We start from the raw sequence: 72,089 nt of genomic DNA, 5'->3' as shown, positions 1-72,089 counted from the left end.
ATCTCCAGAGGCCCATTTGTACCTCTAATGTCTGGTACAACCCTGGGCAGGATGCAAAGTGGCTGATTAATGACAGTCAGTGGCATAAAGGAAAATGTATCCTCACTGGTTTGGCGATTAGCACACCTGAGTAGATATCTTGTCTTAGCTACCAGATTAGCCCTTGGATCCTGCTTCCCTCGGATGTGGCTTTAAAAAAAAGCATATTAGAGCAACTGAAATCAGACTAAGGGAAGAGAAGCTTCCCTTCCAGAACCTGGATGCACCAAGAGGGATTATTAGTCCCTATGCAGTGGAACAGCCCTGAAGCTGGGAGGTGTCCTGACCCCAAACTGGAGGTAAGTTGTGTCTCCGAGCCTCAGGTTCCTCATCCATGAACTGAGGAGTAATATGCATACCTGCCACCTCCCAGGGCATGAGGAAGCCAGCAAGAGAGCATGAATGTCAGGCCTTGTCAGTTCTAACAGGCACCATCCATAACACCCGTCCCACGACTTCACCATTAGGCCCGGGAGCTACACCTCCAAAACACTCACTAGGTGGAGATTTTGTTCTTTACTCTTTTGATTCATAGACCACCTGAATTAGGGCACCTGGAATATCTCCAAAAAAGGCTCCTGCAGACTACACTGAGGGGAGAAAGGGCATCTGGGATCCCTTGGGAAAGTCATGGAATCCCCTGGCCTTAAGGCAAAGTACAGTCCTGGGACCGGCAGCACCTGCATCCTCTGAGAATTTGCTAGAAATCTAAATTCTCAGTCCCTCAAGACCTACTGAGTCATTGGGTAATTCAGGGCCTAGCAATCCATGTTTTAATAAGCCCTTCAGGGTGCCAATGTTCATTCACTTATTAGAGCCACTGCCTTAGGGAAATCAAGCCATGCACAGGTAAGTAGGATAGGCTTCCTTTAAGAAGTATAAAGCCCAGAATGTAGCCAGAGATATCTATACTCAAAAGCTGACCTAAATAACACCCCTCCCCAAAGCAGCACAGTAGAGAACCTGACAAGCTTTGCTCCTGGCAGTGTGGGCCTAGCTCCAATGTCAGGGGCTCATACCCCACAGCTTGACCTTGATCAAGAGCTAACGCTGGGGAGTGCCTGCGGCTCAGTGAGTAGGGCGCCAGCCCCATATACCAAGGGTAGTGGGTTCAAACCCAGCCCCGGCCAAACTGCAACAAAAAAAATAGCCAGGCGTTGTGGCGAGAGCCTGTAGTCCCAGCTACTTGGGAGGCTGAGGAAAGAGAATTACCTAAGCCCAAGAGCTGGAGGTTGCTGTGAGCTGTGACACCACCACACTCTACCAAGGGTGACAAAGTAAGACTGTCTCTAAAAATAAAATACAATAAAAAAAGATTTGCAAATGGCAAGAAGCCTGGGGTCCTGGGCAGGATAGCCACGATATGTGACAGCCCTGTCCCTCCAGCATTTGCATTAACCACCTCACGTATTTATGTTCTTTCTGTTGCCCTAGAATAAGGCTGGGAGGATTCTGTTCAATGGCCACACACCTTGTTCCCTGAGCAAAGGATTGAGATGATCTTGGAGTTGCTGTCCTGTACTGGGAAGCTGTGTACAGCTGCAATGTGATGGAGATTATAGTGGGCCTGAATTCACCCACATTCCTCCATCATCTGCTGCATAGAGGATGATATGAGGGCAGAAATGATACCACTTTGCACTTTTTTCTCTTTCCAGGATCAGCATAATACAGAACAGATTCTGGTGGGGGTCATAGCACTGTACAAGACCACCACATTATGTTAGTCTCCAGTGAAATCTCACCTGGTCATCTCAACTTTTCCTCAGTGTCATCGCTGCTTCCTCCCACTGTCCCTTTTGGAACTGAAGGTCCCTATTCCTCAACCAGAGTTTCAATTCCTGTGTTCTCCTCAAGCACAAATCCCCTGCCCTCAGGCTGCTTGAGCTAGTAAGATGGAACAGAACCAAGAAAGAGGTAACTACCATCCAGTAGCTTGAATGCCAGAGGTGTGGACTAGGGGTAGGGCTGAGGAAGACTGCACTCTTAAAGGCAGGGAGGCATCCTTCCCAAAGGGTCATGGATTCCATGGAGGAGGGGGTGGCATCAGCTGGGTGTCTACCAAGCAGATATTAGCCTCTGGTTGTTTACTTGTGACTTCCATGGGTAGGGTCTGTGATGTCTGTCAGTGGGCCTGCAGCCTCACTCCCAGCACAGCAGTGTTTATTGATATGGATGTATTGGATTACTGTGGTTTAGAACACTGGCCCTTAAGTTAGCACCACCTCCAAACTTACCAGGTTCCCTTGGTTCTTTTCTAGTAGCTTTGAATACCTGCTTTATGTAGACCTTGGTGACACAGTAGAGCTGGAAGAAAAATGATACATATGCTCTTTGGCTCATCCTCAAATAGGGGTGACAGGAACTTAAAAACTAACAGTATGCTGCTTTAAAAGCTAGAAGGGGTGCCACAGAGGGACTGGCCAGCCAGACAGCTTCTCACAGTGGAGATTAGTCCCCCTCAATGGCCCATGGCTCAAGAAACACAAGGCTTTCAGTCCATACAGAGTTCATCTTGCTCACGGAGCTAATATATTCTAAACAGAATCAGACACCCATCTCTAAACAACCAGAAGGCCAAGTTACCAATTTACCTTTCCAGCATCTCTTCACATCTGCCATCCAGGGCAAGCGCTAAAGTGCATGACTCATGCACTCATTCAACAAGGATTTCATAAGCACTGAGTGTCCATTATTTAATGAACTGTGAACACCTGACTGGGGGAACTCACACAGCCAAATGAGACAGACTCAGAAAGGGGAGGTGGAATTGTGCAATGAGCGTGGCATCAAACAAGCTGGAGTTCAAATGCATCTCTTTCCTGACCTATAAAATGGGCATACCACCACCCTCCCTCATGATTACTAAAGAATTAAATGGGATTACACATGTAACCTATTTTGTTTTGTTTATGTTTATATTTATCTAGACGTGCTATGGCACATAAGAGTTAAGGGAACAGGCTTTGGGATCAGACAGATCTAGGCCGCTTATTAGGTGTATGATCTTGGCAAGTTGCCTACTTTTTTCCACCAGGCCTCAGTTTGCTTAGTAAAATGGAAATAGAAAAAACACAAAAATACAGAGTAATGGGAACTCTTATACATTGGTGGAAATGTAAATTACTACAGCCATTATAGAAAACAGTATGGAAGTTTCTCAAAAAAGACAGAATGTAGGATTACCTTATGATCCAGCAATCCCACTGGCCATTTGTCCAAAAAAAAGAATCAGTGCACTGAAGAGATGCCTGTTCATAATAGCACTGATTTGGAGTCAACCTAAATACCATCAACAAATGTACAGATAAACAAAAGGTGGTATATGTAAATAATGGAATATTATTCAGCCATAAAAAGGAAAGAAAGCTTATCATTTGAGGCAATATGGACAAAGTTGGGGGACATTATATTAAGTGAAATGGCAGGCTCAGAAAGATAAATACCATATTCTCACACACACAAAAAAAAAATTGAGCTCGTGGAAGTAGAGAATTGTGGGTGCTATAGGCTGGGAAGGGTAGGAGGGAGAAATTGGTTAATGGATTTAATATTATAACTAGATGAGAAGAATAAATTCTAGTGCTCTATAGTTGACTGGTACTGGTCCATGGCCTGTTAGGAATGGGGCTACATAGTAAGAGCAAGCCAAGAAAGCTTCTTGAAGCTTCATTGGTATTTATAGCCACTAACCATCACTACCATCTTCTGCCTGAGTTTACCTCCTGTCAGATCAGACAGCCTAAGATTCTCATAGGAGTGTGATTCCCCTACTGTAAACTGCTCATAAGAAGGATCTAGATTGCATGCTCCTTAAGAGAATTTAATGCTTGACCTTCCCCCACCAAACACCTGGTACATGGAAATTGTCTTCCATGAAATGGGTCCTTGGTAACAAAAAGATTGGAAAACTGCCTCTCTATAAGCCCTCTAGGGTGAATATGGTGAAGAATACTTTATAGCATATGTTCAGAGAGCTAGAAGTGAGGATTTTGAATGTTCACAACAAAAACGATAAATGTCTGGCAACGCCTGTGGCTCAAAGGAGTAGGGTGCTGGCCCCATATGCCACAGGTGGCGGGTTCAAACCCAGCCCTGGCCATGAACTGCAAAAAAAAGATACATGTCTGAAATGACAGATATGCTAATCACCTTGCTTTGATCATCCTCCATTGTATACATGTACAGAAGTATCACCGTACCCCATAAATATATACATTACGTATAACTAAAAGGGAAACAGAGAAACGAGTAATTTTTATAAGTTGTCCATATATATAAATGAGTGGCAACACATACTAAAAATTAAAATTAGTGTAATGAAAAATTGGGTCAAACATACTACATTCATTAACTCTGTATTTAGTTACCAAAAAACTTTATTGAGGAGGCAATCCTCCAGCCTTAGACTAGTTTCATGCCCCTATTTTCCAACAGAATTTCTATAAGAATGTCATTTGTGTGCAGCCAAGGAAAAACTCAAATCTATTAAAATACGGTCACTCCACGGAAGCAAACAGTTCACTTGCTGACTACCCTTGGCCTGATATAAATCCACAGCAGCTGACGTGGCAGTTGTTTTTTTCTCCACAGTGAAATAGAAGTAGTGTTCTCTGGAATCTACCCTTATAATTCTGAAAGGAACCCTGGTACTCACAAAACACTATGCACTTGCTTTAACAACTACTTATACACCATTGTAAATACACTGCATGATTATAACAAGAGCTCCTGCAGTAAAGGACACAAATTACTTCTCAATTCTGGACTGTACTTTTGATTTATCCTCTCCATCAACACTGTTAATTTTTAAAATGGTTAGTAAAACTTACAGTTTAGGATTTTGATATAAATCAATATAGCTTTTGATTCTAACTCTGCAAATTTCACTATTGTAAAACATACTGCAGCTCCTCACCACTGCCTGTTGTCCTCGAAAACATTACTATTGGGCAATCCACAGTCACTCAGGACTTTGCCACGACTGCTCTTTAAGAGACCCTAGAGAGCAGGTTTGAACTGAGGGGCTCTTGCTCCATCACAGCCAAGTATTCTTTCAAATTGTAGGGTGAACTGTGGGCTTTTAAGTCACAACTGAAACTTTTACACAAAATCTAAGTTTCACAAAGAATGAGCTTTCAACACAACTAAAATACGAGAGGCTTTCTAAACGGTATCATTTTCAAGTGACTACCTTGGACTCTCATTATTAACACCTGCTCTGTGCTACGGTTTGCCTTTCAAAGAACACAATCAATAAACTGGAAAGGTGGATTCGAGGAGGGGGAATCCAAAGCGATGCCTACTCTGAGCAAAGTTGATAGTGGAGCACTAACGAGAAGGGTCCTTCTCAAGCCCAGGAGAGAAGCCGGAGACCCAACCAAGAAGAGCTTTCAAGGAGGCCCTGGAGTTACACACTAATTTGGTGCTTCCTTTTTCTCAGAAACCCAGCGGGCAGCGACCTTCGAGCTAAGCGTGCAGGCCAGGGCAGGCTGGTGGGCGACGGCGCCTCGTGACAGCTCGAAACGGTGACTTGACTAGAATCACAGGCTCGCTGTCGGTAGGCACCCGGAATATCGGAGACAGCACTTGGGATAAAAACCCCCACCTAGGAAGTGGGAAGAAAAACTCATTCCTAGAGACCCAATGACGGGCGTTACCGGGGAATAGAAAGGGCAGACACCTCCCCTCGAACTAGGGTGCGCACCCGCCGCGGGGACAACTCAGTGGATGCTTTCTCCCCGGGAACGCGGTCTCCGAAGCGGCAGCAAGCAACCGCCTCCGCGCGACCAGGAGTCACCGCGAGGCCGAAGCCAGGCCCAGGCCAGGAGGGGGAGGGGACCAACTGCTATCTCCTCCGAACGCCCAAACCGACAAAACACAGCCCGGACCTGCGCCACTGCCGCTCTCGCGAGACCCGAAGGCAGGTCGCAAAGGCCTCTGGGAAACGCGAAGAGGTGCTGGGAGGAGAAGGAAACCGGGACCTGGGGCGGGAGGAAGGCGGAGGCCGCGAGTGGAGCCTCAGGAAGCAGAAAGGGCGGGGAAAAGCGCGATTGACACATGACTTGGACCAATGAAAAGCGGGATCGGGCGGGCCTCCGGCCAATGGGCAGTACAGCCTCGTACGGGGGGCGGGCGCTCAGGCCGAGGGTAGCTTGAGCGCGGCGGCGGCGTTGTTCAGTCAGAGCGAGAACATTCCAGAGGTGAGTCCGGTGGAGGGGCGCTGGCCCCGCGCCCCCCTGCCCAGTGCTCCCCGCCCCCTCGACCCCCGCGGGCCGCTGGCTGGCGGGGAAGTCGCCTCCCCCGACCTGCCCGCGGCTCACGGCGCCGTCTCTCCGCGCCCAGGTCGCCAGGCTCCGGCGCTGACGGGTGTGGACCCCGGACGTCGCTGGGACAGCCCCTCCCCGCTGCTCGGCGGCGGCACCTGGCCCGGCCGCTCCTCCGCTGCGCTCCGCCTCCGCCGACTCGGACTCGGGTTTATAACGCGCCTCACTTCATCCCAGTCCCGGGCGAGCAGCGTTGGGTTTATGTCTTTATTTGACGAAAACGGTGAGTCGCGGGCGCGGCGCGGGCCGGGGAGATGGCGGCCGCACAAGATGGCGGCGGCCGCCGCGTGACCCCGCCGCGGCGTGTGGCGCAGTTTGGGGGGGCAGGGGGCGGGCCCGGGCCCCGGCCCCGGCAGCGCCCCCGCCCCGGCGCGGCCTCGCCCCTTTTCCTGCCCGGCGGGAGCGCGCGCCGAGTCAGGCCTTAATTGCTGCATTTGTGAGTCATCGCGCGCTCTGGGGGCGGGGGCGGCCCGAGCCCCGGCGCCCCCGGCGGGGTTTCGCTTCCTCCGCCCTGCCGGGGCCGCCGACGCTGGGGCGACGTGCCGGGAATGTGCCCCCCGCGTCCCGGCCGCTCGCAGGGCCGCCGCGACGGCCCTTCCTAGGCGTACCCGGACGCCCGGGAGCCGTGGTAGCCATGGGAACGAGGGCGAAGGTTAACTGTTGTTTGAACAGCGAAGAAAAGGGAGAATAGGTCGAGGTTGGGTCTCGGAGTTCTCTTGTGCTCACTTAACGTACGTTCCAACAAGGCATTCGTTCCGTCTTACGGAAGTGCTGGTTTGAAGTAAGCCGTGGTTGCTGAAGCAACAATTTGTTAGAGCAGTCCCCTAGTTTCCCGTTTTAAAAAATGATGGCTAATGAGGAAGGGAGGTGTGTTTGACAATTTTTAGTTAACGCAGGCTTGGCTTGGGGGAGGAAAGGGCTTTTATCAACTTTCTACCCGTTAAAATACGGTCGCTCCACGGAAGCAGTTGACGTACTGATCACCTTTGGCCTGATATAAATCCACAGCATCTGAGGCGACACAGTTGTATTTTACTTAGGCATTTACCAGAGTCACAGATGAATCAAAATGAAGGGCTTTTATGTACAGGTGTGTCCTGGTAAGTGAGAATGTTAGCTGGTTTACATGTGAACTCCGATGTTTTTAACGTAGGATTAATTAGCGTAACTTACTGGGATGCTGAGCATTGTGTTTCCACTCAGGAATGTTAAACCTGGGGGGATTTTTGAATGTTTTTCCAATTTCTCTTTCAGAGCTGTTGCGCAGCCATTGGTACCTGTATTGGGGAAACATAGCATACAAGCAAGAAGCTTACAGCCTCAGTGGCGAAAATTTTTTCATGTCAGAGACCGAGAACTCTTGCAGTCGTTTATGTCATCCCTTCTTCTCCAGACAGAAGATACCAAAAAGTTGCAATCAAAGATCTCTTCATCTTATCGATAAAGCCAGTAATAAGCCAAAATGTCTGTCAACGTCAACCGCAGCGTGTCAGACCAGTTCTATCGCTACAAGATGCCCCGTCTGATTGCCAAGGTAATGCTGCTCCTCATTTTTGTAGGAAATTGGTAGCTCTCAGATTTTTTTTTTAAAGGTTGCATGTTTTACAGAAGACTACTAAGTTAAAATTCTCATTTCCTGTAGGTTGAGGGCAAAGGAAATGGAATCAAGACAGTTATAGTCAACATGGTTGACGTTGCAAAGGCGCTTAATCGGCCTCCAACGTGTAAGTAAAGCTTGGAGAAATCTGAAAGGACCTATGGTGGATGTAGTTCTCTTGGTCTTTGAGCTGCAAAACTGGGCTTAATTATATTCTGATCAGCTTAAGGTTTGAGTGTGGAACTTTCCACTTAAAACTAAAATAATTTTCCAACTAAAACCTAAAATGCATGGATTGCCTTAAGTTTATGAGACTACCAGGGTAAGACATTTGTTTAATCTGACAATTAAAATACAGGGATGCTTGTATAAATGGATGGATAACCAATGAGTAGTTAACTGTAAAGATGCAGATTTTTCTTTTATTCAAATAGATCCCACCAAATATTTTGGTTGTGAGCTGGGAGCACAGACCCAGTTTGATGTAAAGAATGACCGTTACATTGTCAATGGATCTCATGAGGCGAATAAGCTGCAAGACATGTTGGATGGATTCATTAAAAAATTTGTTCTCTGTCCCGAGTGTGAGAATCCTGAAACAGATCTGGTGAGTGCCTTTGAGGTTTTTGGAAAAGAAAAATCCATACATTTGTTATCAGTTCTGTGATACCACTAAATTATGTTCTTGAGAAGTCAGAACGGAATTATAAATAAGATGTAAAATCTCAAGTTCTGGAGATACTGTCATTTTTCTCTGCTTTTTTTTTTTTTTTAGAAACAAGGTACTGTATGAAAAAATATTTCTTTGTAAAGCTGGCATTTTAGATGACTTGTGAAGATTATGTTTTCACAGAATTGTCATCTTATGAATGATAACACTTGTTTTTACCTTTTTTGGCAGCATGTCAATCCAAAGAAGCAAACAATAGGCAATTCTTGTAAAGCCTGTGGCTATCGAGGCATGCTTGACACACATCATAAACTCTGCACATTCATTCTCAAAAACCCACCTGGTAAGTCTTCACAATGAACTTCAAGGTCTTAACATAAAACTAGTGGGAAACAAAAATGAAAGGTTTTATAAAACCAGAATATAAGGGCCTTTTAATCTTTGTGCCATATTTTATCAAATTGAGGCTTCTTTGAAAAATGTACCATTTTATTTACTATTAAAGGTAAAAAAGAGGCTGCCTACCATATCATGCTATCAATTTTAAGTCCGGTCGTTCTAGAATGGATGAAATTACTATATAAAATGGGTTGTGATGGGAAACCGGCAAAAATGTAGTACTCTTGTGAATGGGGCTTGCCTCATTAAATTCATGTGACCTTAGAGCCTTGCAAGCAACACTCTGTGGCAGATGGTCAAAAGTGTCTGACACAATTTGAGCTTGCTATAGCAAGAAAGTCTAACCTATTCCAGTGTTCTCTCTTTGTGGGATAAGCCGTTATATAGACTTTAACAGTGGTCCACCCATTGACTTAAGCTGGGTTGAAATGTGGTCTTATTTAAGTTCTTGAAGGATGGTGAAGGCCTCATGAGGGCTACCTTTTTTTTGTCACTCCATTCTTAGCCTGAGTGTACCTGTGAAGTATGATGGATGAGTTTGATCCATGTTTTCTGAGGGAATTGATAGCAAAAGGCAGAATTTTAAAGGTGCACGATGATTCGAAAAAAGTGCATGATGGGCATTGATGTAATGAAAGGTAAAGAACTAATATTTCCCTTTTGTTCCTTTATAGAGAATAGTGACAGTAATACAGGAAAGAAAGAAAAGGAAAAGAAAAATAGAAAGGGTAAAGACAAGGAAAATGGCTCTGTATCCAGCAGTGAGACACCACCACCACCAACACCAAATGAAATTAGTCCTCCTCCACATGCTGTGGTGAGTGTGGGGTTGATGGCCTAGTAGGCACTAAAATTATGTAAAATACATGGAATTTGGTTGAAGTGGACAGTGATATTACAGCAGTATTTTGAATTACATTGAACTCTTATATATTTTGGTGGGAAGTGAAGTTGGTAACTATTAACTTAAGAAAACCTTTACTATTTTTTCTGTTAAGGTCTTTGGTCAAGCATTTTGTTTTTGTAAATAGGAAGAAGAGGAGGATGATGATTGGGGGGAGGATACAACCGAGGAAGCTCAAAGGCGCAGAATGGATGAAATCAGTGACCATGCAAAAGTTCTGACACTCAGTGATGATTTGGAAAGAACCATTGAAGAGCGTGTTAATATCCTGTTTGATTTTGTCAAGGTAAAACATTTGCTTGATTTATAAATTAGCTTCAGCTTAATCTTGGGCTTTTTATGGTTTTCAGGTGGGTAAGTTTTAGGTAACTTTAATGGTATCATTTGAATAATGCAAGGCTTATTATCTTTTCTGTTCATTAAATATTCTTTGAGAGTGGTTCCAGATACTATGTTTAGCAATTGTGTATTGTTTAGAAATGAAATTGAAAGGCGTAGTGCAGTTGCTCACACCTATAGTCTGAGCAAAATAGGAGGCTAAGGCAGGAAGATTGAACCCCAGAAGTCAGAGTAAAACTATCATGAAGACATTTTAAAATATGAGAAACAGGTTCTTGGCGAGCAGGGAATAACTCGCATCTCAAGCCGAGCAAAGTGTGCTTCCATTTCACTGGATTCTTGCCCTTTACAGAAAAAGAAAGAAGAGGGTATTATTGACTCATCTGACAAAGAAATTGTTGCTGAAGCAGAAAGACTAGATGTAAAAGCCATGGGCCCTCTTGTTCTGACTGAAGTTCTTTTTAATGAGAAGATAAGAGAACAAATAAAGAAATACAGGCGCCATTTCCTACGAGTAAGCAAATTGTTTTATATTCATAAGAGATTACAGCTGTGTGACCATTGTTTTAACCACTTTCTTTCATTTTTTTATTGTCCCGAAGTGGAGATAATTGACCCACCTTTTACAAGCCTCTGAGCATCTGAAAATGCTGTACATGGGCCCTCATATAGTTAAATATATGGACTTTATGCATTGATATTTTTGAGTTTCCGGTTTTACTGGAACAATTACTTGAATACTAGAATTGTCACCTTAGAACACCTAAAAAAGCCTGTTAATGCCAAGATGTCTATTTACAGTTTTGTCACAACAACAAAAAAGCTCAACGGTACCTTCTTCATGGTTTGGAGTGTGTGGTAGCAATGCATCAAGCTCAGCTTATCTCCAAGATTCCTCATATCTTGAAGGAGATGTATGATGCAGACCTTTTAGAAGAGGAGGTCATCATCAGCTGGTCAGAAAAGGTGGGGAATACATAGTGGGCTCTTGAAGTTCAAAAATATTAGATGAGCTTTTGATATTTTGCAGGAAGAAGAGATTTCGAATACATGTTCTCATTGCTGTATTAAAATGTAGTCCCTGTGTTTGACTGATGTAACTTGCAGGTGATTCCCACTGTGTCAACTTCGTAGTCATAACAACAGGAACGGCTTTTGAATCTTGATTTTTGATCCGTTATTTGCTGAATATTTCTATTCTGTTAGGATTCCAGATTTAAGATAAGACCTAGTCCCCTCATTTCAAAAGGGGGAATTGTATAAATCCAAAGTAAAGTCCTCAGACTAATAAAATTGTACTGAACATTTTTTAAGGCCTCCAAGAAGTATGTCTCAAAAGAACTTGCCAAAGAGATTCGTGTCAAAGCAGAACCATTTATAAAGTGGTTGAAGGAGGCAGAAGAAGAATCTTCTGGTGGTGAAGAAGAAGATGAAGATGAGAACATTGAGGTAAACACTGGGGAAAGAGTTGGCAATGGGTATTTGAGATTATAAAAGGTTTGTGAGCAGTAATGCAAAATGGCAATTTTAGGTTATTTCAGATATAAGTTGCAATAAAATTCAGCTTCTCAGTAATTTGAGAAGTTGTAATAGGGTGATGGAATTGCTCCTACCCCTGACATAATGGTCTATAAAAACTGACAAGATAATGTTGGACTTGTCAGATTTATAAGTTTTTGAACTAACAATTTTGTAAAGAATGATAGCTGCATCTGGGCAGTTTTCTATTTCTGACCACAACTTATATTGATTTGTTTTATAAGCAGATTTATTGGAACAAAAGTTTATAATCAATAAAATCATTTTTTGTCAGGTGGTGTATTCGAAGACTGCCAGTGTACCGAAAGTTGAAACTGTGAAGTCTGATAACAAGGATGATGACATTGATATTGATGCCATTTAAAGGGATGGATGCAACCTAGCTTAACAGTGTAATGCTCTAACTTTTTCTCATTTATCAGCCAGAAGTGCAACATGTATGTGCAAAAAGCTAAAATGGCTTAACATCATGCTACACTTTGTACTAAAAATCTGTTACTGTGAGTGGTCTGTAATTAAGCCCAATGAGACATCTAGGGAGTCCATACACACATCAGTGAGCAGATGTAGTTTGCTTATTTATAGCATGTTTCTTTTTGAAAAACTAGTGGTGGACACATTTGGATCACATTTATGCAGTTATAAAAATATTTGAGTTTGGTCATTCCTTGGATATTGGCTCTGAATGACATAAGCTGAAGCAGTAGGCTTCTTTTTAAAATGTTGCACCATCATTTAACTGATAGTATTCTTGGAGTGTGTTAGATATTGTTAGGTGCTGAGACTGTAAGGAGGTCTTCAGCAGAATGTAAAACATAAGCTTATTTGTAATTATCTTATTCAGCCATTAAGAAATATAGTACTTAAGTTTCCTCTAGTCCCTTAAATTGACATCTGGTAATGTACATTCTGAGGTAGTCTGATCAAATGACAGTGCAACATCTTACTGAGAAGTAAAAGTTCTGAGCGTCCTATAAATAATTCTAAGAGTAGGACTTGAAACTTGGAATTGTGTTTTTTTCAATTTGTGTACACTTGCCCCAAATTGTTGTCTTTGAAGTCATTGTGCATTGCACGTTGGATGAGCCAGGGAAACTATTACATTAACAAATAAGCAGTTTATGTGTATAGTGGTTGCTTTGTACTGAGATGAAAACTCATTTTGGGGGTGTGATTAAATATTAAACTATGATTTTACTTGGGGGAAACAGGAAAAGGTGCACTTAATCTCTAGGAAAAACTAAGCATAATTTTTCAGCTTTTACCCTTATGGTTTAAATTATAATTTCAAGATGTTTAGACTTTATCTTTTGTTCAGTGTGTATTTCTTTTCCCTTATGGTTTATTCTTTAATGCCTTTTATACTTGGACATGTAGCTTATGTTTTTTAGATTCTGGTTGCTGTCTTGCCAAAATAAGTGTTAACTGTTTTAAATTTGCTTCTTTTTTTTTTTTTTTTTTTTTTGCCCCCAGATGTCATATTTAAAAAGAACGCTAAAAGCATATTTCTAAGTCAGAGCCTCTGTTCTGTTGTAAGACTTGGGATAATTTTTACTTCATATTGAATTCAGCCAGGCTCTCAAAGAAGTCTGAAGATGGCCACTGAGTGCAGGTGATTGGCCTGACCCAGCCCATCTAGGGCTTTACAATTGTGCTCAAAAGAGTTGATGATAACTTGTGAAACAGGCTAATTTAAACTCAGTAGGGGTTCTGACTAAATTTCAATAAACACCTTCACAGTAAAAACTTCATTTTAATTCCTTTCCACAATAAGTGCACAGTGGAAATTGAGAGTGCATATGGTTTTGTTGGGAGCACTGGCTTATTCACATATTGTTTCTTTGTAACCCCAACTCACAGATTGAGACTTTAATATTAAACAAATATATGTAAAATTTTTTTGCATTGAAATTATATAAACATTGGATATAATCTTGTTAGCTTGGTATTTTAAGGAATTGAAACCTAGCAATCTTATTGGAGAGGTAAGAATTGATCTCCAGCTGCTTTCTGATTCTGATGAGAGTGGAATAGGAACCACATTACCTGGAGGGGGGATGTGCTTTGACACACCAAAGAGAAGACATTTTTGCAAACTCACATGTTGCCTAGGTTTCAAATTTTTGCTGCAAGGCCGATTTACTTTCATTAACTGAAATTCTGGTGATCTAAGCTAAGTTGCATTCAGCATAGTCAGTGTCAAGCTAATGAGGTTTTATTGCAAAGCTTTTATTTTTAATCTGAAGGAAAACACGTTTAGGGCTTCTAAACACTAAAGAGAAAATTTTGGCTTTAGACCAGTGTTCATTCTGGTGCCAAACTTCCAATGAAGTTCAAATTCATACAACCTGAACTTTATTCACAGGTTATCCTAATAGAGTAATTCTTAACTTTGCTCTATTGAACTGTCTTAAAATTTCCTGTTTCAAACAGCTAAGTTACTTGATTAAAACAATGTTTAAAATTATATTTTGTCTCTGCTTTAATTTTAAATTAACCTTAAGTTCTCATTTTATAATGATCAGAGCTTTGAAATTTGCCCTATTTTGTAGCTGCTGCTTTGAATTCATGCTGGACTTTTCCTTCTGTACTTGCCAGCCCTACTCAAACAGCCTGCGGCTTATTTCATTAGGTCACTGGCTTTCTTTACATCCTGTGCTTATTCTGTGAACTGTAAATCTGCCTCAGTTATATAGTTCCTGCTTGACTAGTGCCTAATAGGGAATTCAGACTTCAAATGTTACATAGCTAAGTAACTGAATATAATATCTCTAGTGAAGACTGAGGGAATGGGAAAGATAGCTTTCTCTAAGCAAGTCCATTCTGAAGTTGACAAACTTATTAAGGTACTAGGTTGGGTCCTAAAGTTTGGGGGAGGGGCAGAAGGTATTTTCTGTAATCAGTTGCTTCCTGTCTAGGGAAGAGGCAGATTGGGATTGAGCCGTAGCTGTTAATTCCGATGTACCATGCACTGATTCCAAGCATTTGACTTGGAGATAAATGAAAGCTGGCTCTCACCAAAGAGCAGATTACTGGATTGAACCTTTTCCATTTTTTCTTACCTCAGTCCTCAGACCGGTCACGTGTATGTAGGTTCTGTTGTACCAGGGTTACTTATCTAGTCTGACTCCTATACCTAGCCACTTAAAACATCCCTCTTGTACTGATGAGATGCATCTAAAGCTGAAAAGTTCTGTTCATTTAGAACTTACTTTTAGTAACAAAATCATCAAACCATAATTTAAGGTATTTGAAATTTAGCAGGTCTGCAAACTGTGCTTACAAGTCAACTTTTTGTAACTGCCATAGCTCTGTCTACTAGTATCCCAGAGTAACTGGGAAGTTGCCTCTGTTCCTGTGTTGTCTTGGGGATTTCAGTTTTTTTGTTTTTGTTTTTTTTTTTCCTGAGGCAGTTTTAGTATGTCGCCCTCGGTAGAGTGCTGTGGTGTCACAACAACCTCAAAACTCTTGGGCTTAAGCGATTCTCTTGCTTCAGGTGCCCACCACAACACCCGGCTGTATTTTTGTTGCTTAGCTGGCCCGGGCTGGGTTCAAACCCGTCACCCTTGATGCATGTGGCTGGCACTATAACCACTGTGCTACGGGTACTGAGCCTACGTTTCAGTTTTCTGACCACTCCAGAGTTTCACAGCAATCTTAGTACCAGGAACAAACTGCACTAATGCAGTGCTTATGTGATTCCTCCTTCCTGAGGGGTCTGGGAGTCATTCTTTCATCTCTGTCTCTGGTACACTATATGGAGCTTGGCTCATAATGATGCTTCATAGGAAGAGTGACAGGCATATGACTTGCCAAAGACCGCCTTGCAGGTTTATTTATTGGTGTGACCTGAGAGCCTTTATCAGGTCAGGACAGGATTATGTGTGTTACCCACACCCTGGGGTCTCATTTTGGCCCAGAAAATGTCCTTTTTAGGAATTAAATCTCACGTCTTTTTATGGCCTTGACTAACTAGTGTGGGTGGGGATGTGGGAATTAGAGCCACAGGGTTCTTGAACCAGGAAGTGGAGTATTCTGTTCTCAACAAGGTGAGTGGGGTCTGTGTTGGCCCTGCTAATTGATTCAGTGATTTCTTAGGGGAGTGGTAGTCTCTTGGGCTTTGGGATCAAACCTGGGCTCTGGCCTCAGCCTCCCTGTGAAACAAGGTGAGTGTGTTTCTGTATCTAGTAGTGATGGTATCCTCTGTGTACAACATTCAGAATCCTGTTGGGAGCCTAATGCTCTGGACAGAAGTAATCCCTGGCTAGGGTATTTGGGGAAAAGTATGTCTAGATAGAGGATAGGAGGGTATTACATGTGTTGGGACCTCCAGACATTTGGAGCAAAGTCACTGGAATAGGAGCAGTGGGCAGCTGAAAGGGAAGAGCTGCTTGTGACTGAAGTAGTTTGAGGGTAGAGTTTTTGACTCAGGTAGCCCCCTTTTGTCCTATAGGTGGTTGTCACCAATATTCATTGTGTCCCAGCCAACCCAGGTTAGTGGATACATACTGGCCACACCCTTCTAGGATCCCATAACTTGAAAATAGCACCTTGGACCATTAGGCAGCACAGCCAGGGCAGCCAGGAGCTCGTGGTAGAGATGTTCCATCTGCAGAGGGTATGAAGTGGCCCATGTGGGGAAAACAGGCCCCAGAGCCCATTATGATATTGTGGTTCCAGGGACTGTGAGAGGAAGGACTTCCAGGAAGGTAACCTGTAGCCTAGCTAAGTGAAGAGGGAAGGGCAGAGTGTAAAAGAGGTAGGCGAAGACTGATGTGAGATGAGTGGGTGAGTTTGACCAGGCTGATGTGCTTCCAGCATTTCTAGTACTCTGCTGTAAAGTTGACCTTTCCAAAGTACATGGCACAGGGATTGGGTTACGCATGCACTTAAGGAAGAAACAAGACCAGAGTAGATGGCTGGCCCAAGATAACAGCAAACCCACATGGGGACTGGACACGATGGGTTTTACCACGCCAGCCAGTATTCTGGCCCTTGGTCCTCAGGTTCCTGTTACTTCCACAGAAGACTTAGGGAAGGGTAAGCAACTGGCAGAAGACTGGAGCCATCTGAAGGGACCATCTCCAAACTGGAAAAGTGAGTCCCAGGGAGGAGCAAGGTGCCATCTGCTTGTTCACAGCACTGGAACCTTGAGCTCCTGCTCCCTGCCAGGCCTTGGGATTCCAGGTTTGTTTCCTTGGGGATCCCAGGCCAAGGCAGGTAAATGACAGCAGTGAAACTTTACAGGGAGGAACTTTGAAGGACAGCACAGAAGAGGCAATGTTTGTACTGGCTTTCCTGGGTGGGCAATAGTTCGTGATAGGAACAGAATTGGGAAGGGAAAGCTGCTCTAGTGGCTACCTTGTGGGTGATGGGGAGGTAGCAACAGGTCCTCAAGGACAAACATCTGTATCTGTGCCAGGGAGGTTAAGAAGCTGTGGGAATTGAGAGAGGAGAGGCAGGTGTGTGGCTGATAAAGCTAGCAGCAGCCATGGGAGGTGGACTGGTCAGATGAGAAGCTGCAACTTCAGCCTGAGAAGGTCAAATCCCCCAGCAGCCTTGGCTATCTCAAGGGCACAGTGTCCTAGGTGGGAGATGAACAGGTCCAGGTCCCTGTCCACAGGCAGCAGAATCTCTGAGCCTTCAGGAACTATGGAACTGTCCCTGTTGAGCCCAGTATCTCCCATAAGGGATCTGTTTAAAGGCTAGCGCTTGGGAAGGGGTCCCCAGAGGTTCAGCGTCTGAATGACCACAGGGTTTTCTGTTCCGGCCTCCAGATTAGGTGTGGACCCTCTATAGTTAAAGATTGAGGGCCTCAGGTCTGACCACAGTCTTTTGTCAGTCTAGTTCTTTTGATGACAAAATACAAAGTATCCCTAGTCACAGAGCCAGTTGGGAGAAGGGGGCAGTTTTTCCAAAGATTGGCAGGGTAATGGAAACACTGTGAACCTCAGTGCACAAGCCTGGCCTGGTGAGGACCCTGAGCACCACCAGCTCGGTGGACATGCTGTACCCACCCATATCCTATGATTTCAAATATATGACATTCTGGGAAAGGCAAAACTGGAAAGTAAAAGTGGTAGACAGGGTTAGGACTAGGGAGGAAAAGAGAAGCATAACATGGAGGATTTTCAGGGCAGTGAAACTGTTCTGTATGATGCTGTGATGATAGATAATACACATCATACATTTGTACACCTATAAGATGTACCACACCAAGATGAACCCTAATGTAGCTATGGAAGGTGACTGATGATGTGTTAATGTTAGCTTATCAATTGTAACAAATGTACCACTCTGGTGGGGGATGTTCATGGTGGGGCCTAGGGAGTATTTGGGAACTCACCTTCCACTTAATTTTGTTGTGAACCTAAAATTTTTTTTTAAAAAACAAAAGAAAAAAATCAAGTGTTTTTTCTTTTTAAAAGAATAGTAGAAAACCCAAACATTTAAAAAGCAGGAAAACTTGGAAGAGTGAGGTACAGTAACAAGTTCAAATAGATTTAAAAGTCCAAATGAAACTAAATGAAATTGGTTGGGCACAGTGGCTCATGTCTGTAATCTTGGCACTTTGGGAGGCCCAAGCAGGAGCATTACTTGAGACCAGCCTGAGGAAGAACAACAACATGCCTCTACCAAAAATAGAAAAAATTAGCCGGACTTGGTAGGATGTGCCTTTAGTCCTACCCTGTTTCCCCGAAAATAAGACAGTGTCTTATATTAATTTTTGCTCACAAAGATGCACTAGGTCTTATTTTCAGGGGCTGTCTTATTTTTCCATGAAAAAGAATACGGTACACATTTATTGTTAAATGAAAATAAAGGAAATTTATTACCTGTATACGGTAATATAAAGTTGTCAACACCAGACAAACTGAATCCTACCTTCAGTCATCATGAGGGCGGCCGCTAGCATCAGGCAGTGTCACCAGAAACAGACCAGCACTCACCACCTTCGCCGCATCCCGACCACTCTGATCCTCCTGTTCTTGTACACGCATCTGTGAAAGTCTCCTCTCTCCAGCCCATGCTCACCGCTCACTCGGACCTCCGCTCCGCCTCCACACAGTGACGTCAGGACTCCGCCTAACGTCACTGGTGGCTAGATGGCCCTAGCATCCAGTTTACAGTAAATTAATTTTCATTCCGAGACAGAGCCTGGGGGGGCCTTATTTTCGGGGGGATGCCTTATATTTCACCCAGAAGGAAACCTGTAAGTAGGTCTTATTTTCAGAGGATGTTTTATTTTTGGGGAAACACGGTAGTTACTTGGGAGGCTGAGGCAAGAGGATTGCTTAAGCACTGGGAGTCTGAGATGGGAGTGAGCTGTGACACCACTGCACACACTAGCCTAAGTGATGGAATGAGACCCTGTCTCAAAAAAGAAATTTTTAAAAGTAAAGGGAATAAACCTATTAGGTAAAATACAAAATGTAAGTTTGGGTTTAGTCTAGCAATATATACTATCACAAGAACATGGCTGAACTATAATGACAAAACTGAAAAGATGAATAAAAACCAATGTGCTCAATTCTAATATGAAGGCAGTAGATGAGCTAATACAAGGGGTGGGGTAGGGGAATGAGGGATGGAGGAGAGGAGGGGAAGAGAGGGGAGTGGGAGGGTCATGATGTATGGCACACCTCTTGGGGGTGGGATATAATTGTAAAAGGGACTCTAACAAATGCAATCAGTATAACCTAATTCTTTGTACCCTCAATGAATCTCAAAAGTATTTTTTAGGGAGGGGTGGGGAAAGGAAGAGCAGAGAGAGGGAAGGTGGGAAGGGGGTGGGGCCTCGGTGTGTGCCACACCTTTTGGGGGCAAGATGATTGTAAGAGGGACTTTACCTAACAAATGCAATCAGTGTAACCTGGTTTCTTGTACCCTCAATGAATCCCCAACAATAAAAAAAAAAAAAATTTTTAAAGATGAATAAAAAGGTAAAACTATCCAAAATTACAGCTCTTTGAATCTGAGGCAAAATTTTAATGAAATGTGAAAGTTGTCAGCATTAAAAGGGAATCATTTGTGTTAACCAAAACAACACCTTGATAAATAGAATAGGGTAGGGAGAGGCTTCAAAGGAAGGTTCTCATGCTTGTATGCCCAATAACAAAATGATCACAAAAGATGGCAAAATCCACAACCTAGCAACAAAGGTCATCAAAACGGTCTACAAAAAAATACTTCTGTGAAGACATTTGCCTAGCAACTTCCTGTCCAACTTGGACTGGCATAACCTTTGTTATGCTTTGTGGCCAGGGATAATTATCTTAAAACAATACATAATCCTTGTTTCACCTTCAAAATCCTTTGTCTCCCTTTACCTCCCTAAATCTCACAGAGTTATGGTGCATGTATTCCCATTGCAATGCCCTATTTCCAAATAAATACCTCTTTCCTTTAGAGACCCTCTCTTACTTAGGTTGACATAAAATGGGGTCAGAAACAAGACCTTAAAGAAAGATAATGATTGTAAAAAGATTGGTGATTCTTGGAACCAGCATGTAGTACTCATTTGATGTCGGCTTTCATGGCTCACATTTTCTTCCCTGTTGAGTCTTCTCCCTCTTTCAGGTAGGGATTTTTTGGTAACTTTCAAGATCCAGTTTGCTCATAAGGCCATCTTAATAAAAGACCTTATGTCTACCTGGAATGATGAAAGACTTTGTCTTTTCTGGCAAGTTCCTTCTGGCATAAAGATAGATATCTCTCTGGGTTGAGTACTCTGGTTTCTACAGAATTTATGTTCTTTCTGTGAGGCATGTCATTTATGGTGAAATCACTATTGGTCTGTGCACATAATTTAATATTTTTGATCTGTGTGTCTGGGTTAAACATTTTGTGAATGCTTCTGTTTTGGTTTGACTTTTGTTTCAAAAATTTTTCCAAGAGCAAAATTCTAAATGGTAGTACAAGATGGCTAATTAAAAACCAGTAGGGTTCATGCTTCAGCAGCACATCTACTAAGATGAAGAAGATTATCATGAAAAAAAAATACAAATATATATACACACACACACACACACGAAGGCCAGGCATGGTAGCTCACACCTCTCAGCACTTTGGGAACCTGAGGCAAGAACAATGCTTGAGATTGTTCAAGACCAGCCTGGGCAATATGAGACCCCAAGACTCCCATCTCTACAAAAATAGAAAAATTACTCTGTTGTGGTGGTATACATCTATAGGCCCAGCTACTCGGAAGGCTGAAGGAGGAGGATCACTATGATTTCAAACTGCATGGCAGCCTGGACAGCAGAAGAGACCCTGACCCTGTCTCTTAAAAAAAAAAGAAAAGAAAAGAGGAAAAGGAGGAACAGGAGAAAGGAAAATAAGAGCTAATAAATTCTTATGGCATGTCAACCAAGAAAAAATAGTCTTAAAAAAGTTGCATAACCAACAATCTAGAGATCTTTTAGAAATGTAAATTTAGGTTTTTTAAAACAATTGAAAGATTAATAGTCTAAAAGGAAATAAGATAAATGTTTATAAAGGTTAGGCTCTCAGATCAAACAGTCTAAAACTTGAGCTCAGAGCAGTAATACAAGGTATCACTGGCATAAAAATTTTACTTTGCGAAATGGACCAAAAGGAAAAGGCAAAAAACCAAAGCAAAACAAAACAAAAATAAAAAAACCTGTTAATGTTTCCCCATCTGGAATATTCAATATACCGGACCAATGAAGGATAGATTTGTTACGAGTTCAAGGCTACTTAGAGATTTTGTCTTTCTTATACATTTAACTAAATTTTAAATGTATAAACTAAAATTTAAACATTGAAAATTTAACCATAAACTTATTTGAACTTGGGAAAAGGATAAAGAAGGTTGTTTCTTGACAAAGCAAATGGCTATGGAAATTGTTTTTTTTTTTTTTTTTTGTAGAGACAGAGTTTCACTTTATTGCCCTCGGTAGAGTGCCGTGGCCTCACACAGCTCACAGCAACCTCCAACTCCTGGGCTTAGGCGATTCTCCTGCCTCAGCCTCCCGAGCAGCTGGGACTACAGGCGCCCACCACAACGCCCGGCTATTTTTTTGTTGCAGTTCGGCCAGGGCTGGGTTTGAACCCGCCACCCTTGGTATATGGGGCCGGCGCCCTGCTCACTGAACCACAGGGGCCGCCCTATGGAAATTGTTTTACCCAAAACTTTGGTCTACAGCTTTTATTAAATTGCCTTTTAGAGCAAATAAAGTTTGGCAAATAAATAGTCATGTGACCAAGCTCCCAATTTGGTCAGAAATGTAATTTGATCCAGCTGTCTTGTATAAATCAGTGAGCTTTTATTACTATCCCATGACTAAAATTCTAAAATGAAAGCTATTTTTTTTTTGTGGGTGTATATGTGTTTGGACATATGTGCATGTGTTATGTTACATCTACATGGTAAAATCTAGTGTAGTCAACTAGAAATCATTTAAATTCTATTCAGATTGGCTCATAAAAATATATAGTAAGTAACTCAAATACCTTTTAGTTCATATAACTTAAGTAAATCTCTAATAAATAAGCTCTTTTAAAATTATTGCTAAAATAAAAACATAAATGCCTTTAAAATTATCACCATATTGGGCGGCGCCTGTGGCTCAGTGAGTAGAGCGCCGGCCCCATATACAGAGGGTGGTGAGTTCAAACCTGGCCCAGGCCAAACTGCAACAAAAAACAGCCGGGCATGTGGTGGGTGCCTGTAGTCCCAGGTATTCGGGAGGCTGAGGCAAGAGAATTGCCTAAGCCCAGGAGCTGGAGGTTGCTGTGAGCTGTGATACCACAGCACTCTACTGAGGGTGACAGAGTGAGATTCTGTCTCTAAAAAAAAAAAAAATATATATATATATATATATATATCAGCATATGTTTTTGCCTGGGTTCACTGGCCAGGCATTTTTTTTTTTTTTTTTTACTTTTTCCTTGTTAAACTATCTGTTACTTATTAAAATTTTTGCAAAGGTATAACTCCTAACAGAACAACGCTGGCTCAGCACTTTGAGATGATGGCAAAAGACTATGGAACAGACAAAATTGAACTTACTAATGGACTTACTAACTCTAGTTAGATTTAGCTTCAAGAGCCACTCCTTTCATACCTCTCTTGTATATGGCTAAAAGGGTCTTGACACTGATTCCTAGTTGTCAATCATTCCCCTCAATGTGGGACATAATCAGGATCCAGGGCAGGTCTACCTTGGCATCAAGGGACAATCAAAACATAACTACAGGTTGATTAATCAGTGATGCTTTCAGAGAAAGATCTTGATCAAAAGGGAGAAATGGGAAAGTTGTCAGAATCAAAGTGGAGGAACCTATGTTAAAATAAAACAAGCTCTGACAGAGCCAGAGAAGGCTGTGAGGAGAATGTTCTCATGCTACCACATCTGACTGCAAACTATCACAAAAGACTGCAAACCCACAATCTAGTCACTGAAGCCTTATACACAAGAAAATGAGGACATCTGCCCAGCAACTACCTGTCCCAACCTTGTAATAGTATCACCCTTATTATTGATCTTGGTAGCCAGGGATAATTATCTTAAAACAATCATGTAATCCTCCTCATTTTCCTTTAAAAACCTTTGTCTCCTTTTACCACCCTGAATGTTCACATAATTTACTATGGCATGCATAGTCCCATGGCAATGCCTTATTCCTGAATAAATATCTTTTGCTTTTAGAGAGCCTCTCTTTGTTATTTAGGTAGACAGAAGAAAAGAAATCGTTAGGAATAAAGAGGATCGGTACAAGGTAATGAAAGATTAAATATATCAGGAATAACAGTTCTATCACTGAATGTGCCTGATGAAATACAAAGTATATAAAACAGAAGTTAATGGAGGAGCCATAGTAAAATACCACTACGCACAAGCAGAACAGCTGAAATTAAAAACCAGACAACACCAGATCAGGTGAGCAAGGGGGGCGACTAGAACTCTTAAATACTAGTGATAGGAGTGTAATATGGTTCAAGCACTTTCAGAAAAGTTCTAACAGTTTCTTATAAAAACCGAACCAATACTTTTTCATTCCTTGAGAATTCCACACTTAAGGGAAGTGAAAGCAAATGCCCTTTGACTTGTGTGAGAATGGTCATCACAGCTTTTTTTTTTTTTTGTAATAACCCCAAACTATAAACATCCCAAGGACTCATTAACAAGAGAATGGATAAACGAACTGTACCATATTTTTAAAATGGAATACTAACAATAAAAAGGAATGAACTCCTAATGCACACAACAAAATTTAAGACTCAAAAATGTACTAAATGGCAGAAGCCTTATAAAAAAGAATACTTATGATTCCATTCATATGTGGGTCATTATGAAAGTTTGACATACACAAAAATCAAGAAATGTAAAATCTGCATGGACAGAAATAAATGAAGCCCTCCCAGCAACACCAATAAACTGAGCAAGTTGAAACTTGCACAGGTGAATCAGAAAGGATGCTGTCAGGCCGGGTGGGGTGGCTCACACCTGTAATCCCAGTCGCCCCCTGTGCTCACCTGATCTGATGTTGTCCGGTTTTTAATTTCAGCTGTTCTGCTTGTGTGTAGTGGTATTTTACTCTGGCTCCTCCATTAACTTTTGCTGGGAGGCCAAGATGGCAGATTGTTTGAGCTCAGGAGTTCTTGAGACTAGCCTGAGCAAGAGTGAGACCCTGTCTCTACTTAAAATAGAAAAATTAGTCTGGCGTTTTGGCAGGTGCCTGTAGTCCCAGCTACTCAGGAAGCTGAGGCATGAGGATTGCTTGAACCCAAGGGTTTGAGGTTGCTGTGAACTATGAAGACATCATAGCACTCAAAGACAAGGCGACAGAGTGAGACTCTGTCTCAAACAAACAAACAAGGTTGCTGTCAACCGTGTTTCTTGGAAATGAAATAATGGACCATGACACAGGCAGTCTCAAAACTTTCATAGTGACCTGCATATAAAGTTCTAAAACAGGCTACATTGTCAGGCGTGGTGACTCATGCCTGTAATCCTAGCACTCTGAGAGGCCAAGGCAGGTGGATTGCTTGAGCTCAGGAGTTCAAGACCAGCCTGAGCAAGAGCAAGACCCTGTTACTACTAAAAAAAAAAAAGAAAAGAAAAAAGAAAAACTAGTTGGGCATTGTGGCAGGTGCCTGTAGTCCCAGCTACTGGGGACTGATAAAATACAAAGTATTTCTCTTTCCTCAGAAAGAGAATTGCTTGAGTCAAAGAGTTTGAGGTTGCTGTGAGCTATCATGCCACTGGCACTCAACCCCAGGGTGACCGAGTGAGACTCTGCCTCAAAATAAATAAATAAATAATAAAATAGGCTGCATTACTCTGTGGCTAAAACAAACAAACAATCAAGGCGGTGATTGTTTCTGTGGATGGGATGGAGTGAGGATTGTTGGGTAAAGGCATAGGGAAACTTTCTGTGGCAACAGCAATGTTTCATAACTTATAAGAAAATTTGGTTACATATTGTATACATTTGGCAAAAATGTGTTCTTTTTATTACATGTGAACTTTGTTTTTGAAAAATCATAAATTTGAACTCTAGGTAATGATATGCTTATTAAAGTGTTTAGGAATAAAGCATGTTAATTTCTGCAACTATCTTTGAAATGCACCAAAAAATATGGATTGAGCCGGGTTCTGTGGCTCAGGCCTGTAATCCTGCGCTTGGGAGGCTGAGGTGGGTAGATAGCCTGAGCTCACAGGTTCGAGGCCAGTCTGAGCCAGAGTGAGACCCTGTCTCTGAAAAAAAGTAGCTGGGCATTGTGACAGGCACCTGTAGTCCCAGCTGCTTGGGAGGCTGAGGCAAGAGAATAGCTTGAAGCCCAAGAGTTTGAGATTGCTGTGAGCTATGACGCCATAGCATTCTATGGAGGGCAACAAAGTGAGACTCTGTCTCCAAAAAAAAAAAAAAAGTATTGATAGATGGATAGAGGGAGGGACAGATGGATATATGATAAAGCAAATGTGGCACAATGTTAATTATAGAATCTAGAGTGGCTTATGGGTGTTCACTTTGTAATTCAACAGTTTTGTGTGTTTGAAATTTCTCATGATATAACACTGGGGAAAATAATAGGACAGAGAGAAATCAGCATACCCACCTTTATAATGGGTAATCTCAGCCCACCTCCTTCAGTTGTTGCAACAAGCATCTTACCTTCAAGAGACAAGAGTTAAACTGTTAACTTATCTCTGAACAGTGAGAAAATTCAAATGTCTTCAGTTGTGCTGGGGTGGGGTGGGGGAGATAGTGCCAGGGAGACCATCTTTCAGGAATGAAGAGGAAATAAGGCATTTTCATACCAGGGATGGCTAAGAGCATCTCCTCAGCAGACCTGCATCAAAGGACATTCTAAAGGGTATGCTTCATGCAAAAGGAATGGATCCCAAGTGAAAGGGCTGAGATGCAAGGAGGAATAAGAGCTAAGAAGATGATAAATATGCGGGTAAACCTAAATGAATGACAGTTACAATAATGCTTCATGGACGTTGCAGGTCGAGTTCCTCAGTAAGCAGACTCTGAGACACAGATTTGCATTCAATACATTTCTGGGGGAGCAATCCTGGGATCCATGCCTGTGGTGAAGAGGGGGCAGTGGCTGGGCAGAAAGAGAGGTTGAGCTGAGATGCTCTACCTAGGATGGTTGGATGTCACAGCCGAGGCCTCAGCCAACCCCACAGGGAGCTCTGGAGCGGAACTGACCCTTCGGAGTATGCCACATTTAGGCAAGGGTGCTGGGATTTTATACCACGCATTGGATATGGGTTTCCCTTGGAAAGGGATGCGACCTTGGACGCTGGGGGCTGTCTTCATCTGAGAGAGATTCCTGGAGAGTGACTGAGCTGAACCACCAGGCAGAATACTCCAGGCTGAGGGAAGTGTAATAGCTTTATCATGGGTGGCGTGGGCGGTCTGGGGTGGGGAGATCTGGGTGCCACATCTCATCATGCATTATGTAGAATTGATAAAGGACATCAAAGACAAAAACCAGGCAGGCAATAATAACATGCCACAACAACAAGGAGACAAATACTCCAATTTAAAAATGGGCAAAGGACGTCAGTAGACATTTCTCCAAGAAGATAAACAAATGGCCAATGGGCACATGAAAACAGGCTCACCATCATTAGTCATTAGAGAACTGCAAATCAAAAATACAATAAAGTATCATTTCACATTCAGTAAGATAGAGGTTTTTTTGAAAGAAACTGAACATATTGGCAAAGATGTGGAGAAATTGGAACCTTCATACACTGCTTCATGGAAGCAGTAAATATGCCTGTTCATGTATCATCTACCTCCATGTCTAGAAATAGTAAGTATTTTTTGAATGAGGTAGTGAAAAACAAATACTTGTATATACATTTTTCCCTTCCTCTTGAAGGCCTGAATATGGATATGAGATTTTATATTTCCTTTTGTCCTTAGAAGTGTAATATTCACTCCACTGATGTTTTCCCAGAGTCTGCCTTGTTACTCCTCTCCACGAGCACCAAGGTTCTCATCCTTCTTTCATAGATGAAAAGCCTCCCTTTGAGTGCCTTCAGGAACTGACAGGTCCTGGACTCAAAGCCCTGGTGCTCTGGGTGTGGCTACACAAAGAATGAACAGAACCTCAGGCTCTAGGTTATGGATTCCCTTTGCCTTGTAGCTACCACCCTATGTGCCCTGCTAAGCCTGAACCTTCTCTTACATGTGGTTCTTGTGGAACCGGCTGTGGTCTCAGAGATTAAGCAATTTACCAAGAGCAGCCAGCCAATGAGAGGGAGCTGGGAGTTGAAGCCGTGTCTCCTAGCTCCAGCCGTGTCTCCTAGCTCCTGTGTACTGTGCCTTGTACTCTGCTACTGCCCCTCTAGTCAGCCCTCACGAGGGCTGCCTGGGGTTGTTAAGAAGCCTTCAGCTGCAAGAAACAGAAAAGGGACAGGTGGCTTTGTCAACAAGTAGCCCAGAGGCAAGGGCTTCCAGGACAGGTGTCCGCATCAGCTCAGGGTGAACAATGGAGCTATAGGAGCATCTCCCTTCCTTCCTTCCCTCCTGGGTGGCTACTTCAGATCTAGCCACACATGTCTCCTCACACAGTGTGTCCAGAGGCAGAAAAGAGCAGTTTCTCTTCGTACACCTGTCTGTCTTTAGCAGTATGCATTTTGATTTATGACAGTCCACTTGAAATTAATACTTTGCTGCTTCCCAAAACTCAAGCATCATGCAACCATTAAACTACCTCCAGCCCTTCGTGCTATGCTGTTTTTGTTTTTTTTTTTTTTGAGACAGAGTCTCACTGTGTTGCCCAGCTCACAGTAACCTCAAACTCTTGGGCTCAAGCGATTCTCCTGCCACAGCCTCCCAAGTAGCTGGGACTATAGGTGCCCACCACAATGCCTGGCTATTTTTTTGTTGCAGTTGTTTAACTGGCCCGGGCCAGGTTTGAACCTGCCACCCTCTGTATATGTGGCTGGCGCCGTAACCACTGTGCTATGGGCACCACGCCTGTGCTATGTTTTTTAATGTATTTTACTTGTTTTTTGGGGTGGTGGTGGTGGTGTTTCGTTTCTTTGAGACGGGGTCTTGCTCTTTGTCACTGGGTAGAGTACAGTAGCATCATCATTGCACTCACTGCAATATCAAACTCCATTTCAAGTGATCCTTCTTCCTCAGCCACCCAAAGTTCTGGGATTACAGGCATGAGCCACCATGCCTATCCATAGATCTTCTAAAATAGATAAATCATGTTTATCTATTTTACTTTCATACATGTTGTAAATCCCAAGCAACAGATTTAGTATTATTGTAGTTACTTCAAAAAATCAATATTTATTTCTATTTTTCCCTATATTTAGCCTTTCTGGGGCTCTTTATTCCTTCATGTAGTACGATACTTCCATTTGGGATAATTTCTGTGTAGTTTCGAGAACTTCTTAAGTACTTTTCACAGTGCATGTCTGCTGTTGATAAATGTTTCCCTTTTGAAGAAAAAAATCTAAAATCATGTTTATTGTATGTTTATTTTTCATTTATATCTGATGGATGACCTTCTGATATTAGGGTTCTTTTTTGTTCTTCTAGCAGTCACACTATCTGGTTCTCATGAACCTCTCTGCAGTCTCAGAGAGATTAAGTGACCACATTAAAGATGTTAATTCCATTGTCCTCTAACTTCCATAGTTTTAATTAAAGTCAAGAGGCTTGCAACCATTTTACTTCTCTGAAAATAACATTCTTTTTATCTCTGGCTGTAGAACTTTTTTTTTTCTTTGTCTAGGACTTTCAGCAAGTCGTTTACAATTGCCTATATGTGGCTTGGTATTTGTTCTTCTCAATTATTGTCTTTGGGGTTCACAGAGCTCACAGCTCTGAGAGTTGCTGTCTTTAATCAGACTTGAAAATTCTCAGTCATTGTTGCTTTAAGGGTTGCTCTGTCCCTTTCTCTTTTCCTCACTGTGAGGGTGGCAGGTGCACTGTTAGCATTTGTCTTTTTGCTCAGTTTGGATTCTCTCTACTCTTTTTCTCTGTGTTTCAGGTTAGATCTTAGACTGAACTGTCTTTGAGATCACTGATCCTGCCATCTCTTGTTTCTGGACTGCGCTCAAATGCATCCAATGAGTTCTTTCCAGATATTTTATACTGGAGTTCTAGAATGGTCTTTTATAGACTTAGTCTATTGAAATATTTTCCTCTTGTCATCCATCTTGTCTACTCTTCCTCTATTTTGCTTATTCTTTTTTACATAAATTAATTCATTATTGGAGGCTAGTGATATTTGGAAAGGTGGCGCTTATACCAGTCTTTAGTTCCTTCAGTTGTCTGATGGTGGATTTTCCTATTTGGAGGATGTGGTGTTGGTGGTGGCAGGAACCACAGTGTTAGGTTCCCGTAGCTTCTCTTTTCGTCTTGGTTTTGGCCACGGAAGGAGCAAGTATACTTGGTGTGCTGGCTGATTTCAATTTTCTTCACCATTTTCTTGAGGGAGGCACCCATAGTGGTTCCTGTATTTGTCGATGATTCCATTTTTCTTGGTGCATTTAGCCATGGCACTACTAGCTAGGTCCAAGCCCAGGGCTATTTTGTTTAATATACAGATACTCCTTGACTTATAATGAAGTTATAGCCCAGTAAACCCATTGTTAAGTTGAAAATATCATATAAATGTAATTTCAATTTATGATAATTTTGATTTATAATGGGTTTATCCAGGTTCCATTGCATGTTGCTTGGAGTGTGTATTGCTTTCACACAATTGTAAAGTTGAAAAATTATAAGTTAAACAGTTGTAAGTCGAAACCATCTTTTAAGTTACAGTTATTTTAAAGTTCTTATCTATTAATTCCAATATCTTCTAGACCTTCTCTGAATCTGCTTCTATTGGTTGTTTTATCACTAGATTATTATTCACCTTTTTCTGTTTTTTATATGTTTGTCATATCCCCCTGTTTTTCCTTTTCCTCTGCTCTCACCACAACAATCATCAACATAGAAAAAGACTTCTGTGGCCAATTGTTGGGGAATGTTTAAAATGAGCATTCAGTTTTGTAGCAGACACCAACTAGGTGTCCTCCAAACCAATTCTGACACTGTCTACCTATCACTGATTTAGTTCCCAAACTGCACCCTCCCCTTAAGGCAACAGTTGAAAGTCTGAGGCTTCCCTTCTCTCCACATCCATGCCAACATCTATAGTTTTGGGATTTTGTAATGTGGGCTAATTTGACTGGAGTTAAATATCTCAAAGTGGTTTTGATTTGCATTTCTCTGATGATAAGAATGATGAGCATTCTTTTCATATGTTTGTAGGCCATGAGCCTATCTTCATCAGAAAAGTTTCTGTTCAAGTCTCTTGCCCACATAGAAATAGGGTTATTCGTTCTTTCCTTATTGATTAGTTTGAGTTCTCTGTGGATTCTAGTTATCAGACCTTTGTCAAAAGCATAACCTACAAAAATCTTCTCCCATTCTGAAGGTTGTCTGTTCGCTTTACTTACTGTGCTCTTGGCTGTGCAAAAGCTTTTTAGTTTGAACAGATCCCAGTAATGTATTTTTGATGTTGCTTCAATTGCCTGGGGGGTCCTCCTCATAAAATATTCTCCCAGTCCAATTTCTTCGAGTGTTTTCCCTGCACTCTCTTCTAGTATTTTTATACTTTCATGTCTTAAGTTTAAATCTTTTATCCAGTGAGAATCAATTTTATTAATGGTGAAAGGTGAGGGTCCAGTTTCAGTCTTCTACAGGTCTCCAGCCAGTTCACCCCGCACCATTTGTTACATAGGGAGTCTTTCCCCCACTGAATATTTTTGATAGGCTTGTTGAAGATCAAATGATGGTAAGTAACTGGGTTCATCTCTTGGTGGTTCTCTATTCTGTTCCATAAATCTACCACTCTGTTTTTGTACCAGTGCCATGCCATTTTGATCACTATAGATTTATAGTATAGCCTGAAGTCTGGTAACGTGATACCTCCTGATTTGTTCTTATTTCTGAGTAACGTATTTGCTATTCAAGGTTTTTTCTGATTCCATATTTTAAAAAGTACTATTTTTTAAAGCTCTTTAAAGTATGACAATGATGCTTTAATAGGGATTGCATTAAATCTGTAGATTGCTTTGAGTAGTATGGACATTTTAACAATGTTGATTCTTCCCAGCCATCAGCATGGTATGCTTTTCCATTTGTTAACATCTTCAGCTATTTCTTTTCTCAGAGTTTCATAGTTCTCTTTATAGAGATCTTTCACATCCTTTGTTAGGTAAATTCCCAGATATTTCATCTTCTTTGGCACTATCGTAAAAGGAATAGAGTCCTTGATTGTTTTTTGAGCTTGACTATTGTTGGCGTATACAAAAGCTACTGACTTGTAAGTATTGATTTTGTATCCTGAGATGCTGCTGTATTCCTTGATCACTTCTAAGAGTTTTGAAGTTGAGTCCCTGGGATTTTCCAGGTATAGGATCATATCATCAGTGAAGAGTGAGAGTTGATCTCTTTTGACCCTATTTGGATACCCTTGATCACCTTCTCTTGCCTGTTTGCAATGGCTAGGACTTCCATTACTATGTTGAATAGCAGTGGAGACAGTGGGCATCCTTGCCTTGTTCCTGATCTGAGTGAAAATGTTTTCAATTTTATACCATTCAATATGACATTGGCTGTGAGTTTGCTGAAGATGGCCTCTATCAGTTTAAGAAATGTCCCTTCTATACCTATTTTCTTAAGTGTTCTGATCACGAAAGGATGCTGGATATTATCAAATGCTTTTTCTGTGTCAATTGAGAGAATCATATGGTCTTTTTTTATTTTATTGATGTGAAGTATTATATTTATAGATTTGAACCAACCCTGTAACCCTGGAGTAAAACTAATGTGATCATGGTGTATAATTTTCTTGATGTGTTGTTGAATTTTGTTTGCTAAGATCTTATTGAATATTTTTGCATGTATATTCATTAATGATATTGGTTTATAGTTTTCTTTCTTTGTTGGATCCTTTCTTGGTTTGGGTATCAGGGTGATATTTGTTTCATAGAATGTGTTGGGAAGTATTCCTTTTTTTCCTATGCTTTCAAAAACGTTGTGTAATATAGGTACTAGTTCCTCTTGAAAGGTTTGATAGAATTTGGATGTGAAGCCATCTGGTCCCAGATTTTTCTTTTTGGGGAGATTTCGTATTGTTGATGCTATTTCAGTGATTGATAGAGGTCTATTCAAGATTTCTAATTCTTTCTGGTTGAGTCCAGGAAGGTGACGTGTTTCCAGGTATTAGTCCATTTCCTTCAGATTTTCATATTTCTGGGAATAGAGATTTTTGTAGTAATCACTGAGGATTTGTTGAATTTCTAAAGTGTCTGTTGTTATTTCTCCTTTATCATTTCTGATAGATGATATTAGAGATTTTACTTTTCTATTTCTGGTTAGGTTGGCCAAAGGTTGATTAATTTTGTTAATCTTTTCAAAAAACCAACTTTTTGTTTCATTGATCTTCTGAATGATTCTTTTGTTTTTACTTTCATTTAATTCTGCCCTAATTTTGGTTATTTCTTTTTCTTCTGCTGGGTTTGGGGTTGGAATAGTCTTCCTTTTCTACTTACTGGAGATGATCCATTAAGTTATTGGCTTCCTCTGTTTCTGTTTTCTTAATGAAGGCTTCCAATGCTATAAATTTCCCTCTTAAGACTGCCTTTTCAGTATCCCACAGGTTTTGATAATTTGTGTCTTCATTATCATTTTGTTCCAAAAATTTGGTGATTTCCTTATTAATTTCGTCTTTGACACAGCTATCATTGAGCCTAAGATTATTTAGTTTCCTTGACTTTGTTTGAGTATGAGGATACCTGTTACTGCTGAGTTCGACTTTTATTCCATGGTGGTCTGGGAAGATACAAGGAATAATAATTCTATGCTTTTAAATTTGCTGAGGTTAGACTTGCGTCCTAGGATATGATCTATTTTGGAGGATGACCCATGGGCTGATGAGAAGAATTTATATTCATTTTTATTAGGGTGAAATGTTCTGTAGAGGTCTGTGAAGTCCATTTGTTCTAGGGTCAAACACTACTAATATTTCTTTGTTTAGTTTCTTCTTGGAGGATCTATCCAAAACTGTCAAAGGGGTGTTAAAATCTCCAACTATTATAGTACAGGAAAATATCAAGTTGTTCATATCCATTAGGGTCTGCTTTATGAATTGAGGAGCATTCTGGTTGGGTGCATAAATGTTAATTATTGAAATCTCTTCATGTTGGGTGTTTCCCTTGACAAATATTTAGTGACTTCTCTTATCTTTGTTGGTTTAGAGCCAATTGTATCTGCTACTAAAATTGCAACCCCTGCTTTTTTTCTGGTTTCCATTTGCTTGTATTATACAACTCCATTGCTTCACCCTAAGTCTATTTTTATCCTTTAAGGTAAGGTGAGATTCTTGTATACAGCAGATATTCGGCCTGAGTTTATGTATCCAATCAGTCAGCCTGTGCCTCCTTCTTTTTATTTTTATTTTCTCTATACATACACATGCAGTCATTCTGATACTTCTCCCTTTGTAGGTGATGCTTTTCTTATGTCTGGCTGCTTGCAGAATTTTCTCCTTTGTCTTAACTTTGGCAAAGTTAATCAAAATTTGTCTCAGAGATGCTTTATTTGGATTGAGTCTTGCTGGGGTTCTGAAACTGTCTGCTATCTTGAAGTTCTGTATCTCTTGCAATGCTTGGGAAATTCTCCTCCAAAATCTCTTGGAGTAGAGCATCTGTACCTTTAGGGCCATCCTCTTCTCATTCAGGAATTCTTATAAGATGAATGTTTGATCTTTTGTAGTGATCCCACAACTCTCTCAGGGAATGATCAGTTTTTGCTCTCCATTTGTCTGCCTCTTTGAGTGTTTGGGAAACGTTCAAAAGCTTTGTCTTCAGTTTCAGAGATCCTTTCTTCTGTCTGGTCAACTCTATTACTGAGGGATTCTACTGAATTTTGGAGTTCCTCAACTAACTTTTTTGTTTCCTTGAGCTCTGCTATCCCTTTTCTCATTATGTCCATATCTTTGTTGACTTGGGCTTTGAATTCATTAATTTATTGAGACAACTTTAGAACTACTCTTTGGAATTCAATTTCTATCTTTTCTTCCATTCTATTTATCTTATTTGCAATTCGTATTCTGAATTCAACTTCTGACATTACTGCCATTTGTCTATGCATGGCATCTTCAGTTGTATCTCCTTTGTCATTTCTTGGTGGGGGAGGGGGAGTTGATCTACTGTGGTTATTCATGTTGCCAGAGTTCTTCTGTTGGGTCTGCACCATGTTTATTTTCCACCATTTGGTTATTAGAACTGGTAGGGTGAGATTGAATTGGGGTTCCTGGGTAGTAGAGATAGCCCCTTACCAAAGTGCTAGGCTTTGTAATTGTGGCTTTTCTCCTACAACCTTACAAAGGCCCGTTTCAGAGTTTTGGCCAGAGACTCTGAGGACCTACTTGGTGAGATAGCACATGCTAGTTCTGTTTTGATATCAGCCAACCTCTATTCTATCCTAAGAAGCCACAGTATTAGATTTAAATCTCTACTGTGAAGAGATACAAACAGCTGTGGTACCCAACCCCCATCCTTCAGTTCTTTTCCACTACATAACTTTGAAGGTCAACCTCAGAATGTCCCCAAGTGGACAGCCCCAGACACAGGTTCCAATAAATTGTCTCAGGCAGTACAAACCCTGCTCAACAGAGAGGGGTTCAAGGGTCTCCAACAGCACAGTTGGAGCCAGGGATCCACACTCCCACTGCCAGACTGTTGTCTGCTTCTCTGCTCACAGGCCCAGTTGGAGCCAGGGGCCATGCCCCTGCCCACCAGTCTCAGTCCACACCCAGCTAGCCTCTGCTTGCCAGACCAGTTGGAGTCAGGGGACCAGGCCCCACCTGCCAGTCTCACTCTACTGCCTGGTAAGCCTCTGTTCATAGGCTTTGTTAGAGTCAGGGCATCGCACCCTGCCTATAGGTCTCAGTCCTCATCTGGTAAGCCTCTGCTCACCAGCCCCTCTGGAGACAGGGGACCAAGCCCTAGCCCTCCTTGAAGGTTCTGTTGGAATCAGGGGACCACACCCTTGCTCTCAGGTCTCAGTCCACACCTAGCAAGTGTCTGCTCACAGGCCCAGCAGGGCTGGAGAGCAGCCCTGTCTGCTGAATTCAGTCCACATGGGGCAACCACTCTTGTGCTGTGGGTGCCATCAGAGCCAGAGGTTCTGCACCCTGTCTCACCTGACACAGCCCAAACTGAGGGTCGACACCACCACTGGCCAGGAATAGTCATAACCAGGGGACTGCTCCTCCTCCCACTGAGTGTCCCTTTATTCCCACACTCTCTTTCTTCCCTGTTAGTCAAAGATTCCATCAAGATGGTTGGTGGTCCACACTATGCACAGATTTTCAGTACAAGATGAAACACTCTGTGCTTTGCAGGGGGCAGAACTTCAGACCGCCATGCGAGGGGGAAGGGTGGACTGGGAGTTTGGACTTGTGGGGGAAAATATGTGTTCAATTTTATGCCTGGTGGTGCCAAGTCTATGTTCATAAATGAGACTTCCCTGGAGAAAGAGACCTGGAGCTTAGCAGCTCTTTCCAGCGAGGTAAAGTGAGAGGTCTTTTGTTCCCTGCTCATTTGCAGATAGCCTGCAGCAGGCCTCCTGCTTGGGGGAGGGGTCTCCCATTCTCTAGTTGATAGGGTTTGTACCTATAATTTGTTTTCTTGAATGCTCTATCTTGGAGTTACAGCTTACCCAACTTCTTGGCTCAGGTCCCCCACCTTTGGCTTCATAGAGTACAATTCTATCCAGTTTTTCTTCCTCTGCTCAGGAGCTTCTAAGGGTTGCTACCAGTCAGCCATCTTCCCAGAATCAGTTACATATTTCTTAATGTTTGTCATGTTTTTTCAGTTTCATCTGCAATACTAAAAGCTCTCTGAGAACAGGAATATGTTGTTCACTAATGCTATTCCTAATATCTAGTACATGATGGTCATTTATTATATAGGAGACCAATAAATATTGGTTGAATTGCTGAGTGATTAAGGGAGACAAATGGGTAAAGCATTTAGAAGGGTGCCTGACACATAGTAAGTAATAGGTAAATGTTTGTCACCATCAATATTAATGATGTATTTATGGTCTTCTGATTGATCATTTCTATCCCCATGACCTCAGCCTCTCCCATTTGTAATTCATTTCAGTGAGATTGGCTTCTTTCTCCTTTTTAAAAAGTTTAGCTTACTTTCTTTTTTTTTTGCAATTTTTGGCTGGGGCTGGGTTTGAACCCACCACCTCCAGCATATGGGGCCGGCGCCCTATTCCGTTTAGCCACAGGCGCCACCCCAAGTTTAGCTTACTTTCTTAAAGAGACATATGATGGAAACAGTCTGGGCTTAGAAGTGATGTATTAGCTTTACTAGAGGAGTGGATCTTGAAAAAATGGGATCTCAGCACCCTCTCACTGGCCACTCTGGAACTTGGTGTAGAAACTCTATAGCTTCCTGTGCACTTGAGGCTAGGAGTTTAAGAGTAGCCTGGGAAACATAGGGAGACCCCCCTATCTCTGCAAAAAGCAAAAAAAAAGAAAAGAAAAATTGGCTAGGCATGGTGATAGGTGCCCCTGTAGTCCCAGCTACTCAGGAGCCTGAGGCAAGAGGATCACTGGAGCCCAAGAGTTCAAGGCTGCAGGGAGCTATGATGACACCATTGCACTCTAGCCAAGGAAACGGAATGAGACCTGAATCAAAATAGAAAAAATACACTTGATTTTCATTTTCTTAATCTAAGTATATTACAAAGTAGTTTGTTTTGACCTGTAGATATAGAAAGTAAGTGATAGAGGGGACATTTTTTTCTGGACAAAATGTCAGAAAAATGTATAAATGCACTTTCAACTTCCCTCCCTGTGGGTAGAGTGAGAAGCCTTCCTCAAGCAGGAGTCAACAGCCACAACAGGGTCGGGTGTACCATCTAATCCTTTGAGGCCGAGGGAGCAATGGCAGCAGGATGCTTCTGCATCTGGAAGCATACACAGTGTGGACATAGAAGCATGACGCTCAGGCCTGAGTATTTCATAGGGTTAGAGCCATATTTGGTTTATTTTATCTTTATTGAGCATACTGAATGCTTTTATTCATCTGTTTAGGAAATATATATCAAAGGCTGCACAGTCTAGCAGTTTCGAGTTAGTAGCAGCATAATGTGGAAGACACTGGGCATTCAGATACTCTTTGGATTTCTCACTAAACAGTTATGTGGCTGCATCTTCATCTGGTGAATAGTGACAGTTGTTCTTCTGCTTTCCAGGCTGTGGTGAGGATCAACTGTGTGGGTATATTTGCCAGCATGTGGGAAAGTGAAGCTCTGTATGACCGGAAGGCAGTCCCTTTACTCCTATTTTATGTGACAGACACATATTCAAAGTGTCTGATTTCTTTCTGAACACCCAATTTGAAATTTTTCTTTTCAGCATTCTATTGTTTTGCTCATAAAGGATATACCACCTTTTTTTATCCATTCATGCATTGATGGACACTTGCATCCTTTCTGCCTTTTAGCTACTGTCAAGAATGCAGCTATGAACATAGAAATACAAATGTCTCCTCAAGACCTTGTTCTCAATTCTTTTAAGTATATAACCAGAAGTGGAATTGTTGGATCATATCGTAATATTTTATTTATTTTTGAGACAGTCTTACTTTGTCACTCTCAGTAGTGTGCCATGGCATCATAGTTCGCAGCAACCTCTTGGTCATCAACCTCCTTTGTTATCAACCAAGGTCATCAACCTTGGTAATCAACCTCTCAGGTTGACACTCAAAAGGAAATGCAGGCATCAGGGTTCCAGTTGGATGAATTTCAAGGAATGGTCCCTTTCCTCTGGCAAGCCCCAGTGGCAGAACTTTTGTGGGCTGCTCAGGCTCCAGGAACCCTCAGCCCTACCCATCATGGGACCTCAGGGGGGAGACCATTTCCCCCTGTCCTCCCTCCCTGGGTGGCAGACCTCAGATTGGACTGGGAGTGTGAGACTGCACATCTGTCCCTCAGGCTGGGCCCTGGCACACAGGGGTGGAAGACAAAACTTCTCAGCATCTGGACAGTGGCTTGTTCGTTGTAAGTGCCCTTCAGGTCAGAGCAGCAAGAGGACTCCTGCCTCTTATTCCGTGAGCAATCCCCACCTTAACACAACACCTAGGTCTCCTCTTTCACTGTCAAGAACAGGGACCTGATAAAGGCTTCTGGGGGGTTGGGGTGGTACAGAGACCCTGGATGAGGTCTCTAGAACAGGAAGGCCCCCTCCCCTGTTGTAGTCTGTGTTACAGAGGGCGAGCATTTCTGATGGCCCACTCAATCCATGCCCCATCCCTCCTTCTCTCTTGCCAGCTGAGGACAGTTGAGTTCTCAGGTTTACCTACATCATGTGGACACAGGGAAGGGCACTTATTCTTTGACCCTCAGTTTCCATGGAGCCCAAAAGTTGCTTGGAGGTTACAGAGTGCTCAGGCCTGGCCTCAGCCCCAGGAGGTGATATTTGAACCACCTGTATAATAAGAATTCGCTGGGCACCTGCTCTGTGCCAGGAAGTCTGACACTGTGGATACAGCGGCCAAAAAAATAGTCCCTGCTATCATGGAGGTTACATTCTAGTGGGAGGAAGACAAAAATGAAGAAACAAAATAAACAAATAACAGCAAGTCAGATACTGTGACTATCTAGAGAAAGAATATCATGTCAGGTCAATGGTACAGCACACACAAAGTCTCTGAGATAGCATGTTCCAGGGAAAGGAATGGAAGCCGTGTGGAACGCATGAGTGAGGGAGAGGGAGAGTGGTGAGGGGAGGTGACAGAAGTTGCTCAGTCTGAACTTCTATAGGAATTTCATTCCTTGCCAGTGACAGATCAGGATCTCTGGTGTAGTTCTGATCAGATGATGGGAAGCCTTCTGGATCCTCTAGGGAAGGATTTCTTGGCTCTTAAAAAGAGATACGGCTCTTGGCTCTGCACCTGTAACTCACCGGTTAGGGTGCCAGCCACATACACCCGAGCTGGTGGGTTCGAACCCAGCCCAGGCCTGCCAAACAACAATGACAACTACAACCAAAAAATAGCCGGGTGTTGTGGTGGGTGCTTGTAGTCCCAGCTACTTGGAAGGCTGAGGCAAGACAATCGCTTAAGCCCAAGAGTTTGAGGTTGCCATGAGCTGTGATGTCACAGCACTCTACCTAGGGTGACATAGTGAGACTGTATGGAAAAAAAAAAAAGAAACATATGGCTCTTACTGTTAATCCAATTGCTGGAAAAAAAAAAACAAAAACGAGAGAGAGAGACATAACAATGGATCCACTCTCCTACCATAAACACCTGTAAAGAGATGACAATATGCTCTTCAAAGCTGCATTGGACAGCAACCAAAGCAGAGCTATATTCCTCAAGAGAAGTAAAGCAAACTGAATTGCTGCACACAGAAAAAGAGAACAAGCAGAGATGAAGCAGTAGCTTCACTGGGATGAAGAAATAGAAATTGAAGACACCAAGGACACTGGGATCGTGGGGATCATTTTTAAGTATAGACCAAGAGTCTCCAAAATCTGTGTGAGAATTTTGGTAAGGCATTTGGCTAATGTTTAATCTGTGCATTTTCAGAATGAAGGCCCAGGAGCAGAGGGGTAAGCAGAGACTTCGGGACCACATAGTGCTGAGGACGTGGAGGTTAGAGTTGGGCCTAACCCAACGTGGAGGTTAGAGCTGGTCTTTTCCAGCTGGGGTGGAAAGACCTTGATGAACCACCCAGACTTTAGTTGAGATCTCACAAAATTCACATTCTGAGAATAAGGACTGCATCCTGAGAGTAAGGCAAAACTGAAATCAGCCCATATCACAAAAGCTTCCAACCAAGCCTAATGGATTCAAGGTGACCGGCAGGCAATTTATGTGCCATGAAAACAAAATGTAACACTCCCTAGAGACAGATAATGTAATCCAGAGGTTCTATAACATACTGTGATATTATGAGAGAGATATTTAGGTTTCACCCGTAATTCCTGGCTCATAACTCTCAGAGCCCTTGTTATAGTGGTTATCAGGATATAACTCCATTATAAGTCATGAGGTATTTGTATATTACACAACATAGCTCTCTGTGTTTGGACCTAGTTTGTGGTGACGTGGCTAAATGCACTGAGAAGGAAGGAATCATTGGTAAATATGGAACCCACCATGGAAAATGGTGAAAAAAAATTGAGATCAGCCAGCACACCAAGTACACTTGCTCTTTCTGTGGCAAAGCCAAGATGAAGGGGATCTAGCACTGTGGTTCCTGCATAAAAACGTAGCTGATGGTGCCTGGACCTACAACACCACATCCTCCCTAAGAGTAAAGTCCACTATCAGATGACTGAAGGAACTGAAAGACCAGTACAAGCACCACCTTTCCAAATATCACTAGCCTATTATAAATGGGTTAATTTATGTAAAACATAATAAGCAAAATAGAGGAAAAGATAGACAAGATGGATAACAAGATGAAAATATTTCAATAGACCAAGTCTATAAAAGACCATTCTATAACTGTGGCATAAAATACCTGGGCCCTCCAATGAAATTAAGAACTCATTGGATGGGTTCGATGACAGGCTAGACACAAGAGATGGCAGGATCAGTGAGCTCACAGGTCAGTATGAGATCTCTAATCTAAAACACAGAGAGAAAAAAATGAGAGAAAACCAAAACTGGGCGTAAGAGACAAGTGCTAAATGTGCACCTGCAGCCCCCCAAACGGGAGGACGAAGAGAAAGGGACAGAGCAACATTTGAGACAACAATGACAGAGAATTTTCAAATCTGATTAAAGACAGCAACCCACAGAGCTGAGAAGCTCCGTGAACTCCAAGGACAATAATTAAGAAGAAAAAAATAGCAAGCCACATACAGGCAATTGTAAACAACTTGCTGAAAGTCCTAGACAAAGAAAAAAAGTTAAACAGCCAGAGATAAAAGGAAAGTTATTTTCAGAGAAGTGAAATAGTTGCAAGCAGCCGGGAGCGGTGGCTCACCCTATAATCCTAGCACTCTGGGAGGACGAGGCAGGTGGATAGCTGGAGCTCACGAGTTTGAGACCAGCCTGAGCAAGATCAAGAGCAAGAGCAAGACCCTGTCTCTACTAAAAATAGAAAAATTGAGTCAAGAGGATCACTGAGCCCAAGAGTTGAGGTTCATGAGAATCAGATAGTGCGACTGCTAGAACAAAAAAGAACCCTAATATCTGAAGGTCATCCATCAGCTGTAAATGAAAAATAAACATAAAATAAACACGATTTTAGATATTTTTTAAAAAGGAAAGCATTTATCAACAGCAGACATGCACAAACAAAAGTACTTAATAAGTTCTTGAAACTGCACAGCAATGATCCCAAATGGAAGCATCATACTACATGAAGAAATAAAGAGCCCCAGAAAGGCTAAATATAGGGGAAAATAGAAATAAATATTGATTTTTAAAAATAACTGTAATAATACTAAATCTGTTGCTTGGGATTTATACCACATATAAAAGTAAAATACATGGGTGGGTGGGGTGCCTCACATCTGTAATCTCAGAACTTTGGGAGGCCATGGTGCAAGGATCACTTGAGCCCAAGAGTTTGAGGTTGCAGTGAGCTGCGATGACGCCACAGCACTCCAACCGGACAAGAAAATGAGAGTGAGACCTGACCTCAAAAAAAAAAAAAAAATAAGACAAAATAGCACAAAGGGCAAGGCAGAGGCAAAGGAAGTTTAGTAGTTTCTGAGGGGTTGGGAAGCTACAAAGTATTAATTTCAAGTGGACTGTCATAAATCAAAATGCATACTGCTAAAAAGAGAAGGTGTAAGAGAAACTGCCCTTTTCTGCCTCTGGACACACTGTGTGAGGAGACATGTGTGGCTAGATCTGAAGTAGCCACCCAGGAGGGAAGGAAGGGAGGGAGATGCTCCTATAGCTCCATTGTTCACCCTGAGCTGATGCAGACACCTGTCCTGGAAGCCCTTGCCTCTGGGCTACTTGTTGACAAAGCCACCTGTCCCTTTTCTGTTTCTTGCAGCTGAAGGCTTCTTAACCACCCCAGGGAGCCATGGTGAGGGCTGACTGTATTCCCTGACCAAGGAGTCCATCCTCCTGTCACCCAAGCCAATCAACGGAGAAGCGGATGAGAGATCAACAGTTTCACTTTTATTTACAGAAAAACCAGCAATTCTGGAGAACAGTGAGGATTTCTCTTCAAAGAGCTGCTCTGCCCTGTTATTTTTTCTTGTTAGTTTTATACCCGCACAGGATAGCATACATCAGCAGTGTTATTAATCATCACAGTATATATCAAACAGATTCCTCCCTCCTTTATAGATTATGAAATCAAAATATCTCTTGCTTTCAAAGTGCCTATGTCTTCAAAGCATTTCTAGTTAGACTAAATTTATAGTCAGTTAATACTTCACTGGGTGCACAGAATGCCCTGGGTCCTTGACTGGTGCCATGAGTCCAGTTCCCCAACTTATCAGTGACAGGAGAGCTTGGAAGTGAATAAACAATCTCCAGATGTCAGCACGTAGGCTCCTCTGGCCTTGTTAGGGCCTGACCAGCAGCACCCTGCATGAAATGGCCGTTCCGGGTTAACAGTGATTGTTATCAACTGGAGGGGAGGCATAGCAGAATGCAGAGTACAGTACACAGGCCCTGGAGCTAGGAGACACAGCTTCAATTCCCAGCTCCCTCTCATTGGCTGGCTGCTCTTGGGTAAGTTGCTTAATCTCTCTGACACTGCAGCCAGTTCCAAGAGAATCACATTAGTGGTTGTAAGAGAAGGTTCAGGCTTAGCAGGGCACATAGGGCAGTAGCTAAAAGGCAAAAGGAATCCATATATCAATCACCTGGAGCCCAAGTTTCTGTTCATTCTTTGTGCAGCCACGCCCAGAGCACCAGGGCATGGAGCCCAGGACCTGCTAGTTCTTGAAGGTGCTCAAAAGGAGGCTTTTCATCTACAAAATAAGGATGAGAACCTTGATGGCTCATGGTGAGGACTAACAGGGCACAGGCACCGGGACAGAGAGCAGTTCAGCAGGTGAGATGTAGTTTTCAGGGCCTGAAACACTTGATGTGGGAGAGCCTTATTTAAGAAAAAAAAATACAAAATTGTAATTAAAATGTTAAATGTTAATGTTACTTGCAGTGAAAAAACAATTCACAACAATCTCAAATTTTCAAATTTCACAAACATAATAAACACAAGAAAAATAACAATACTTTTACTAAGGAAATTGCTTGACATACCCTTAATTTTCCCCCTTTATTTTCCCTTTGTCTGTATAAGACAGTTCTGGTTTGTTTGTTTTTTAATTTTAATTTTAATTTTTACATATACATGCGTTAATTAGGTTTCCATTTTTTTTTTGCCTTCACAAAATTAAAAAGACTTGAAATTTAAGATAAGGATTAGAAACAAAAACCTTGTAAAGAATGAATGAACATAAATACATTCAGAAAAGGAATCAGACAATTACTACATCGAAATATTAAGCAATAATAATAATAATGCAAAGAAAATAACATTCACACTGTCAAATAAGAGTATGTCTATTAGAGAATGCTTTGACTCTGAGATTCAGTACGGAGTCATCAGTTAACTTCTTATTTTTTTAAGTATCAAAAAATAGACAACTAATACTTATAAATAAAAGTAAAAGATAATTTCAAAAGACAGATCATGCTAAATCTTATAGACAATAGAAAAAGAAGAAATACATCAAAATCATTCTACTTGATCTGGGTACACCTGATATTAAAGTTGGAGAAAATATATTATTATAAAGGAGAAATTATGTTTGTAAGTTCTGGGGTTTTTTTTAGAGACAGAGTCTCAATTGCCCTTGGTAGAGTGTTGTGGCGTCACAGCTCAGAGCAACCTCTAACTCCTGGCTTAGACGATTGGCTCAGCCTCCTGAGTAGCTGGGACCACAGGCGCCTGCCACAATGCCCAGCTATTTTTTGTTGCAGTTTGGCCGAGACCAGGTTCGAACCATCACCTTTGGTATATGGGGCCTGTGCCCTACCCATTGAGCCATAGGCGCTGCCCATATAAGACAGTTTTCAATGACATTTAATTTTTTTATTAACTATTTTTAAATTTATAATTGATACATTATAATTATATTTATTTGTGGGGTATAGTGTGATGTTTCAAGGCATGTATGCATTGTATAATGATCAAATCTGGGTAATTACCATATTTAGCACTTTAAGCATTTACTATTTCTTTGTGGTGACAACATTCAACAACGCTATTTCAAAATTATTTTTAGCTGAGGGTTTTTTTTAGATTTCCTTAGGATACATCCTTATCAATAATCCTAAAAATAATTAACACAATAAATATGATATTAAAACATACACAAGAGCAATGCAGATGCTTTTTAAAGATTGCCATTACGATGTATCAAGCTGCAGAAAACTTGTTTCTGCAGACTTTTGCTGTGTAGGTGGCAACTCTGGGTCCCTGTTCTTCTGATACATCCTGTGCATAGTGCATGTGACTTTACACAGATGTACTCTCTGCTTATAGATCTGCTACACAACAGTGTCCACAAACACAGAAATTCTGATAAACTGTAGTGTTGGCAATTCCCATTAAAAAAAAATTTTATGGTTAGCTGGGCACAGTAATCCTAGCACTCTGGGAGCCTGAAGCAGGTGGATTGCTTGAGCTCAGGAGTTTGAGACCAGCCTGAGCAAGAGCAAGACCTCGTCTCTAATAATACCCAGGTCCTGTGGCAGGTGCCTATAGTTCCAGCTACTCAAGAGGCTGAGGCAGGAGGATCACCTGAGTCCAGGAATTTGAGGTTGGAGTGAGCTATGATCATGCTACTGCCCACATATCTAATCAACAAAAAGTCAGTTGACCATACACGTGTGGATTTATTTCTGGAATCTCTATTCTGTGTCTTTAATTACAATGTCTAAATATGCCAATACCACACTGTCTTAACTACTGTAGCTTTATAGTAAGACCTCATATAGTTTGAGTCTTCCATCTTTGTCTTCTTTTCCAAAATATCCTAGCTATTTTAAACCTTCTATATACATTTTAGAATCAGCTTATAGATAACTACAAATATAATTTCTATACATTTCAAATACAGTAGGACTTCCATAGTTGACCATCTCCCCTACATTGGCCACCTCCTTAGGTTGACCTAATTTTCATTGACTGGGTATGCACCACACATACATATCAGTCCACTAGGCCTAGTTCCTTATGTTGACCACCTCTGTATTTGACCAGTTTGTTATAGCCCCTTGGGTGGTCAACTTACAGAGGTTCTATTATGGTTGGATCATGTTTTTGTTATTTATTCTGTCAATGTCTTTTTATTGGAGAATTTTAATCCATGTACATTTAAAGTAATTACTGATAAGGAGGTATTTACCTCTGCCTTTTGCCCTTTGTTTTCTATATGCGTTGGGGCTTTTTGTCCTTTATTTTTCACACCACGTTACTCTCTTCTTTTGTGTTTATTTGTAGTGAAATAATTTAATTCCATTCCCATTTCCTTTTGTGTATATTCTATAGCTAATTTCTTTGTGGTTACCATAGAGATTACATTTAACATTCAAATTATAACAGTCTAATTTGAATTTATACCAGCTTAACTACAACAACATACAAAACTCTGCACCTTTACAACTTCATCCTTACACCATTCAGTTCTTATTGAAACACTTTTTAAAGCAATGTTTTTAATTTAAAATCATAATTGTATACATTTATGGCATACAATGTGATATTTTGATATATGCATACAATATGGAATGACTAAATCAAGCTAATTAACCTATCTGTTGCCTCATTTTCCTATCATTATTTTGATGACACAGTTGAAACTTACTCTTAGTAATTTTGAAATACACATTATTGAATATAGTCACTCTGTTGCCCAGTAGATTTCAAAATTTATTCCTCCTGTCTATCTGAAACTCTATACCCTTTGACCAACAACTCCCCATGCCTGCCTTCCCTGCCCTCAGTCTCTGGTAAGCATCATTCTGCTCTCTACTTCTATGAGTTGAACTTTATAAGATTTCACATGTAGGTGTAATTGTGCAGCATTTGCCTTTCTGTGCCTGGCTTATTTTAGTTACCATAGTGTCCTTCAGGTTCACCCACACTGTTGGAAATGACCATTTGATAGTATTCTGCTGTGTATTTATACATTTTCTTCATTCGTTCATCTCTTGATCCTTTATCTACTTGTCCAACAATGGATATTTATGTTGATACATATCTTGGCTATAGTGAATAGTGCTACAGTAAACATGGGAATGCAGATATTCCTTTGACATATTTATTTCAAATCCTTTGGAAATATTTTCAAAAGTAGGCTTGCTGGATATTATAACTGTTCTATTTTTAATTTTTTGAGGAACTGAGGAACTTTCATCCTTTGTTTTTAATTGGAGGTACCAATTTAAATTTGCACCAATATACAGAAGAGTTCCTTTCGTTCAGTATCTGCACCAACACTTGAGATCTTTCATATTTTGGAAAATATCATTCTAACAGATGTGAGGTGATATCTCATGTGGTAATTTTAATTTCCATTTCCCTAATGATTAGTGATGTTGAGCATTTTGTCATACACCTATTTCTATCTCTTCATTTGAAAAATGAATCTTCAAGTTAGTTATTCATCCATTTTTTAATTGGGTATTTGTTTCCCTGCTATTGAAAGATTTTTATTTTCTGAGACAGAATCTTGCTCTGTTGCCTGGGCTAGATTACAGTGGTGTCATCATAGCTCATTGGAACCTCAAACTTGTGGGCTCAAATGATCCCCCTGCCTCAACCTCCTCAGCAGCTGGGACTGCAGGCATGTATTGCCACACCTGGATAATATTTTTATTTTTTGTTGAGATGGGGTCTTGTTATGTTGCCCAGGCTGGTATGATTTTCCTGACATGGCCACCCAAAGTGCTGGGATTACAGGAGTGAGCCACCATGCTGATCCCAAGAGTCTGTTCTTTATAGCTTCAATCCCATTTCTTTCAATTCCAAAAATGTAAACTAATAATTGAGTTTTTATTTATATATTTTCTTTTAATAATTGAGTTTTTAAAATCCAAATTGTGTAAAAAACAAAATGTGAAGTTAAAAACCAAGGTTTTGATGATACTAGCTGTTAGATTAATACTTTTTAAAAATGCATTTGTCTCTGAAATCAGATAGAAAACAAAGTGCAGCTGCAAATCGTTATCATACTAGCTTTTCTAACTGGCCATTCACCTTTACTGAGGTCTTTATTTCTGCATAAGACTTTGAGTTACTGTCTAGTGGTCTTTAATTTCATCCTGTAGGACTCCTTTAAGCATTTCTTGCAGGGAAAGTTTAGTTATAATAAACGTCCTCAGCTTTTGTTTATTTAGGAATGTCTTAATTTCTTCCTTTTACTTTTAAAGAATAGTTTTGTCAGATACAAGATTCCTGGTTGACAGCTATCTTCTCTTAGCACTTTGAATGTATCAGTCCATTGCTTTCTGGTCTCCAAGGTTTCTGGCGAGAAATCTGCCCACTATCTTTTTCGGGAATCCTTACATGTGATGAGTCTCTTCTCTCTCACTGCCTTCAAGATTCTTTGTTTTGGCTTTTGACAGTTTGATTGTAACATGAATCTTCTTGAGATCATCTTATTTAGAGTTGGTTGATTTTCTTGGATATTTACATGCACATATCTCATCATATTTGAGAGGTTTGAAACTATTATTTCTTCAAATGATGTCTCTGCCCATCTCATTCTCTTTCCTCCCATAATGGACATGTTGGTCCACTTGACTGTGTCCTATAGGTGCCGCAGGAACTGTTCATTCTTCTTCAACCTTTTTTCCTTCTGTTCCTCAGACTCAAATAATTTCCATTGTCTTATCTTCACACTCTTCATTCCTTCTTGTGACTGTTAAAATCTGTCTTTGAATCCCTTTAGTGAATTTTTAATTTCAGTTTATTGTATCTTTTAGCTCCAGAATTTATTTTTGGTGTTTTTTTGTTTGTTTGGTTGGTGTTTTAGGTTTAACATCTCCCTACTGATATTGACATTTGCTTCATACATCATTTTCATGACCTTTCCCACTTCTTCCTTTAGTTCTTTGAGCATCTTTAAGATAGTTGTTTTAAAGTATTTGCCTGGTAGATCTGTCACCAGTTTTTTCAGGGAAACTTTCTGTTGATCAATATTTTTCTTTTAAGTGGGCCATACTTTATCATTTCCTTTTGTGCTTTGTGATTTTTTTTTTTTGAAAAATAGACATTTGATTCTAATAATGTAGTAACTCTGATAATTAGACTCTTGCCATTCCCTAGGGTTTTCTGGGTTTCATTATTTTTTTTTTACTTTAAAGAAAATTATTGTATGCTGCCTGTGAGCCAAGGATCAGCTTCAAGTGTAAACATAAGTTCTTTTCAGGTCTTTTCTGAGTCTATGCTTTTCCTGGGGTACGCATGGCAACTCTCTAATTTCCCCCTTATATGCAGATGTTTTTGAATGTCCATCTGTTTATGCCTGGCTCTCAAAAGGAGAAAAATGAAGGTGAGTAGGAAACATAAGGGAAGTCACTTCAGCTGGAGGGGGAGGAGGGAGCGGAGCTTGCAACAATGTGGGGAGCTGCAACAACCATGGCTGCTGTTCTCTTTGCACAGATTAGAAGTAGCAATCAGTAATCAGAGCACAGATCCTAACCAGTACCTTATAGGCTGTAAGATCTAGACCAATGCCATGTTGACCATTAATCCAACTTAATGTACTTAAAACAGGTCATTAGGAACAAGGCTGAAATGAGGCTTCAATATACTTTTGAGAGAAATAAACCTTGTGAATTTTTTATCAATATGTTCCCAAAAGTATTAAAAGATCACTTCAGACTGGATGTGGTGCCTAGGATCACTTGAGGACAGAAGTTCAAGACTGTACCGATAGTCCCGGCTACTCAGGAGGCTGAGGTGGGAGGACCACTTGAGCCTCAGAGTTTGAGGCTACAGTATGCTATGATTGTGCCACTGCACTCCAGCCTGGGCAACAGAGTGAGATCCTGTTTTTATTTTATTATTATTATTTTTTTTTTTTGGTCAGCAATGACCAAAAAATGCTTAGTCAAATGCTTACAACATGAAAGTGATACAAAATGAAGAATATTACAACACTGCAAGTTTGAGTACAACAAGAGCCAGAAAACATCACACAACCAAAAAAATGACAAGCAAATCACATACCCAAATAAGATAGTATTATACTCAAGTATCCAGCCCTTTATAACCTGTAAGTAACCACTGTCCTGAAGGCTGCAGACCTACAGAAATGCACAGATGCCTTTCAAATCAAAGGGTCCTCTAATACTCTCTTATGCAGACCAGAGTCTGTATGACCAACCACCAAAAAGTTGCTAATGAAGAAACACTGCTAACTCAATAAGGAGAAGAAAACAAATGACGTAGCTATAAAAACCCATTTTGAATGATCTATGTCATTACCTGTTCCATGTTGTAGCCATGTTTCTCTTTGGCAATAGCAATGTATTCATCCACTGAAAACACTGAAAAACAAGATGAGAGACCAGTAAACAAATGAGGGATACAGCACAGTATATGTCTGCTAGAATTGACATGCGTATGTCTTACTGGCCTGCCACACACAAGACTAAAATAAATAGATGGTAATAAAACAGGTTCATATAATTGCATTATGAACTCCACAGAGAAATGCCAAATATAGACTCAAATATTAACAGTAGATATCTCCTGGTGATGAGATTATGAAGTTTTTAAAAACTTAATTCCACTTAAATTTTCTATTAGAAAAATAAGTATTCTTTGAAAAATAATTACTTATCAGCAAAAAGAAATACGAATTAGGATTCATTTTTAGTCTTAGTTGAGGCTGAAGAGCGAGGAAGCTCTTTTTATCTTTAAAAAAAATCTTAGAGATAAATTACATGACGCAATGCTGGTATTTGCTTTCATGTATGTACTACTCCAACACAAGGTAGCAAATGCTAGCTTTCACACACTAAGGAAACACCAAGGAAAATGGATCGACTAGACCTACAGGAGACGGTCCCAGCCCCAAATATGAATCTATTCCCTTCCTAAGAATTCTTCAGTCCTCCTTCCCAGGTGCCTTAAATTCATGTACAATTTTCCTTTATAAAAATAACACAAGCTTACTATCTGGGTGAAGGGCACACTTACGACTTGACTCAGTTTGTACAAACACCAAAGTATGTAAATAAAACAAGAATACTCCCTAATCTTAAATTTAAAAAAAGATGGAAAAATAAAAATAAATTTAAAAAAACACAAGCTCAAAAAAACGCCCAAATCAACTAGCATAGTAAGAAACAAGCAGTAAAATCCCCACTAACCTCTATTGTCTCTTACTCCCAAATCTCACTCTCCATGAGCAATAACCAAACTTAGAGAAAACAGCCTCAGAGTGGTTCACTTGGCCACTGATAACACTATAGTAAGCAGAAGAGACCTAATAAAAATCAGAGCTTCTAAATCTCAGTGTGGTGTTTAGTTATACAACAACTCTGCTCCTAAATTTAGTATTAATGACAACCAATTTAGAAAACAGAAATCAATTTTGGAAAATAATTCAAACACTCTATTGCACACGTGTATTTTATTATTTGGTGAAAAAATATTCCATTGATAAACAAAAAAGTCGACCTAATTCCAACAGCAACTACCTATACTGCAACTCAACATTAATTTTAATACTAAGGTACTAACTTTCTGTTTCAATATGTAAAATATTTACAAACTACTGGTTACTTCACGCAGAATACACTAAAATTCCAATTCGCCTGTAAGTCAGCAATGACTAACTACATGACCGTAGTTTGTCATGCTGGTCAACAGGACACAAGTTGGTTTTAAAGGGGCATAAGAGAATTCTTCCAAAGTGTGTGCCTTGCTTTTTTTCTTCACAATAGAGTAAGACAAAAGTGCTCTCAGGGTCTAAAAAATACAAATATAAGGTGGGGTGACACAGGCAATGTGGAGGGGTCATCATGGGGGTAACCTGGATGCAAAAGGTAGCACGCCAGACCTGGGGGACAGACCAGATGATAAGAACAGGTCAGATGATAAGAACTTGGTAATGAAGTGCATCACAGAGTCAGGGCTCAAAATATGTAAGGAGAAAAAGAGAAAACAATCTGCTATAAACAGAGGGTCAAACAGGTGTGCTCGTACACTCAGCCTAATACTGGCTTTCAAGGGTCTTTAATAGATATTTGGTGAACAACCAATAAATGTCTCTTTAATGTTTTCTGTCAAATCTCAACTCCACCAGCACACTGTTATTCGCCCTAGCTGAGTAGCAATGTCTGCGTGGCCATAGGTCCATTACAATAAGGCAGGAGGCCTTGCAGTGGCTGTCACAGGGGCAGGTCCTGGCAGGGCTCCTCAGGCAGATGCTATTGCTCAGGAGTCCCTCTTGCTACATCAGTAACAGGGCCCATTAAGCCTGTCCCCAGTGTCTACAACCAGAGTTAACTAAAAATTACAAGGGAAACACAAACATTCTTTGGATACTACTCCACTTTCATCTGTTCTTTTGTTTTTTAACTTACGAATTAGCTGATTGTAGGAAATGTAGGGCAGACTATCCTAGATAAGGTTGGATATGACATTTGCCATATTATACACAAAATGGTATTCTTCCTAAGGTGACCTTTAAAGTCACACAACTTTTAGATTTCCTTGGAGACCACCTTGAGGACTCAGATTTAAAGGAAAGAAAGAACTCTATCATCACTAATTACATGTAGTCACTTGGCATGTCTTCCAGGTGCAAGTTGAGAAGAAGTAAATTAATATATGGGGAGCCTTCAAACCTGCAAAAAAAAATTTACTATCTGATACCCACTAGCAAATGCACAATTTTTTCATTCTTTTTCCATTCCCAGTGTCCAAAGATTAGAAAAACATTTACTGAATGAATGCTGGGGGTGCTATAACATAAACAAGTTCAACATTTTAGGTAAAAGGCAGCAAAAGTTAGGTATGGGGTAGGGAAGACCCAGGTCGAATGTCAGTCTGTCTCTTAATAAACTGAGCCCATGTAGCACAGCACACAGTAAGCACATATTTAATGACCCTGTTACCTTCAGCAACATCCTTGACCTTGCCATGAACTAGTTCGCACCAGCAAAGCCAAAACTATGCAACAGTCAGTATTCTTGCTCTTCTCCTCCCAGAGTGTTCCGGGCTACAGTGAACTCAGAATACAGCCAATGCTTTTGACAGACCTTGTTTGCTGCTGCTTTCCTACTCCATATAATCCTCAGCTTTTGTTTTCTTTAATAGTCAAAGGGACATGGATGCTACCATAGTTTTGAGAATCCGCAATACCAATCCCTTCCTATCACCCACCCTACAGATAGGGTCCTTGGGTCAATCGGAAAGAGTTGTGGGGAGACTAAGGTTACTCACACGGCAGCATTTACTGGCATGAAGCTCCCACACAGGGAAGGGCTATCCAGAAAGAAGTCCCAGTGGTAGTTTTGGGGTCTGGTATTAAGGGTACAGGAGTAGTAGCGGGGTGAGGGAGCTACAGGGTAATGGAGTAAGCTGTGCTTTTATGAATCTGTGAATGTTCTCACTCACAGGGCATCAGGGTGTTTGCTTGAGCCAGGCCAAGTAGGGGTCTTTAGGTGAAGATTTTCAGTGAGGGTGGCTGAGCACTAGAAAATGTTCTCAGTATCATGTTTGTTAGGTGTAGAGCAATTAATTCATCAGACATACCAGGGCATTGTCGTGACACCTACTTCTTCACAGTGTACACCAACAGCGGCTGATAAGACAGGGATGAAAATGAAAAGTACATTTTCCCAAACCTCCTATGTAGTTTCCTTTGGTGGAGCAAAAATAAGCTTTGAACCTAACAGAATCTGTTGCTAGCTATCTTCATAAAAAACAAAAGTTAACCAGACACTTAAGGTGAATGGATAAAAGATGAAATGGGAAGAAGAACAAGAGAAATACAATCTATTTGAGACAAACTGCTGTAAAACAAAGAAAACAAGGATCTTTGGTGACTTTTCCAATACTTTCTATCTCTGGCAGCAATAATCGTGATTCTGCCCTTAAAAGCTTAAAGGTTAACCAGAGTTAATCCCAATCTGGAAGCAAGAAGCCACTAAGGGCAAAGACTCATTAGGCGAACTGTGATCAGAATGATTAGCAAACTCCATGGTGTCAAAACATTTCCATGGACCTGGGCATTTGTAACCACCACCCAACGCATAGGAGATAGTACCAGGGAGTGATGTGGGTGTGAGAGTTGGCCAGGCTTGAACAGCTTAGCTGACATTCTAATCTGTTGGTTGCCAGTGAAATAATCAGTTATTGGGTTAACTATACTCTGTTTTAAAAACAATTCCAGGCTGGGTTGGGTGGCTCACACCTGTAATCCTAGTACTTTGAGAGGTGGAAGCAGGAGGAATGCCTGAGGCCAGGAGTTTAACATCAGCCTCCACAAGGAGACCTCATCTCTACCAAAAAAAAAAAAAAAAAAAAAATCTAAAAGTTAGCTGGGCATGTTGGCAGGTCTCTGTAGCTACTCAGGAATCTGAGGTAAAAGATCACTTGAGCCCAGGAATTTGAGGTTGCAGTGAGCTAGGATGACGGCCACTGCATTCTAGCCCAGGCAACAGAGGAAGACTGTGTATCAGGAAAAAAAAAAAAATCTATGATTGCATAATGCAATGTTCTTTAAAACTTGAAAATGCCTATTGAAACAACCGAGAGAAGAATCATCTACTCTTAAATTATGCTGGATAAAGACATACATCCCTCTTACTCTGTCTAAGAAGAACACAGATCATACTTTTGAAGGGACAAGAACTCTCCATTATGGAAAGCAAAGGTGAAAAAGTTAGGGGTTTCTTGGTAACATCACTTAAAGGCAGAATGTAAGATTCTAATTCATCGAGAAAAGTTATAAAATTCCTAAAGCCTAGTCAAACATTTATTGAATTACACATAATATGGTACAAAGTATTATATATACACATATTTTTGAGACAGAGTCTCACTGTACCACCCTCAGGTAGAGTGCGGTGGCGTCACACGGCTCACAGCAACCTCTAACTTTTGGGCCTACGCGATTCTCCTGCCTCAGCCTCCGGAGCAGCTGGGACTATAGGCGCCCGCCACAACGCCCGGCTATTTTTTTTGGTTGTGGTTTGGCCGGGGCTGGGTTTGAACCCGCCACCCTCAGCATATGGGGCCGGCGCCCTACTCACTGAGCCACAGGCGCCGCCCCAAAGTATTATATTAAATAGATCAAAAATATAAAAGGTAAAAGAAACTGATTTCCTGCTGTAACTTGAGAAAGAGCAGGCGACGGAACACACATACATGAAATGATGTCATAGGTGCAGGACAGCATGAGAATGCAGCGTAGTCAGCGAACAGCAACAACAGTGACGATGAATCAGGAAAAGCTTTCTAAAGATTTAACAGCTATGTAGATCAAGTAAGAATAGCTAACACTTGAGAATTTACTATGTATAAGCCATTGCTCTAAGCTCTTAATGAGAATTATCTTTGTATTCTTCCTTGATAATTACATTAGCATTCCCACTCATAAATGAAAAAACTGAGGCTCGGAGAAGTAATTTGGCTAAGGTCACAAAGCTGGCCAATATCAGAAAAAGAAATTGTTTGATGAAAACATTTCAAATGATATATAAAACCAGCACATTGTACCCCATGATTGCATTAATGTACACAGCTATGATTTAATGAAAAAAAAAAAAGAAAAAGGAATTGTACACACACAATGTCTGATCCCATAACCCATGGCCTTAAACCTCTATGCACAATCTTGTCTCTTGAGAAGAGGGGATTGAGGGAGATAGGCTCTCCAGACAAGAACAGCCTCTTAGGTACAGGGAACTGATCAATATACTGTATCTAGCTTGAATGGAGTTAAGAAACGAGACCCATAGTTGATGAAGGAAGTGACTGAAACTGAGGGTATGGATGCCTTGTGCTAAGCTTCAATTTTTTCTATTTCATGTTTTAATCCAATAAACTAAATTCTCTTAGTGCAAGTCTCAAATTCAACTATAAAAAGGAGGAAGAATGCAGACGAGAATCACCACAGTAATCTTGCCCCCCTGCTGGAAACTGCAGACATTCAGAGCATCTTGTGATCTTGCATATTCTATGCAGAGCAATAGGCTGACAGACACCATAAGGTGGGCTGAGGACAAAGTTTATAGCCTTCATACAGCTTAAAAAAAATTTACTATCAAAACATTTGCAGTGGTATTAGGTACTGCAAAAGAATCATGAAATCAACTTCGCTCTCATTAGTCAAAATGAGTATGCCAAAATTTTCTTTAAGAATATGATAAATATCATGGGATCTTTTTTTATTATTAAAATAAGAAATGAGTTATCACTGTAATTCGCTCAGAATCAAATGAGCTTACATAATTTAAGTAAAGCAATCTTGCCACCTGGTGGGCACGAACATTACTACAGCTAACATCTGAGGTCCCCTCTGAATATCTTTAGAAGGGAAGGAGGGCACAGGAGGAAACAACACAGGTCGGGTGTGGTGGCTCTTGGCTGTAATTCCAGCACTCTGGGAGACCAAGTGAGAAGGATTGCTTGAGGCCAAGAGTTCCACACCAGCCTGGGCAACACAATGAGACTCGTCTCTACCAACAAACATAACAAACATACATACGTAAGGGCAACAACATAAGCCACGGAGACTTTGCCAGAGTATAAAATGCATTTTCTTTATGAAGATGCTATTTCTTCAAGTAGTTTTGTAAAAATCTCACTCTTCCTTGCCCCTCACCACCACCAGTAAGTACTATAAAATCCCACCCAGTCTTATAGATAATGTGCCCTGGTGAAAACAAGAAATATGAATATCCTATCCACATTTCAATTCAACTTCTGGCATCTACTTCTACCTACACTGACCCTACACAGTCCCTCTGCTCAGTATTAATTTGCACGGCTTTGGGCAATTTCTACCCTCTCTCTCTATACCGCAGTTTCCTTATCTCCTATAAAACTAGATTATTATGATCTTAAGTCTTTTCCAGGGCTAACATTTGAGTAATTTTTTGAATCTTTAAATGTCAAATTTCAACTTTTTTGTATGCTGCATTAAAAAAAGTTTCCAGTGAAAAGGGGAGAACATTACTCTGCCCTCACCTCAGTCCTCGCACATTTGTGTATCCATCCAGAAAGTCATATGCGGAATCTCCTGTAACTTTAAAACTGATAATCACTAGAATGACAGTTGTTACCAATCAAAACAATATCCATCCTTCTATTTTAAAATGCCCAAAGCAAATATAAAGAATAAAATCAGCATAGTGACACACTATACCCTTGCATCTGTTCCACATCTAGTCCACTTTACTTGATTGGCCCCTCAGCAAACAACTGTGTACTCAAAGTAATCTTGCTCCCATTGATGTTTAGCTTTGTATGCTGTGAGCTGAAGGAAGGAACCAGGCTGAAAACACGATCTGCATCTCCCCTGACTAAAGATAACAATCCCTGATATTAACAGAGAGGAGAAATTTAAAAATACTGACACTGTTCATTCACTATCACCCCATAGCAGGCTACAGTAGAAAGAGCCCTAGACCATGAGCCAAATTTCTAGGTTTTTAGTAAGAACTTGCTGGTGGAACCCACTTTCTTAATAAAATAAGAATGAGATACTATTCTAATATTTCACTAAGTAGTAGGGGAGTCAAAATGTATACATGTAAAAAATTATTAAAATTAATTTCTTCATAAACATTTGCAAGATTCACCTAGAGAAAAGGGTACAGTTTATAACCCAAGAATGGGCTCAGCAAGAAGTTGAACCCAGGCCTTCAACTTCATTACAGCGGGCTCCAATTTAGCAGAGTTCCCAATTCTGACTAAACAGAATCATCTGAGAAACTACTTAAAAATGTTAGCTCTTGGCTAAGTGCCTGTGGCTCAAGCGGCCAGGGCGCCAGCACATACACTGGAGCTGGGGGGTTAGAATCCAGCCCGGGCCTGCCAAACAACAATGACAACTACAACCAAAAAAAAAAAAAATAGCCAGGCGTTGTGGCGGGTGCCTGTAGTCTCAGCTACTTGGGAGGCCAAGGCAAAGAGAATCGCTTAAGCCCAGGAGTCTGAGGTTGCTGTGAGCTCTGATGCTACAGCACTCTACTAAGGGTGACATAGTGAGACTCTGTCTCGAAAAAAGAAAAAAGCTAGCTCTTGGGCCCCACCCTGTCTAAAATCTACTGTGCCTAGAGAAAAGGGTACAGCTTGGTGAATTTTGACAAAGACCACACCTAGCTAAAGAAAATAACTGAACAGACTCTATAGCTTTTTTATGGTTTGCTTTGGTAACACTCCCATGTGATTATGATGGGCTGATTTTGAGAACCAGTGAATTACAGCACAATATTAATGAGTAAAGGGCATAGGTTTAATAACATCCTCCCACTTAAATTTGATAAAAAACATTTGGCAAGCACAAAATTTTAGTTTTGGCCAGAAAATGATTAGAAAATATCAGAATCACAGAAACAAGAAATGTACTTTTTATGTTACTACTACACAAAATGAAGTATTTAAACTAAAAAATTTCACTCATGTAAAAGTCCTTTCAGTGACTAAAGAGGCTCTTTTAAAATTACTGATTTCCAGCCCACCCCTGCTGAGGGTGATCAGAAGAAAGATTTTAGAGTCTGCAAATCCTAGTGATTCCTTATAGTGTGTAACCCAAACCTTTAACCCCTCTCAATCTATGTGTACAATGGTTCTTCCCTCAGTACAATCCATTTGGATACAAGGACTGCTTATGAGAAGAGGGGTCCTAAATGAGATTCAAATGGCTGAGGGAAAACAGAAGGAGGTTGCATTATAGGAAGGTTCTGTTGTAACAAGCTTCAGACAAGTCTCTTCCCCTATGAGGGACCTGGGTTCTTTAGCTTTAAAAATGGAAGATTGTGTGTGGGGGTGGGGTGGGGGGTGGTGCTGAGGTGGGAGGATCACTTGAAGCCAGAAGTTCAAGGTTATAGTGAGCTATGACCACACCATCCAGACTGGGCAACATAGAGAGACTCTGCCTCTAAAACAAAAAATTTGAGTTTAAAAAATGGAAGCTAACCTGCACAGTGACAAAGTGAGAGGATTGGGAGGAGGTATGATGCGTGTGGGAAGTGGCAGATGCTCCCATTGTTAGGTGTGACCATTTGCAATACTTGATTCTTGGGTAGGGGGCAGGGGGTTCTTCATCCAGTAAAGAATCATCAATAAACTCTGTTATATAAATAGGCTCTCTAAGAGCTTTCAAAGTAGGTTGCAGTGAAGTTATTTTATTTTTTAATTGACAAAGATTATACATATTCATGGGGTACATAGTGTTCTGATTATGGAAATTAGTATATCCAAGTAAAATTTTTTAAATAAGCCAATATGGTTTACGTTGACTTCTTCTCCACGGATTCAACATATCTTTCAGGACTACTGTGTGCCTGCTGATGCTTGTATAGCCATGATTAAAATAGACAATATCTACCCCTATGAAATTCACAAGTTTGGCTGGAGAAATAATTATACAAATAATTAATTCTAACAGTCATAAGTGACAGGGAAAATGAACTATGAATGCACTTAACTGGGAAACCGATCTGCAGAATCAAGGAGGTTTTTCTTTTCTACTGGGAAGGGACATTATAAATTCCTGCTTATTCATGTTTTATTAATAGCAGGGAAAAATAGAAAAAAATCTAAACGTTCAAGAATGGGATATGGGTAACTAAATTAAGCTACAAGATGGGATATTATTCAGGGTCAAAACTCAGCTTAATTTTTTAATCATAGGAAAATTAAAGTTGAAAAACTATTACATAAAGGATGATACCATTTGCACTTAAAATCAGAATGCACAGAAGCATACAGAAAAGACTTGAAAAGACTTGAAAGCAAACTTTACTAGTAGTTATGCCCACATACTGGGGTGAAGAAACTATAAGCTATTTTTAATAATAAAAACAAGACCAGGCAAGGTGGTTTTGCCCATAATCCTAGAAGTCTAGGAGGTCGAGGAAGGATTGCCTGAGCTCAGGAGTTCAAGACCAGCCTGAGCAAGAATGAGACCCCATCGCTACTAAAAGTAGAAAAACTAGACAGGTGTAGTGGCGCACGCCTGTAGTCCCAGCTACTCAGGAGGCTGAGGCAAGAGGATTGTTCAAGCCCAAGAGTTTGAGGTTGCTGTGAGTTATGACGCCATAGCACTCTACCCAGGGTGACAGAGTAAGGCTCTGTCTCAAAATAATAACAATAACAGGAAGATTATATGTAATTGTTTCTAAACCATTTGAGAGTTTCATACATTATGCGTCTATTCTCTCAAATAGGTTTTCCAAGAGTAGGTATATTCTTTTACATAACCACAGAACAGTAAATTAAACATCGAAGATAATCTGCTTCCATATTCCAACCTGGCCAATTGATCTCAAAATTTGTCTTACTGGCGGCACCTGTGGCTCAGTAAGTAGGGTGCCGGCCCTATATACCGAGGATGGCAGGTTTGAATCCAGCCCTGGCCAAATTGCAACAAAAAAATAGCTGGGCATTGTGGCGGGCACCTATAGTCCCAGCTACTTGGGAAGCTGAAGCAAGAGAATTGCGATGCCACGGCACTCTACCGAGGACGACAAAGTGAGACTCTGTCTCTAAAAAAAAAAAAAAATTTGTCTTACATTTGCTGAAGCATTTTTAAGTAAATCCCAGTTAGTTCATTTAATTCCTTCAGGGTCAAAACTCAGTTTAATTTTTAATCACAGGAAAATTAAAGTTGAAAAACTACTATATGCAGGAAGACTCCATTTGCATTTAAAATCAGAGCAAATAGAAGCACCTCTTTAAAAATGTGGGCATGTTTTTTTACATAACCACAATGTTATTAACACACCTAACAAAATCAGCAAAATTCCTTGGTATGTGAAACAATGTTTTGATCACTAGACTGGTCTAAAATACAGAAGTCCAACAAGAGCAATTACTGGAGACATTGTGGAGCAAATAAACTTTGCATTTTGCTGGTAGCAGTGTAAACCAGTCTGACCACTTTGGAAAATAATTTGTCAATGACCTCTCAGAGCTGGGCACCTATGTTCCAGGTGGGGATCAAGAAATAGGTCAAAGAATATGTCTAGTAGTACTGTTTATGACAGTCAAAAACTGGAAACAAATGTCCTCTGTCAACAGAAAGGAAAAATAAATTGTAACCGAACAAAATGAGAATTTTTGGGGTTTAAAATGGTGAAGCTAAAACACTAATACAATTAAAGGGTAAAGTACTGTAATTCTTAATATTTAATGGAAGTTTCCAATACAGGTTATAAATTCAGCTCATTCAGCTGTTTATTCCAATAAGTTTTGTCTATCTTAGCTAACTCTAAAGCACTTAAAAGAGAATGAAAATGATAAAAATAATTTTTACACACTCAAAAAAAGTCATTTTAATGCCAAGTTCTAACCTCTTCTATTGCCATATACTTAAGAAAAGCTGAAAACCAGGCCAGTCCAGACTGATCCTGTTCCTGCTGCTGCTCACATTCCAGTCACAGAACTGACAGGTAAGAATTTTAAATACACTTCTCCTTCATAACTCTCCACGAACTGATAATCTGCCGGGGCAGTTTCTGTAAGCTACACTTGGGCACCGGCTTGTCAGATTCTCATGTATCCCTCCAGGGCCTGCCGGTACTTGGTACATAGCACTCACTCAAATATTTACTGAGTAAATAAATGCTCACCACAGGTAAGTGACAAGGAAGAAAATGACCCACACTGCACAGCAAATCACTGAAAAGCCTGTATGTTCAAATCTCTATACAAAGGAATCTTCACACTCCCACCATTTTCTCATTCATTCAACAAGTACTTATCATACACCCACCACATACCAAGAGAGAGCTAACAAGGAATTGAACAAACATGTCAAGTTTCTCCACTCAGCTTTAGACGATAGTGGAGAGAAACATAAAACAAATAATACTGCATCAGGGGGTGATAAGCGGAATGAAAGAAATAAAGTGAGGTGAAACGGGTAGTTTGTGTGGTCAGATTAGACTTCTTTGACACACTGACACTTAAGCAATAACCAGAAGGAATTGAGGAAGTGAGTCACGTGGACATCCAGGAGAAAGGGATTCTAGACAAACAGAAGACAGAAGCCTCCAAGGAAGATGTTTTGGATGAGTTCAAGAGGGCAGAAGTGGGGCCAGCCTATGAAAGACCTTGTAACTGTCAGGTTCTTTTGGCTTTAATTTACAGTGAATTGGAAAGTAATATCAACATTACATACTGTTAATATTAACATTAACATATTAACATTAAATAATAATTTCATATACAATATACTCCTGAAAATGTGCAGAGGTCAAATGTCAAAGTAGAAATGACTTTTGTGTGTGCTGTGGGTACAAGGAGGGTTCCCATTCCAAGAAAGGTAAAATTTATTTTAAAATCCCCCATGTGACCCTGCTTTTGTACACAATTTTAAAGTCTGTACGTCTAGCATGCTATTTGTGTTAACTTTTTTCTTTATGGTTAACTTCCAGATTAAAAAAAAATTGACCATCTTGATTGTCTCTGGCACAGCTAATGATCTGTCTTTGTCTATTCTAACATTGACACCTATGCTTCTTATACCGTACCTGGAATTCCTCATCTTTATACTATAAAAAAAATGCAAACACTTAAACAACTGCACAAGCATTTACTATATACAGCTTAAAAAATACATAACACATAAACAAACCAAGACCATCTGTTTCTCACAGATATCCAGTGGCCAAAAGTTACCTTACTATATTCTACCCAAGGCAACAGCAGTCTATCTGGACATTCGCTGTTCAGGAAACTATCAAAGCAAGGAAGACTTCCCCTTTAGCCCCACTTCACCTCTTTCAAGCCCTACCTGAAAAAAATAAAAAAAAATTTCTCAAGAAATCATCCTTGGAGTACTAGCTACTTGAGTCCCAGAGTTTGAGGTTGCTGTGAACTGTGACACCACTGCACTCTACCAAGGATGACAAAGTGAGACCCTGTCTCAAAAAAAAAGTGAGACCCTGTCTCACTGACCCTTTTTCCTAAGACTCTCAGACTATAGTTTTGCATTACATTCGACCACACTTGCTTTGGTAAACTTTTTGTCTTTCCTAAGTCAATAAAAGGAACCAGACTGGTCCTAAGATCTGGCCTAACTCTACATACATTTCAAAGAAGACATCATTTTTTGGGCGGCGCCTGTGGCTCAGTGAGTAGGGCACCAGCCCCATATACCAAGGGTGGCAGGTTCAAACCCAGCCTCGGCCAAACTGCAACAAAAAATAGCCGGGTGTTGTGGCGGGTGCCTGTAGTCCCAGCTACTTGGGAGGCTGAGGCAAGAGAATCGCATAAGCCCAAGAGCTGGAGGTTGCTGTGAGCTGTGTGAGGCCACGGCACTCTACCGAGGGCAGTAAAGTGAGACTCTGTCTCTACAAAAAAAAAAAAAAGAAGACATAATTTTTAAAAACCTGAGATTTCTTGTTACTACTATATCCATTTTATTTTTGCTAATCTTTGAGTGCTTCACTACACCAGTGAAGTTTAAATCTCGGGGGGCCTACATATAAATGCAGGGATGGGGGGCTGTGTGTGGAAAGTACAACTGTGCAGTACTAGGTCCCACACGAAGACCAGGGGTGGTGTCCTGAGCCTTTGAGGGTTAGGGGAAGGGAGCTGAATATGGTGGGTGTCTGGGGTGTAGATCAGATGGGATGGAGCAGGGTATGGAGGATGCCCAGGGTGGGGTGTGGAGTCCATGCAGAAGGCCAGCTGCACAGCATCACAATCACAGAGAGAGCCAGTAGGCGTATGTTCAGTAGAAATGTGTGGAATGAAGGATGGAATGGGGCAGATGCACCTGTATCCAAAGGTGTGTCAAAGGCCACCCAGCTCACCCACCTGCCCCACAACCTGTGCACCTCCTCTGGACAACTTGATGCTCCTGACATTGCTGACTTCACTTCCTGAATCTCCATTAGGCCTCCTTTTAACAGCACTGGCCTGGTTAGGGTGGCGACTTCTCTCACCTGGAATGGCATCAATGCTTACTACCTCTAGTCCCTACTCTTCTCTAAACTGCAGGGCTCTGTAATATAAATCATATCACTTCTAGCTAAAAAATCCTTCAGGAGATTTTTGTCCCTTTAAGAAATCAGCCTGAATTTCCAGTTTCATAGCTGCTCGCTTCCCCAAGGATAGCACTTGTCACTGCCAGGCAAATCTCTAATTAAGCACTGGATTTCCTCTCCACATCTTTATGCCTTTGCAAATGTGATCATGTCTTCTCTTAGATGCACTCACGCTCCTGGTCAGACCAGGAAGCGCCCACTCATGTTTCAACATTTTACTCAAATGTCACCTGTCTCCAACAGTTTCCTTATTTCTACCCAGGAAAAGCTAGCACCATCTGGTGAGTCTCAAGGGGAACATCAGAACACTGAATGATGTATAGGAAATGCCTGATGCTAAAATAAGGTAAGCGTTAACTGTCCTCTTATCCAATGAGTGAGCATTGGTCTCAGTCTGAGACCCTCCAGATCCCATCACGTGAAGACAGGTGGTTTTTACTTCGTGTGCTCCTTGTTCCTGAAATCTCAACTCAGTTTCATCAAGTACTTTTCCATGATCATTTATTTAATATAACACTATTTAAACTCTATTGTTCTCATCTATGCTACTGGAGATTATTTACATTTCCTCAGCATGATGAGTGTCTCCTAAAGCAAGTTTTCTAGGCATATCACATAGGTTGTATCTCCCAATAAATGAGCTTTACTTAGACATAGCCCAAAGCAACTAGTGTAATATTAGTAATGTTTTAAGAATTTAATTATAGCTTATTAAATGAAGAAGCACATAAATGAAGACAGCTTTAGTAAATACAGTCTGGCGATCAGAGATCTGGACCAAATTTGGCTACTAACTAGCTGTGGTCTAGACCTCAATGTCTCTAGACCTCAATATTTCCCTAAAAAGGAAGCACTGGACTAGAAAAAGTACATATAAATTATGTGTTCACATGCTCATTTTCTCCCTCTGTCTCTATGAGAGTATAAGCCTCCTAAATCTCTCTCTTCTGTTATACTACCAAGGACACAGCTGCTCAATATAAAACATTAAAGAAAACCCATTCTCACTAAATAAATGCAAAGTCAATGTAACCCAAGCAAGATAGTTTGGGAGGGAACTTGATACCACTGAGATTCACCTAAAAGAATAAGCAGGCTAGTGCAGTGGCTCACGCCTATAATCCCAGCACTTTGAGAGGCTGAGGTGGGAGGATTACTTGAGGCCAGGAGTTCAGGACAGCCTGAGCAAGAGCAAGACCCCATTTCTACAAAAATTTAGAAAAATTAGGTAGGTGTGGTGGCATTCACCTGTAGTCCCAGCTATTCAGAAAGCTGAAACAGGAGGATTGCTTGAGTCCAGGAGCTTGAGGTTGCAGTTAGCATTATGTAATTGTCAAAACCCATAGAACATATAACACAATAATGAACCCTAATGCAAACTTTGAACCTTGAATGACAATGATGTGTCAATGTAGGTTTGTAGATTGTGTCAAATATGTTCTGATGGACTCCACCAGTGTAGAGAGTATAGATGCCTAGTGGCAGAAGGTATATGGGAACTCTCTGTACTTTCTGGTCTAAAAATATAGTTGAATGCCTACTGCTCTACAAAATAAAGCCTATTTAAAAAAGAAAAGAAAAAAGGAAATGAGAAATGACGTATTTGTCCCTTAACCTAGTAATGCTGTTTCTAAGAATTTATCCTGAGGAAATAAATAAGATGTTCACTACAGCTTTTTATTGATTTATTGATTTATTTTATTTTTATGATACATATTAGATGTACATATTTTGGGGATCCATATGATAACTGGATACATTCATATAATCCAAGCAGGGTAGTTTGGGATATCCATTTATGTTTTCTTTATACTAGGAACATTTGAATTATTCTCTCTCTTAGCTATTACAAAATGTATAATTGATTAATGTTAGCTGCAGGTACCCCACTTATCTAACAGTTTTAAAAAACCCTGCAAGATAAATACAGGTAGATAATTTTGTTTTGACTTTACCTCTTTCATGTTTACAGGGATGGAGCTGGAACATATTCTTCTTAGTAAGGTATCTCAAGAATGGAAGAAAAAGTATCCAATGTACTCAGCCCTACTATGAAACTAATTTATGGCTTTCATATGAAAGCTATAACCCAGTTTTTTTTTTTTGAAAGATGATTAAATTATGATACAAAGATACCTGTCACAGTAAAAAATTAGACAATTGTAGAAATATTGAGAAGGAACAAAATCCCAAATGTATTTTTAAGACCAAATTGATGAACAGCTCATATTTTGTGATAAACATTTACTTGTTAATTAATATGCATTAAGATATCAGAAAAAAAGATATGTACTGTAAAATAATAAAAATAGGAAGGCTTTCACCCTATCTGTATTATATATTACTTGAATTTCCTATGATGGCATTTATTATTACTACCACAAAATAATTTTTATAAGCTTTAGGTAACCCTAACACACAGAACTCTGAACACTGCAAGACAGAAACCAACGCAGGAGAATCCAGGGATCTACAGACATCCTTATATATAAGTTTTGGACACTATATATATATCCTAACTCTCCTATTTCTATTTAAAGTCAGAATAAATGTTGGCAGTCAAGACTTCCACAATTTTTCAAAATAAAGAAGAAAGGCAAGTAGAAAAACTTCTTTTTTGCCTGTATCTTGGAAAGAAGGAAAATTGAGGGAAAAATAATAGATGGCAAAGAGAAAAAAACCGTATACTTGCTTGCACTGAAATTATAACTACATTCAGAGCCTGGCTAGGATTAGACTACTGGTGAAGGAGTAGATTCCCAAAGCTCCACAAATGGGAAGAAGGAACCCGACTCATATCAAGGGACCACACTGTTTATATCTGCAGAAGTGTGTCCCCTTCAACGCACAACTCCATTCCTAGGAATATAACATAAGGAAATACTAAAAACGAAAAAGACAAATCTTGGTGACCCAGTTTTCCACTATAGTCTTCTTTTACTGTATAAGGGCAACAAATTAGAAACAACTTAAATTTTCAATGCAGCAATGGTTAAATACGCTGAGACAATTATAAAAGGAATATTACACAGTTATATAAAAATGTTTACAAGGGTTTTAACGAGGTAAGAACTGCTTAGGGTAAAGTTTAGGAAGACAACACACAGACATACACACAAAGAGACATTTCATCATCCCACTTACAGGGTTCCCACCCATAGGTACAGGAAAGAAAAATTGGAAAAAACACCCCCAAATATTTAATCATCTCTAGGAGAAGAAATAATGGGTGAATTTGTTTTTCTGTATACTTTTCTATGTTTTCTGAAATTATAACACTATAAACATTTGCTACTTTTATTTTTTTTTTTAGAGAGACAGTCTTGCTGTGTCACCCAGGCTGAAATGCAGTGGTTCAGTCACAGCTAACTACAACCTCAAACTCCTGGGCTCAAGCAATACTCCCACCTCAGCTTCTTGAATAACTGGGGCTACAGGTATGTGCCACTATTTTTCTTTTTAAATTTTTTGTAGACATGGGGTCTCATCATGTTGCCCCAGCTGGTTTCAAACTCCTGGCCTCAAGTAATCCTCCCACTCAGCCTCTGAAAGTATTGGAATTACAGGCAAGAGCCACCATGCCCAGCCATATAAATGTTACTTTTATATTAGTTTTTAAAGTTTAAAGTTTTAGCCAATTTTAACCTTTAAAAATTACTATAAGTAGGTCTTGCAATTAAACTACAAATTTATTTTAGGCAATGCTACTGTTTAAAAATCTATTAACTTTCCAGGTGGCTCCTGTGGCTCAGTGAGTAGGGCGCTGGCCCCATATACCAAGGGTGGCAGGTTCAAACCCAGCCTCAGCCAAACTGCAACCAAAAAAAAAATAGCCAGGCGTTGTGGCGGGCACCTGTAGTCCCAGCTGCTCCGGAGGCTGAGACAAGAGAATCACGTAAGCCCAAAAGCTGGAGGCTGCTGTGAGCCATGTGATGTCATGGCACTCTACTTGGGGTGGTAAAGTGAGATTCTGTCTCTACAAAAAAAAAAAAAAAATCTATTAACTTTCCATATTCTAATCTTTTCTTCTAGATCTATGAAAAATAAGATGATATTAAAATTAAACACTGACTCCAAAGACTCCAATAGGTAATACAACAGCAGAAGATACTAATACAACTTAAACTGTAATAACACCTTTAAACTGTAATAGTAGCTGGAATGAGACAGGACTGAAAAAGAAAAAAAGGGGGTGGTGCCTGTGGCTCAAAGGGGTAGGGCGATGGCCCCATATGCCGGAGGTGGTGGGTTCAAACCCAGCCCCTGCTAAAAATCTCAAAAAAAAAGAGATAGGCCTGAGAGCCTGAGTGGCACATCAGAGCATAACCCAGGAGTGAAGAACCAGTAAGCCTGGATGCTATTTCTGGCTCTGCGTGTTAGTTTCACAGCCCTCTTTGAACTGTGGAATGCCATCTGTAAAATGGAGACAAATCTTTCTCTTGGGTTATTGTGAACGCTGAATGAAAAGCATTTTACTACTATGCTTGGCATAAAGGCTCAACAAATGCTCACTACGCTTAACATTCAGGTCAGAGTACGATAATTTAACACGAGCATTGTGACCAACTGGATTATATCCAGGAAGGCAACAGAGATGAAAAGAGACCCCCAAAATCAAACCATCTGAAAAAACGATAGAAGCCACTATGCAGGTGGAACATGGACTCAGAAAGTAAAGGAGATAGGATGACTGAACGTCTAATAAACTCACATGGAAGCAGATTTAGTTAGGAGAGTTCAGGAAAACAAAGCTTTACAAATTAAAGGGAGTCGGATTTTCAGCATAAAAAAGAGCATGTTCAAAAATGGAATAGATAACTTTTGAAAGGTACTTGAAAGATCCATTTGAGTACTCAAAGTGTTCAAGGGAAAATAAAACAAAAATCAAAAAGTACTTTAAAAGGTCTTTCCAAGGACAGTAAAGGTATCAGAAATGCCAATACTCTTCCCATTATTGTGCTTTTCATCAAAACTCACAAAACAGCAGCCTGATGGCAGTAAAATTAAGATGATCTTTTTCTAAAAATCAGATTAGACTGGGTGGCATCTGTGGCTCAAAGGGGTAGGGTGCCAGCCCCATATGTTGGAGGTCGTGGGTTCAAACCCAGCCCCAGCCAAAAAAAATCAATCAGATTAGACTGAGAGGAGTCTTATGATGTTGCTAAATTTAACATTACTAAGGCTACTTGGATTTCCTGTGCTTCGTGGAGAGTATTATAGAAAAAAAAAAGATTTTTATAGATCAAAACTAAACGTGTCTTTATGAGCACTTAGCACCTTATATATACTAAGACAGAATATACAGGAGGAATATAGAGAATAAACAGCATCTCTCACACTGAGCTGGCACTGGAAACCTGGTAGCAACTATTTTAATACTGTAAAACATATTTTGGAAAATTCTAATCAAAGCCTAATAATTCTATGCTTTACTCACAATTTAAAAGATTTCATATGAACGTTTAACACTGTTAGCTTTCTAAGGCCTATCACATTTGACAGGGATTTTTTTTTTTTTTTGAGACAGAATCTGTTGCCTAGGCTAGAGTGTAGTGGCAGCATCATAGCTCACTGCAGCCTCAAACTCCTGGACTCAGGCAATCCTCCCATTTCTACTCCTCGAGTAGCTGGGACTACAGGCCCCCACATCACTATGCCCAGATATTTTTTGTATTTTTAGTAGAGATGGAGTCTTGCTCTTGCTCAGGCTGATCTCAGATTCCTGACTTCAAGTGATCCTCTTGCCTTGGCCTCCCAGAGTGCTAGGATTACAAGATTACAGGGGTGAGCCACTATGACAGGCCTGAATGATTCTTTTTTTTTTTTTTGTAGAGACAGAGTCTCACTTTATGGCCCTTGGTAGAGTGCCGTGGCATCACACAGCTCACAGCAACCTCCAGCTCCTGGGCTTAAGTGATTCTCTTGCTTCAGCCTCCCAAGTAGCTGGGACTACAGGCGCCCGCCACAACACCTGGCTATTTTTTTGTTGCAGTTTGGCCAGGGCTGGGTTTGAACCCGCCACCCTCGGCATATGGGGCCAGCGCCCTACTCACTGAGCCACAGGTGCCGCCCATGATTCTTAATCTATTTTTTTCAAAGATCCCTTAATCTATTTTTTTCAAAGATCCCTTTGAGGATCCAATGTCCTTTCCTCCCCAGAAAAATGCATATCATACCCAAAACTTTGCATATGAGTTAACAAACCCATTGAAATGCCATCCATGGGCCTTTTACTGAAAATTTCTGAAAGGGGGATTTAGTTTGTCTTTGCTTTTTTAAGTTATGAAGAAAATAAGACTATGAAAATGGCACAGATGCACAGTAATATACCGTGTATTATAAGTAAAATTAATCTTGCATGGTATTATTTGAACAGAGGAGATAGAAAATACAACTAATATTAATGGCTATTGAATCCCTACTCTCAAAATTTAATGTAGCTTAGAATATTTTCTCTAATAAAATTTTAAATGCTGTCAAATAGCCAATTCAAAATCTATACTTCCAATTAGATTCATGTCCTACATTATAAAGCCTATTTCCTTTTTTGTTTGAGACAGAGTCTTACTCTGTCACCCTGAATAGAGTGCCATGGCATCATAGTTCACAGTAAACTCAAACTATTGGGCTTAAGCAATCCTTCTGCCTCAGCCTCCTGAGTAGCTGGGACTACAGGAGCTCACCACAATGTCTGACTAATTTTTTAATTTTTTTTTAAGTAGAGACAGGTGTCTCACTCTTGCTCAGGCTGGTCTGGAACTCCTGAGCTCAAGTAATCCACCCACCTTGTCCTCCTAAAGTGCTAGGATTACAGGTGTGAGTAACTGCTTCCAACCCTATAAGGCCTATTTCCAATGACTTCTATCTTTGGTAGTCCTTCAAATTAGAACTTGTTTAACTCATTGTCTTTATAAATCTATAAAGTCCTAGATGAGGGAGTTATATGCTGCATTAAAATTTTCTTTCCATTCTGCACTTTTTTTTCTTGGTTACTTCAGTATTAGCTTATATAGCTTTTGTTAATCCTTCGGTAGACATGGGTCTTACTCTGTCACCGAGGCTAGAGTGGAATGGCACAATCATATGTCACTGTAACCTTCAATTCCTGGGTTCGAGCGATCCTCTCATCCCAGCTTGCCAAGTAGCTAGGAGACTATAGGTGCACTCCCAAGCCCACCTAATTTTTCTATTTTTTTATAGAGACAGAGTTTTGCTATGTTGCCTAGTCTGGTTTTGAACTTCTGGCCTCAAGGGATCCTCCCACCTCCAGTGCTCAAAGCTCTGGGATTACAGGTGTAAGCCATCACACCTGCCTTATAAAGCATTTTGTAAAAACATGAAGATTATGAAACCATTGGTTAGGGCACAGTAATGAAATACACAATGTCAAACTCTTTATTTTAAAATCTAAGAGAAATTTAATATACATATATGGACCTTTAGCTATAAAGATGCCTTAAAATTTTTATATTAAATTTCTTTGGGGCGGCGACTGTGGCTCAGTGGGTAGGGCACTGGCCCCATATACCTAGGGTGGCAGGTTCAAACCCGGCCCTGGCCAAACTGCAACAAAAAATAGCCAGGTGTTGTGGCCGGCGCCTGTAGTCCCAGCTACTTGGGAGGCTGAGGCAAGAGAATCACCTAAGCCCAAGAGCTGGAGGTTGCTGTGAGCTGTGATGCCATGGCACTCAACCAAGGACGACAAAATGAAACTCTGTCTCAAAAAAAAAAAAAAAATAAAATAAAATAAATAAATTTTTTTGCCTTCAATGCTGAAAAAAAAAATACATTAAGAAAGGTGGAAAATAAAAGACTTACATTTTGCTTTTGACAGATCCTGATTAGGTGATCAGACCAACATGCTAAGATTATCCCATTTTTAACTGTGTCTTGCCAGTTTGGCTTGGTAGAAAGAAGAAAGAACATTTTTGTTAAACTTTAACAGGTATATAAAGCAATAAGCAAGCCATACCCTTCTTGTCTTTTAAGCTTGAAACCATCACCCACCCTTTACCTACATCTTTCCCAATGAAATCACACACTTAATATATAGCAGGAGGATGGGGTGGGGAAGGCCACTAGTCCTTTCTATTCCACTTCCCTTTTTTTGAGACAGGATCTCCCTCTGTGACCCAAGCTGGAAGGCAGTGGTGTGATCATAGCACAGTGAATCTTCTAACTCCTGAGCTCCGATGATCTTCCTGCTTCAGCCTCCCCAGTAGCTGGGACTATAGGTATGCACCACCACTCCCAGCTAATATTTTATTTTAGAGACAGAGTCTCACTTTGTTGCCCTCCATAGAGTGCTGTAGCATCACAGCTCACAGCAACCTCCAGCTCTTGGGCTTAGGCGATTCTCTTGCCTCAGCCTCCTGAGTAGCTGGGACTATAGGCGTCCGCCACAATGCCCAGCTATTTTTTTGTTGCAGTTTGGCCAGGGCCGGGTTTGAATCCACCACCCTTGGTATATGGGCCCAATACCCCACCCACT

General features: G+C 40.7%; 1 protein-coding gene, 1 long non-coding RNA gene, 1 other non-coding gene and 1 pseudogene across 3 annotated transcripts; 3 read left to right on the top strand and 1 right to left on the bottom strand.

Annotated features, from left to right (window-relative positions):
* Positions 1-5,983: 5,983 nt before the first annotated feature.
* On the top strand, positions 5,984-14,279 carry EIF5 (eukaryotic translation initiation factor 5). The gene is made up of 12 exons (XM_053601251.1): positions 5,984-6,242; positions 6,385-6,588; positions 7,620-7,899; positions 8,008-8,089; positions 8,397-8,569; positions 8,864-8,975; positions 9,706-9,848; positions 10,063-10,221; positions 10,627-10,788; positions 11,076-11,240; positions 11,589-11,723; positions 12,088-14,279. Exons 3-12 carry the CDS (start codon positions 7,828-7,830, stop codon positions 12,175-12,177), a joined length of 1,293 nt encoding a protein of 430 aa, XP_053457226.1. The 5' UTR covers positions 5,984-6,242; positions 6,385-6,588; positions 7,620-7,827; the 3' UTR covers positions 12,178-14,279.
* On the top strand, positions 9,305-9,429 carry LOC128595206 (small nucleolar RNA SNORA28). The gene has a single exon (XR_008382855.1). It is a non-coding gene; the product is annotated as a small nucleolar RNA SNORA28 (small nucleolar RNA).
* A 2,495-nt stretch (positions 14,280-16,774) lies between the features above and the next one.
* LOC128594757 (60S ribosomal protein L37a-like) lies at positions 16,775-40,745 on the top strand (annotated as a pseudogene).
* A 1,869-nt stretch (positions 40,746-42,614) lies between these two features.
* LOC128593327 (uncharacterized) lies at positions 42,615-71,592 on the bottom strand. Its single transcript, XR_008382326.1, has 3 exons — positions 71,417-71,592; positions 49,842-49,894; positions 42,615-43,436 (listed from the first exon to the last, which is right to left on the bottom strand). It is a non-coding gene; the product is annotated as an uncharacterized LOC128593327 (long non-coding RNA).
* Between the last annotated feature and the right edge of the window lie 497 nt (positions 71,593-72,089).

This window comes from Nycticebus coucang, chromosome 9, assembly GCF_027406575.1.
Source record: "Nycticebus coucang isolate mNycCou1 chromosome 9, mNycCou1.pri, whole genome shotgun sequence".
Classification (NCBI taxonomy): Eukaryota; Metazoa; Chordata; class Mammalia; order Primates; family Lorisidae; genus Nycticebus; species Nycticebus coucang.
The sequence above is the reverse complement of the archived record's forward strand: the minus strand, read 5'-3'. Positions and strand labels throughout refer to the sequence as shown.

Excerpts from the sequence above, each read along its gene's own strand:
- EIF5 (XM_053601251.1), top strand. The coding sequence starts at position 7,828 with ATGTCTGTCAACGTCAACCGCAGCGTGTCAGACCAGTTCTATCGCTAC. Across the intron at positions 7,900-8,007 it reads TGCCCCGTCTGATTGCCAAG|GTTGAGGGCAAAGGAAATGG; the intron begins GTAATGCTGCTC and ends CATTTCCTGTAG. Across the intron at positions 8,570-8,863 it reads AGAATCCTGAAACAGATCTG|CATGTCAATCCAAAGAAGCA; the intron begins GTGAGTGCCTTT and ends CTTTTTTGGCAG.